The 72,089-nt window shown below is 46.0% G+C and overlaps 1 protein-coding gene across 1 annotated transcript; it reads right to left on the bottom strand.

Annotated features, from left to right (window-relative positions):
- Nucleotides 1-31,932: 31,932 nt before the first annotated feature.
- On the bottom strand, nucleotides 31,933-59,197 carry LOC149470607 (uncharacterized). The gene is made up of 2 exons (XM_089661948.1): nucleotides 59,072-59,197; nucleotides 31,933-38,689 (listed from the first exon to the last, which is right to left on the bottom strand). The coding sequence occupies exon 2, from the start codon at nucleotides 38,383-38,385 to the stop codon at nucleotides 37,489-37,491; it is 897 nt and encodes a 298-aa protein (XP_089518074.1). The 5' UTR covers nucleotides 38,386-38,689; nucleotides 59,072-59,197; the 3' UTR covers nucleotides 31,933-37,488.
- Between the last annotated feature and the right edge of the window lie 12,892 nt (nucleotides 59,198-72,089).

Genomic DNA, 72,089 nt, shown 5'->3' with positions numbered 1-72,089 from the left:
CACCTCAGGCCCTCCTCACACACCCATTGTTGGGATCTACTCTGAAATTCTTCCCTTTGACCTGCAAGTTGGCCTCCATTTCGGATGCTCCTAACCCCTTAACCTCTCTCAGCTTAAATCCCGACTTCCATCCAGGAATGCATAAGACCTTTCTATCCCAACATTGGCCACGTAGCCAGATGAAGGCTGAACACTTTTTCTAAAAGGGCCGATTGAAACCTTACTCTTCATTGGTGGACAGCATGAGAGATCGTACATTCCCCTTCTGGGCTTACCTCCAAATCAGGCACTTTTTGCAAACACATGAACACCGTCATAAATGGACCCGTTCTCTTACCCCCTTTGAATCTATTTGCTCTAAAACCGAACCCCAGAGGCATCTGATTTCATTAGTCTACCTCCTCCTAGTTGGAGGTGGGAATTATGACACACACGCACCCCCCCCCCTGCAGAGCTTAGAGCAGGGACCTGGAAACAGATTTCTCCTCTTTGGACTCGGATCAAATATTTACATACAAATATTTACATATCAACGCAAGAAAACAGCTACAAACTGGCCTCCCGTTGGTACCGTACCCCTTCTAGAATCCATTACTACAATCCCTCTCTGCCTAACAAGTGTTGGAGATTTGGGGCACCAGATGGGTCTTTCCACCATATCTGGTGGTCATGCCCAAGTATCCAATCCTGCTGGCAGGAGGTTCATCAGATAACTTTGACAGTATCTACATTACCTCTCGATTTCTCTCCAGTCCAATTCCTCCTCCACTATTCCTCCCTCCCCAGACACCTTTATTTTAAATCACTTGCTATGCAATTGTTGTATTTGTAATTGTTTGTTTTCCTAACCATCTCTCTATGTATGGCTTTTGCCCATTGTGATATATTGCATTTTCTCTTTTTTCTATCACACTGTATTACTATGTACTTAGTGTATATTTTAAATGCCTTGTAATTTGCTAATAAACATTATGTAAAAAAAATAAAACAGAATATAAGACCGGCCATGATACACTTTCACAGCCTGCACTACCTCTTGGCCACCACCGGAGGGAGACTCCACTCCAATCCGGATAGCTAAATACACACAAAGGCAGATACAAATCTTATACACAATCTGGTGCACTAATTAGAGTTGAGGAGCAGCTTAGCAATCACACACCCTTCTAGGATCCCTTCAGCTATCCTACAGAACCCCAGTGTTAATCACTCTTCCACTGTCCACACACCGACACACCACAAACGGTAGCTGGCCACCAGCCAACAGTTTATCCACAGAACGGTCTGTTGGGACACCACACACACATCACTGTGTGGCAGATCTGTTACCTTTTACAATCTGCACGCAATCTGCCAACATGCAGTGCAATTGCATACAGATTGGCAATGAGCTTGACCGAGCATATAAAAACACTAAAATACAATACAATCTAATCGTCCCCTACACTCCACCAAAACCTCCCTACTCAAAATCACCAATGACCTGCTAACCGCCAAAGCTAATGGCCCCTACTCAGTCCTCTTACTCCTTGATCTCTCCGTGGCCTTCAACACAGTTGACCACCCCCTCCTCCTCGATTAACTACACTCCCTTGGCATCAGAGACTCCGCTCTCTCCTGGCTCTCCTCCTATCTCTCTCAACGCTCCTTCAGCGTTACCTATAACGCTACCACCTCCCCCTCTCTGTTGGGGTCCCCCAAGGCTCTGACCTCGGGCCCCTTCTCTTCTCCATCTACACCTCCTCCCTTGGCAAACTGATACACTCCCACGGCTTCAACTATCACCTCTACGCCGATGACACACAAATTTACCTCTCCACCCCTCGCCTCACCCCTTCATCCTCCGCCCGTATCACTCACCTACTGAATGACATATCAGACTGGATGTCGCTCCATTTCCTAAACCTTTCCAAAAACCGAGCTAATTTTCCCCCCAGCCTGCGACCTCCCCCCCACCCACTCTATCACAACCCACAACACCACCATCAGTCCCACCCTGCAAGCCAAAGTCCTAGGTGTCACTCTAGACTCAAACCTGTCCTTCTAACCCCATGTCCAATCGCTAGCAAGCTCATGCAGGCTCCACCTCCGTAACATCTCCAAAATACATCCATTCCTAACCCCTGACACTACTAAACTACTCGTTCACTCCCTTATTATCTCACGCCTGGACTACTGCAACTCCCAACTCACCGGCCTCCCTCATCACAGACTATCCCCACTTCAGTCAATCCTGAACTCAGCGGCCAGACTCATCCACCTTACCAACCGCTCTGTATCTGCCACCCCCCTCTGTCATTCCCTCCACTATCTCCCGATTGCCCAAGGCATCAAATTCAAACTACTCACACTGACATACAAAGCCATTCATAACGCTGCCCCAAACTACCTCACCGACCTGATACCCAAATACCCTACCCGTAATCTTTGCTCCTCACAAGACCTCCTACTTTCTAGCTCCCTGATCTCCACCTCCCACGCCCGACTGCAGGACTTCCCCCATCCTCTGGAACTCACTACCCCAATCCATCAGACTGCCACCTACAATCCTCACCTTTAGGCGCACCCTGAAAACTCATCTCTTCAGGGAAGCCTACCCCACCCTCACCTAACAGCCGATCTGCTCCACTCCTCCTACCACTCCATCCCCCACAGCCACTTCCTTCTGTACCACTATCCCCTCCCTCCTAGATTGTAAGCTCGAAAGAGCAGGGCCCTCATGTATTGTTTTGTTACTGTACTGTCCCCCACTATAATGTACAGCGCTGAGCAAACCTTTTGGTGCTATATAAATACTGTATAATAATAATAATCTCTCCGAAGATAGGAGCCCAAGCTTAAATACCCAGAAATCACTTATTAATTTTAAGATTAATATCCTGAAAGTGGGTGGGGCATAAACTATGTGCAAAGTATAGAAAGTTATAAAAAATACAAGAAGACACACATTGACTATTCACTATAAAATAAAAGGGAATAAAAAACAGAAATAAAACTTTTACCAAGATTTATCCTGCGACTGGAGCAAGTCAGAGAATCCGTAATCCGTTAGTCGATTGAACCAGCTCCATATGAATTACAATGTCCAGATCCTCAATTTATGGGGCTATGTATTATTATTATTATACAGTATTTCTATAGTGCCAAAAGGTTTGCTCAGTGCTGTACATTATAGTGGGAGACAGTACATGAGACAGTACAGTAACAAAACAATACACGAGGGGTTCAACGGCCCTGCTCTTTCGAGCTTACAATCTAGGAGGGAGGGGATAGTGGTACAGGAGGAAGTGGCTGTGGGGGATGGAGTGGTAGGAGGAATGGAGGAGATCGGCAGTTAGGTTATGGATGAGGGCTGGACATTAGTACTTAGCCAATCGACTCTGGGGGGTGTTCCTGTACCCGCCCACAGGCTGTTCTGGGTGATGAACTGCCCAAAATCAATTGGACCAAGACCGGTTTGAATCAACAAGTCGGGGATTGAATTTCCGATACCAGTGCATCAGTCTGATCCCGACAGTACCAATCACTGCTCTGCTATCACACTCCAGCGCCACATAGCCAGTTCCTGCATTTTCCTGGCATTCTACATAGGCCACAAATATAGTTTTATATGCCGATGTAGCCTACAGAGTGCCCCATCAGAAGAAAGTATTTTCATCTCTCTGCAACTAATATTTTAGCTTTTATGAGAGATGAAACATACTTTTTTGATGTATGTATATACTTTTAGAGCTCCCTAGACAGCTCCGAGCCCCCTTGGTGTCATGAAGCCGAAATGTCTGCGTTTCTCTTTTAAGCTTCAGGAAGATGGCAAAGTCTGATTACATATAGGTGAGAAAATCTTATTAGCACCCAGGTGCCACTTCCAGAGGAAGCTAGGTCCTTTCAGATGCTAATTGATGACCATCTGTCTCCGAATACCTTATTTCTTTAATGACAAGGAATTAACTAAATTTACAATTACATATTGCTACAGGTCACATTTCAGCTACTCAAATCTTTACATTTATGTCACACCTCCCTTTACATGTTCCATCTCCTCTCCCATTATCAATGCCTCCTTTCCACATTTCATCTCCTCTCATGGATGACAACTTTTCAGGCAGGTCTGCGGCTGTGACACCAGCTAGAAAGAAGTCTCTATTCAGTGAGAAAACAACATCCCAAGCTGATGCAGGCCTTCCAATACTGAGTTACTGCTGATTTAGGGGATGTATTCAGCAGTAAAACGTAAGCCCAGCTGGCCACTTGTGTTCCATGTGGTTCTGCCAAATGGGATTCCATCAGGTGAAGATCAGAAATCCTTGTTCCATGTTTTCTCTTTCCAGCTATTACTCCTCTCCATAGACTAATCACACAATACAACTGCCAGAGATCTGAACTTACAAAGTGCTGAGTGTGCGGTCATATTCCTACCACTTCTTCCGGGGGACTGACATTCCTCTGATTGGGGTTCACAATAATCACTCTGAGTGCACACATCTCTTTTTGGTGGAAAGTTTGTAAAGAAAACTTCTTCTCCCTGGAATTATTACAACGTTGGCACCAAAGTGTAACTATGGGCAAAATCAATAATGACATTAATAATGAAATCTGTCATTAGCAGAGCAGGTTTTGCTTTTCTGAGTCTCCTATTGTTTTATTTTTTGTTGTCTCTCCCAGTAGATTGGGTTTTTTTTGTACTTCCTGTAGAAGGCCAAGTCTTTTGGGAAAAATGGCAGTTGGAGGGATTGGGGCAAATCCTATAACACTGCTGGGGGTGCTCACAACTGTCAGTTGTCATTCATATGGGGGGTTGGACCTTATAGAGAACCTGTTGCTGTAACTGCTGTAGAAGCGTTAGCTGAAGTTGGGCTTTACTTGTTGTGTGTCTTACTTATAATCTATCTAAGAATTCCCTGTACAGGGTGACAACGCTGCTGTGTAATGTTCCTGCAGAATGATCAGGGTTGTCACCCTGTTACAGAAGGTGGGAAAATAACAGATCTACAGACAGGACCAACAGCTGATACAACTATGTTGCAGAGGGAACTCTGGGAATGCTAATGACAGATTGCATTACACATTCAGTTAGCAGACTTCCTGCTGTTGGTCTGATGTTTGAATTGTGTTTTGATATTTACTGGCACCGACAAGGGGAGTCTCACTTCACTAACAATAGTAGAGCCAATCACAGGCCAGTAACATTTCATAGTGTCTAAATATAATTGCAGAATGTTTAATCCCCATTGGTCCAATGGATTCCTAGTCCTTCCAGATAACATTTGCTTCTTGTGTGGAAGGAGCACCCTAAAATGGCTTCCCTTCAATTCCACCCATAGCTGTACTTTAGGTGATGTTGCCCCTCCCCCATATCTGTAAGGGAAAGCCTCAATTTCTCCCAATACTCCCCTGGCCTTCCAGTGAGAAGAAACATTTTCTCTGGAGTGGAGATGTTTTATGCAGTGAGCCCTTCATAGACGGGATGGGGAATCTAAGTAATCTAAGATAAGTAAGATGAACCGGTGTACTGGAGTCATGGAACAGATTATTATTATTATACAGGATTTATATGGCGCCAACAGTTTGCTTAGAGCTTTACAATATAACGGGAGACAATACAGCAACAATACAGTTCAATACAAGAGGGATTTGAGGGCCCTGCTCCTTGGAGCTTACAATCTAGGAGGGAATAGATAACTAGATAACCAATGACACCATTAATGGTATAGCAGAGCTGACAGCAGAAGTGGCTCCATCACCTATTGTGGTGTGACAGAACTGCATGGTGGCTGACTATCTCAGAAGATCAAGGCGGAGTCTACAATCTGGTGTCAGAGAGTGTTGTCCATTTATTTTAGATCATGAGGATCTCAGAAGGGGATATCTACACAAGGTAAAGGAGTTCCAACAGTCACCTGGGTGGGGGGAAGTGGGATCCATTTTCTTGGATGGGTTTAGTTGGAACTTGTTTGAGTAATATGGTGGCTTTGCTTTTTTATGCACATGATTACATTCACATTTTAGAACACAAGATTACTTGAAACCCGCAAACATGTTTTATTTTCTGAAGCAGAGACCCTGGAGAATATAATGGTGGTAGTTGACATTTTCTATGTCATAGGATATTAGCTCAGCTGTTTATCAAATTTATTTTAGGTACTTATATAGCGCCGTCAATTTACGCAGCACTTTACATATATATTGTACATTCACATCAGTCCCTAACCCTCAAGGGGCGTACAATCTAATATCCCTAACTCACACTCATACATACACATACTAGGGCCAATTTAGACAGGAGCCAATTCACCTACCAGCATGTCTTTGTAGTGTGGGAAGAAACTGGAGTACCTGGAGGAAACCCACACAGACACAGGGAGAACATGCAAACTCCAGGCAGGTGGTGCCGTGGTTGGGATTTGAACCAACAACCCGAGTACTGCCAGGCGGAAGTGCAAACCATTTAGCCACTGTGCTGCCCACAGTGTGCATTATGAAATGCACATTTTCTGTAAAAAATCCCACTAAAGTTCATTTTAATGCTCAAAAAACACAATATATGACCCAGTTTGTTTGGTGAAATATAAAATATTGAGTTGGCATCAAGTATAACTTTAAAAATTGTGCGTATTTGTGAAATGGTGACAAACTTCAGTACCAGAAATTGTCCATAGGTGAAGCTTTAAAAGCCTTTACAGGTCATCAGTTTATATAGTGAACCATGAATGATGGCCCTAGAGTTATTCCTCTCCCTCTGGTGTGTGCAGAGATATGTACAATGTGTAGTGTGATTGATGTTTTCCTACATAACCGCACCCAACCCTTGCAATTGCTCATGTATACGGGAACTGGGGGCTTTAAAATGTGTTTTGTGTGTTTTTTCATTTACAGTGTGTTACTTTACACTTTTCTTTCTCTGAACTTTATTATTGCCATATAGGGGGTTAATAGCCTCGCATGTGATAACATATTGCTGGTCACAGATCCTCTTTAAAGAAACACAAGAGGTCTATCAGACCCCTAATGTCACCTCTGGTCCCCAAAAAAGATGGCCAAGCACAGATCATGTTTGATCAGCTCCTTGAAGACACGATTGTACATCTGCCAAATCTGTATCTGAGTAGACCATAGAAGCAGCATTAGAAAGAAATGTGAGCATGGCTTCAGTCAGGCGATGGTCCTGGTGGTCATAGTCTTGTTCTCCTTCAGGTCCTCTCACCTTGTAGATGGTGACATGGACTTGTTGTGTGGGAATGAGCAGGAGGGGCTCGGGGTTCTCTTGTACCCAATCAGCTTGTTATGGATAAAAGATGAAAGTGTCTTCTGGGAAGTTACAGGGATTTGGATGTTTAGAGGGTTACATAAGTGGGCGGGGCTGGTATTAATGAGGGGTGTGTCATATGTTAATCAGTTTCTTAGCATAGATGATATAAATGGTATAAATAGATCCTTGAAATGTAAACAATCTATCTCTTTCCTTCTGTTGTTAAAGTGTCACATATATATGATGAATAAAGTTGGATGATATTTTCACCACACAATACTGTGGTCTGGGTTCTTCTACAACACATCCCCCCAAAAATGTCCTCTTCCAGATATAGGGGTCTGGGGGAATGGGACACAAGCTGACGGTATCTCTTAGGCCCCTTGTATATGGGATGTGGGGTGACTCCTTTTTGCAAAGTAGACCCCACAAGGTATTTGCAGAGAGGCATGTTGAGTGCATGGAAGATTTTATTTTTTGCCAAAAATGTTATAGAAAATTACAAAAAACATTTTTTTTTTTTTAACACAAAGTTGTCAGAGATGAGATATTTCTCACACAAGCCATGGATATATGTGGAATACACCCCGAACACACATTCTGCTACTTCTCCTGGGGATACCACATGTGAGAGCATTTTTGGAAGCCTAGCCACGTACAGGGGTCCAAAATTTAATAACCACCTTCAGGCTTTCAAAGGTCATATTTCGCTTCCTTACTACCTATCCCAGTTTCAGAGGTCCTGAATTGCCAGGAAAGTTCAAACACCTCCCAAATGACCCTGTTTTAGAAAGTAGACACCCCAAAGTATTTGATCAAAGGCACGGTATTTTGCAGATCTAATTTTTATCACAAGGTTTTGAAAAATGCAAAAATTTAATAAAATATCCATGAGGTGGCCTGCCCGGGTTATATAAAAACATAAATCACCAGCGCCAAAAAATTTAATATAATTCCAAATTAAATGCTACTGTACATAAGTGTAAACCTACACCAAAAAATTAATATAACAACACAAACAGCGCAAAATAATTTGTTAAAGTGCTAGTTCAATATGAAAAAATTATAAATAAATAATATAAAAGCCCCACTCCAACATTCGTGAAGAAAAATATAATAAATATAAAAATAAATAAAAAAATGTTTAAAAAAAACTTCATAAAATATTCAGAAAGTCCTTTTTCCAAAGAAATGTGCTTCCACCAAGAATTTGTGCTCAAACCAATATATTCCGCACTCACCAGATTATGGTGATAAAAATGCCTTTTAGGTATTTTTGGGCTCCTAGACCCTTATAATATGCCTCCAGATCTCCACTCCACCACAGGAAAGCTTTCCTTCAATCTCCAAGACCACCAAATTCCACTTCCCAGAGACTCTCCATGCAATGTAGGAGAGACAAAATAACCTGGTGTAATACTGCAACACCCGGCTATATCACTCATCAAATACCAGGCCACTCACATCTTCAAAGATAAAAACCAGCATTTTAATTGTACAAATGGAATCCACAATCGTCACAAACTCCAGGGTAGTTTTCAGAGATCCCACAGTCAGCAGCAGAGGACAGCATGAGAAATCTCCCACACAGAAGATGGCCCCCTGGAACGCAGCACACCGGCGTGCGTTCCACTCACCGGAAGTGACGTAGTGCGTAGGACAGCAGAACCGGAAGTGCGTCAATGCGTTTTGCCCCTCCCATGGGTGTTATCACAGACAGCACACATGCAGCACAGCGCCGTTTATATATTAAATACAGGATCCTCCCCTTTTATCTGATAGGTCATATACAAAATAGGAAAACCTTTACAGCTGTCATCCTCTACTATCGTGGGGTCTCTTTACATTGCGCCTTAGTTAGTATTGCATACATTTCAAGGGCACTCATTTTCTAACACCAAAAACCTTGCAATTACCAGAACCACCAACCTGCCAGTTTTAACTCTATCCTTTTACAATAAAAAAAATCTAATAAGCTAAAATTAAACAATAATTAAAAAAAAATCATTTAAATCAAAATACAAAAACAAAAATATAAAAATAATAATAAAAAGAAAAAATTTGCATGAAAAATAAATAAAAATAAATACAAATATAAAAATTAAAAATATATAAAAACAAAATAATAATAAAATAAATAAGAAATATATATTATACTTCTATTAAACTAAGAATAAAATGAGGTAAAATAAAATATGCACTCCGATATAGCTTTTACCAATTAGACAAGAAACAGTTTATATCAATGTCTACATTTAACCCTTTGGGTGTTAATGTACCCATTTGGTATATCCATTTAGTTTCATTCTGGGAAACACATTTCACCATATCACCCCCTCTCCATGGCATTTTTTTTTTGTCAATATGTGGTGGTTTACAGTGGGGCAAAAAAGTATTTAGTCAGCCACCAATTGTGCAGGTTCTCCCACTTAAAAAGATGAGAGAGGCCTGTAATTGGCATCATAGGTAATGTAATGAACCACCTTGCAGTACCTCTAGCAATCCATGGAATATGGTTCCCCAGAGCACAGAGTCTTAGTCCCAGTCTGCTTGTTCACCAGGGCCCCTGATGGTGGGGATGGACTTGGAGCAGACCGAGACCAGGTCACGGCCCCTGAGTACACCCACCCGTGGTAGAGGGATCCGCACACTGAGAGCCTGATGTGAAGAGGTGGATGGGCCTAAGGAGGACGGATGGATGAGCAGAAGCATGGTCAGACAGGCCGAGTCGGTAACCGTGGGGGCAGCGCAGTACAAGGCCGCAGGCAGAGAATGGTCGGGTCACACGCTGGGTCAGCAACAAGAGGTCAGAGCAAATTAGGGGCATCCAAGAGAGAGGTCAGGCAATCCAGGGGTCAGAGCAGGAGAGTACAGCACGGTCAGGGACAATCCGGGTCAGCAACGATCAAATACCAACGAATACAGGAGCAGGAACACTGGATAGACCAAACGGTCAGCGCAGAGCGGATTTAAATACTGCGCCCTGCGCTGTCATTGGTGCCAGGCACGCACCCGCGGCCCCAAGTGCGCATGTGCAAGTTCTGTCTCCGCCGCGGCCGGCCAGGACCTAGTGCCCGTACACCAGTGCGAGCCGGCACACTGTGCCTGCACCGAGCCACATGCCACGGTGGCTCCTGACAGGTAGACCTCAACTATGAGAGACAAAATGAGAAAAAAAATCCAGACAATCACATTGGCTGATTTGGAAAGAATTTATTTGCAAATTATGGTGGAAAATAAGTATTTGGTCACCTACAAACAAGCAAGATTTCTGGCTCTCACAGACCTGTACCTTCTTCTTTAAGAGGCTCCTCTGTCCTGCACTCATTACCTGTATCAATGGCACCTGTTTGAACTTGTTATCAGTATAAAAGACACCTGTCCACAACCTCAAACAGTCACACTCCAAACTCCACTATGGTGAAGACCAAAGAGTTGTCGAAGGACACCAGAAGCAAAATTGTAGACCTGCACCAGGCTGGGAAGACTGAATCTGCAATAGGCAAGCAGCTTGGTGTGAACAAATCAACTGTGGGAGCAATAATTAGAAAATGGAAGACATACAAGACCACTGATAATCTCCCTCAATCTGGGGCTCAATGCAAGATCTCACCCCGTGGGGTCAAAATGATCACAAGAACGGTGAGCAAAAATCCCAGGACCACACGGGGGGACCTAGTGAATGACCTGCAGAGAGCTGGGACCAATGTAACAAAGGCTACCATCAGTAACACACTACGCCGCCAGGGACTCAGATCCTGCAGTGCCAGACGTGTCCCCCTGCTTAAGCCAGTACATGTCCGGGCCCATCTGAAGTTTGCTAGAGAGCATTTGGATGATCCAGAAGAGGACTGGGAGAATGTCATATGGTCAGATGAAACCAAAATAGAACTTTTTGGTAGAAACACAACTTGTCGTGTTTGGAGGAGAGAAAATGCTGAGTTGCATCCAAAGAACACCATACCTACTGTGAAACATGGGGGTGGCAACATCATGCTTTGGGGCTGTTTCTCCACAAAGGGACCAGGACGACTGATCCATGTACAGGACAGAATGAATGGGGCCATGGATTTTGAGTGCAAACCTCCTTCCATCAGCAAGGGCATTGAAGATAAAACGTGGCTGGGTCTTCCAACATGACAATGATCCCAAACATACCGCCCGGGCAACAAAGGAGTGGCTTCGTAAGAAGCATTTCAAGGTCCTGGAGTGGCCTAGCCAGTCTCCAGATCTCAACCCCATAGAAAACCTTTGGAGGGAGTTGAAAGTCCGTGTTGCCCAGCGACAGCCCCAAAACATCACTGCTCTAGAGGAGATCTGCATGGAGGATGGGCCAACATACCAGCAACAGTGTGTGCCAACCTTGTGAAGACTTCCAGGAAACGTTTGACCTCTGTCATTGCCAACAAAGGATATATAACAAAGTATTGACATGAACTTTTCATATTCACCAAATACTTATTTTCCACCATAATTTGCAAATAAATTCTTTCCAAATCAGCCAATGTGATTGTCTGGATTTGTTTTCTCCTTTTGTCTCTCATAGTTGAGGTCTACCTATGATGCCAATTACAGGCCTCTCTCATCTTTGTAAGTGGGAGAACTTGTACAATTGGTGGCTGACTAAATACTTTTTTGCCCCACTGTAGGTAATATTTTATTCTAAATAATTAAGGCGGTGTCCTCTCCCTTAAAATAAATATTGCAGTGCCTCCAGCTGTTAAAATACGGCAAATATTTAAGAAACCAATAATTTGGACACCTTAATAATTTGATCACCACTTAATAATATACCTTGAGTTCTTTCACCAATATGATTTTGTGCCATATACACAAAATTTGCCTTTTTGATAAATACATTTATGTACAAATAATTATATATATCTTAATACAAACGCAAAATACTGGTGATGAATATACTCGTACACACAATGAAAGATATAATACGCTAATATCTATGTTATCATACAAAATATGATTATCAGATAAGGGAAAACAACATTTTGAGAGGTTAGTTGCAACCTATAGTGCTTCAGATATTATTTCCGATTTCCCGCGGCCGTAGGGAAATAAGAAAGTATCTCTGATAACACTGTTCAATAAATTTTTATTTTTTGCCAGTTTTGGAAACAAAAGGATCCATTTCTTAATGAATTTCACATTCTGAGTTCAAATATAACAATGAAATTTGTCAATTGGCTCTAGTTTTTCTGTAAACGGAAAGTTTTCTACTATAGGCGTAATGACTACATAATGCACAATAATTATATAGATAGATGTCTTTCCACAAATATAAAGCAAGTGATATTGACTACATAACAGCCTAAATGGCATAATATATTGCATAGGATTACCAAGAAAAATTATAGCCATAAGCTAAGTTGAATCATTTTAATACTTAGGATTCTCACTAGTTTTGTCTTCAGTTTGTGTCGGTTTTGCTTCTCTTGGCTTTTCTCTTGTATTCGAGGAAAGGGCTATCTCTTACAACTGCACGTGACTACACGCTTCAGGTTCTTCCTCACTTGACTCAACCACGAAGGATTCTGGTGCTTTAGGAATTGGTAGCCCCTCTCCATGAGGAACTGGACGTATTGCCGATGGAATATTTGGATAGTGCACAGATAACTTTTTCTTCTTATTTAGCCCTTTTACAATTGGAGGCACCATACAAAAGTAACAATTACTAACATGATCTGTTGGCTCTCTCCAAATCATTGGCACAGCGAAAGGCATAGATGCCTTTTTTCCATTCAACCATTGCTCCAGTGCCGTCCCACAAGAATTGCAGCATATATGTGGTGCCCAGCTCTTGTCCTGGTCTCCTATCTTGCAGCCAAAATACAAGTTGTAGGCTTTCTTAATCATTCCTGTTATCCTCCTTTTTTGTGAGATAAAAGTTATTTCACCGCAGATATAGCAGAAATTATCTGCTTTATTCACACAAGTTCGAGGCATTACTGAGTAGCCTATATAAGCAGAAAACGAAATGTAAAGACGAACTCCAATCAGCTACAGATACTGCAGCTTTTATGCAGTGAAGTGATGCAATTAAAGGCTAATATTGCATCATCTCAGTATACATGACATTTTCTATTGGTCACCAGTATCAATTGCGCAATATGCAGCTGAAGTTGCATCATAATTTTGAATGGCTTACGTCATTAGATGGGTGAATATATCATGGAAACTAGAGCCAATCAACATTTTTTAGGGTCATTTTCGTTTTCAGCACCCCAAAATTATGTAAGATTAGCTAATTTTATGCTCAAAACTTTTTACCTGTTGAACAGTGTAATTAGCACCACAACAACACTACAAATCACTTAGTATGCAGTATATAACCTCAATACCAATACTCAAACAGTTACATTCATTTTTGTTCAGAGAGCCTTAATACATTCCTACCCCTACAATAAAATGTTGTAAATCTTAATAAGTTTCAAATATCAAAGAAATTGCAGTATTTTAGCACAGTCTCACCACTCCCAGAATCTTGATTTTGAGGCCTCCCAGTGGGACGCAGTTGGGAAAAGAAAATGTTCTGGGCAGTCAGGCACCAGAATTTAAATGAGCATCAGCGTCTCTGGTGTAAATCTTTTTCCTTCAAATGGTCCTCAAAACAAAATGGCAGCTGGAAATTCTCCTCAAAATGGCCGCAGGTAGCAAGTATGTATAGTGCAGTATATAGTAGCAACAGGGTAGATAAGAAGTAGTTTAGAAGTTGTAGCAGAAGTTTTTAGCAGATCAGAAGTTGTTGGAAGTTCAGAAGTTTTCAGAAGTAGTTTTGAAATTTTTAAGAAGTAGTATTTTAGAAGTCTTGAAGATTGTTCTCAATTTGAAGTGTTTGGCATTTTATACCATACTAGTCCTTTGTTCCGAGGGACCTCCCAACAGGCTTGTTGATTGGACTTGTTGGTTGGTTGAGAAGTTTGCTTACCCAGAGATGTTCCTAACCTATCCACTGGGGACAGTCAGGTATTACAAATTAATTGGTGGTCTTGATGATGGCTCGCCCTTTGATATAAACAGTATGTCTTTATGTCTTTTTGGTTTCTCATTTTTCTGATATATGAACTGTATTGGAATAGCTGATTTCCTTTGGAAATATAGAAATGACCCAATTCACAAACCATCTTATATTTTATCACTTCAATCTTCAGTTGAGTGGGATGCAGTACCCAACTTTATCGAATAGATTTTCCCTTGATGGAAAAGTGTTGGTAATATACTTTCTGATAATGTTTCTGTTGATATATACCAAGCTTTATATTTTAAATGACCCAACTTTCACTTTATGTTTTAATGCACGGTTCGAGGATATGCGACAGAGAAAACTTCTAGTTACTTGCACTATTGTGTGAGAATGAGGGTAAACAGAATGGACTGGAGTTAAACCTCAGTATTCAATAGCCGATTGTGACAGTTCAGAGGTTTTGTTTGGTAATCACACACTTTCCAAGGTTTTGTGAGAGCTATAAACAATAAGGTCTTAATGCCACAATTGTCAATTCTGGTATCTGTGTTTGTGTCACGGTCTGGGTCAGGTTCAGAGACCCGTTGCTAAAGCAGTGTAATGCTTACCTGAAAGCAGCAGGATAAGTACACCAGCGGGTCCCCCTGGGAATGATGCACGCTCACCTGAGGTGCGGGGTCTAAGCATCCACCGGTCTTCCCCAGAGCTCCTAATGGTGGAGATGGATTTGGCTGCGTGTGAATGCCAGGTTGCAGATCTCAGAATCACCCCACCAGGGAATGAGCAAACTGGAAACCAATAGCGGATCAAACAGTTTAGGGATCAAACGGAAGCGGAGTCAGTCACAAGCCCAGGGTCGGTCACAGATGGTAGTAGATTAGGATGAGGCAGAATCGTAGTCAGTAGCATGCCAAAGGTCGGTAACGAAGATGTAGACAGCAGCAGGAACGATAAGCGGGATATTGTCTGTAAGGCACAATTATCTGGCAAGGAGGAAGTGTATGGACATGGCTTTTATAGGAAGTTCATGGGAGGGACAAGGAGTTGAAGGTTCAAGAGAAACAGGAACAAGGCAGGATCATCCAAAGAATTGTCAAGGGACCTGTCCAGCATTCCAGGTGGCTCAGTGAGAAGGAACATTGCTTATCACCACAGAAGGCCCAGGTTCAATCCCAAGCTCTGACAGTTAGATCACCTGCAGACATTCAAATAGTGGTGTTTTAGCCTCATTGTATCTCAAATTTCTTTCACTCGTTGTTTTTTGTAATTTCTTATAAGGTTACTGGAAATCCACCTAGGATGTTAACCCCTGACAGTCAGCTAGGATTCCCAATTTGGGATAATATAATTTTTCTTAATAAACAGTCCAAAAGTCATCACAAATAGCACAAAAACTTTAAAGATGATGGATCTCTATTATGAAACATTCTATAGTGATGTGACAAACTATCACTAACTATTAACTTTTTAATATTTCTAATTCTCCTAGTCTTGTAGATCATTTCCTAGTGGTTCCCCCTATATACTGGAAATGACAAGGACATTCCAGTAAGTAGGTAACATAAGTACTATCACAGGAAATAAATTCTTTAATTTTATAAGACAGTCCATTAGAGCATGACTGAAAATTAGTATAACTCCTATTCCTATCACCTTTCATGTTTTTACATGCCAGACATCTTCCACATTTGAAGAAACCAACCCTGTCCAAAAAGGTTGACAACCTCAATGGTGCATCAGGAACATTATTTACCAATCTATTCCTTAACGTTGGTGGTTTTCTATAGATAAAAATCGGTTTATTCGGTAATAGCTTATTTAATACCTCATCCCTTTTTAGAATAGGCCAGTGATTCTTGATGATAATCTCCATTAATATGAATTGGTTAGAATAACCTGTGATAAAGGCCAGATCCCCTTTATTATTTTCTTTTACCTTCTTTTGTAATAGGTCTTGTAACGGAACCGGACCCCGACTGCGCTAGGGTATTTCCATTAGACTTCCCTGTCTGAACATTATCCACGGACACCATCGCTGACCATACGAGGCAGCACCAGGCTTCTTAAGACAGGAAGTGAACTGCTTTATTTTACCACAAACACAAGATATATACACAGGGCGGGGAAATACAACCAGTAACAGGAAACACATCTGCAGGCCGTCCCATCAGGGGGAAGGGATGCCAGAAACACCCCCCACCAAACCAAGACACACAATAGAACAATGGGATACACCAGGTGGCAGTAGACAATACAGGAACACATACATCCCATAATAGTTTGCTGGCAAGCAAGACACAATAGAACAATGGAACAACCACATGGCAGTAAACAATGAACAACCCCCACACCCCACCTATACATGTCTACACAACACTAGGACATTCCACCCTGTACCCCTAACAGGCACAGGGTGGCTCACACATAATGGGAATATGGGGAGCGGAGACAGGGGTCCCCCCACCCCCAAAAGTCACTCCCGTCATAGGTCTTCTCTCTTTATTTTTTTCAACTGTTTCAATGAGTCGGTCAGAACTTCCTCTCTATAACCTTTTTCTCTAAACCTCTGTAGCAACATGTTAGATTCTACATCAAAATCACCATCATCATCATCATCATCATCACAGTTACGTTGGCGGCAGGTTGGTGGTTCTGGTAATTGCAAAGTTTTTGGTGTTAGAAAATGAGTGCCCTTGAAATGTATGCAATACTAACTAAGGCGCAATGTAAAGAGACCCCACGATAGTAGAGGATGACAGCTATAAAGGTTTTCCTATTTTGTATATGACCTATCAGATAAAAGGGGAGGATCCTGTATTTAATATATAAACGGCGCTGTGCTGTCTCTGGCACTTCCGGTTCCGCTGTCCTACGTACTACATCACTTCGGGGAGTGGAACGCACGCCGGTGTGCTGCGTTCCAGGGGGCCATCTTCTGTGTGGAGATTTCTCATGCTGTCCTCTGCTGCTGACTGTGGGATCTCTGAAAACTACCCTGGAGTTTGTGACGATTGTGGATTCCATTTGTACAATTAAAATGCTGGTTTTTATCTTTGAAGATGTGAGTGGCCTGGTATTTGATGAGTGATATAGCCGGGTGTTGCAGTATTACACCAGGTTATTTTGTCTCTCCTACATTGCATGGAGTGTCTCTGGGAAGTGGAATTTGGTGGTCTTGGAGATTGAAGGAAAGCTTTCCTGTGGTGGAGTGGAGATCTGGAGACATAAGGGTCTAGGAGCCCAAAAATACCTAAAAGGCATTTTTATCACCATAATCTGGTGAGTGCGGTATATATTGGTTTGAGCACAAATTCTTGGTGGAAGCACATATCTTTGGAAAAAGGACTTTCTGAATATTTATGAAGTTTTTTTTTTTTTAATTTTATTTATTTTTAATTTATTATATTTTTCTTCACGAATGTTGGAGTGGGACTTTTATATTATTTATTCATATTTTTTCATATTGATCTAGCAGTTTAACAAATTATTTTGTGCTGTTTGTGTTGTTTTATGCCTGGGTTATATAGCTGCAGCAGCTGCTCCTCCAATTAGGCATCCACCGGTCCAGCACAGTGCAGAGGGATCATCACATCCAAAGAGGGATCTCCATACAGGTGCACATTAAAGATTGAGATGTGGGATTGATAAGCCTTTAACCACTTTGTGACCACGCTATACCCCTGGTTACCCAGTTCTGGGAGGGCATCATATGATGTCCTTCCAGAACATGCCCTCCAGCGCACCCCCAGGGGCGAGTTCAGCAGTGAAGGAGAAAAATTACCTGTTTGCAAAATGTTATAATAGAAACAAAGCAAAACTTTTTTTCAAATGTTTTTCTATTTTTTTTTGTTTATAACTCCCCTCCCCCCCAATGGTGATTAACCGCTTGCCGCCCTGCCACTGTGTTTATACGTGTGCAGGGCGGCAGTGGAGCGCAAAACCACGTTTAAAAACGGGTTCCGCGCTCCCGACACTTTCGCGGGCAGGGGGCGCGCGCGCGCGCCCGCCGACCCGCGGGTGATCCGATTCGATCCAGGAGGGATCAATCATTAGATTTCAGCCAGTGATTTCTGGCTGAAATCGGATGATCGGTCCCTGTCCTATCCTGTCCTGTGTTGATATTTACACAGGGCAGGATATGATGTCATTCTTCTCTGCCTGGACACATTCCGTTCCAGACAGAGAAGAAGAGACATTTAAACGTGAGTAAAACACTACACTAACAGTTAGAACACACTCTAGGACACATTTAACCCCCTGATTGCCCCCCCCCAGTTAACCCTTCACTGCCCTGTCACCAGTGTACCTGATCAGTGAAGCGATTTTTATTGATCACTGTATCAGTGTCGCTGGCGACTTCCAATAGTGCTAGCGCCCCTCCCAGATAGCGCCAGTTTGCCCCCCAGTACACCAATAAAGCCATTTAACCCCTTAATTTCCCCCCCCACCCCCCCAGTTAACCCCTTAACTGCCCTGTCACCAGTGTCACTGATCAGTGAAGCGATTTTTACTGATCACTGTATCAGTGTCGCTGGCGACTTCCGATAGTGTTAGCGCCCCTCCCAGATAGCGCCAGATTGCCCAATAATACACCAGTAGTCCCGTCTAACCCCTTGATCGCCCCCCCCCCCCTGAGTTGACCCCTTCACTGCCCTCTCACCAGTGTCACTGATCAGTGAACCAATTTTTACTGATCACTGTATCAGTGTCGCTGGCGACTTCCGTTAGTGTTGGCGCCCCTCCCAGATAGCGCCAGATTGCCCGCTAATACACCAGTAGTCCCGTCTAACCCCTTGATCGCCCCCCCCCCCTCCCCGAGTTGACCCCTTCACTGCCCTGTCACCAGTGTCACTGATCAGTGAACCAATTTTTACTGATCACTGTATCAGTGTCGCTGGCGACTTCCGTTAGTGTTAGCGCCCCTCCCAGATAGCGCCAGATTGCCCGCTAATACACCAGTGATCCCGTCTAACCCCTTGATCGCCCCCCCCCCTCCCCCCTGAGTTGACCCCTTCACTGCCCTGTCACCAGTGTCACTGCTCAGTGAACCAATTTTTACTGATCACTGTATCAGTGTCGCTAGCGACTTCCAATAGTGTTAGCGCCCCTCCCAGATAGCACCAGTTTGCCCGCTAGTACACAGATAATCACATTTGACCCCTTGATTGCCAGGAACACGCTTACTTGCACGCTAAACCTTCATTGCTAGTATAGTGTCTGATTGGATCAATATCTTTGATCAGATCAGCGCTATACCAGCATTCACATTACTTTAGTATCCCCAAAAACGCAGTGTTAGCGGGATCAGCCCCAACACCTGCCAGCACCTGCGTTTAGCCCCTACGCCCCCCCCTTCTCCCCCGGCAAGTGCAGTGTCAGTAGATAACTGTCACTTGATACATATTACACACAAAACCGCAGTGTTCACAGAATCAGGCCTGATATCTGTTAGCACTTGTCGGTAAATTTTTTGTAGCGGTTCAAGCAGTCCCTGACAGCCAGGCGCTCTTTTTCCCGTGAGTCGCACTAGGTACCTGTAAATTTAGTGGCCAAAATGTCTAAGCAAAGGTACACTAGTGAAGAGGCCTATAGGATTCTGAGCATGTCAAGTGAGAGCGAAGGGGAAGACTCACTGGCAGAATCAGGCTCAGAATACGAACCTATAGACAGCAGCGGCACCCTGACAGCTAGCTCAGGCGACGAGGAAGTGGTCCCTGCTAAGGTCAGGCGTACCCGATCCCATTCACAGGTTGCTGAGGTGGTACAAATGCATGATGACTCTCATATGCAGCAGAGTGCCAGTACTAGTGCCGCAGTATCTTTTGGTGAACTGGCGAGCACCAGCGGCCTAGTACGTCCTGGTCGTAGGCATACCAGCACTGCAGTATCACTTGGTGACGTGGCGAGTCCCATAAGTGCAGTACAAGCTGGTGCGGTGGCGAGCACAAGTAGTGTCCCGCGGCCACCAAGAATTCGCAGACAGGCCCGTAGAGCCCCTAGTGTCCTTCCGGATGTGCTTGCAAATCCCGATTGGCAGCCCACAAATTCTGCAGCACCCGTACTTCCCCCATTCACTGCCCAACCCGGAATTCAGGTGGAAACAGCAAATTTAAATACTCCCCTTAATTTTTTTGAGCTGTTTTTCACAGAAGATCTTTATGCATTGATTGTGGATCAAAGCAATTTATATGCACGCCAATTTATCGCCGCCAACCCAAATTCAAACCTTGCCAGACCATTCGCATGGAAACCCATTACGGTTTCCGAATTTAAAGTTTTTTTGGGCCTAACCCTCAACATGGGCATTAATGATAAAAATCAATTGCGGTTGTATTGGTCCACCGACCCTCTTGTTCACATGCCCGTGTTCTCTGCTGCCATGGCCAGGCATAGATATGAGAGTATAATGCGTTTTATGCACTTCTACGACAACTCACTCAGTCGTCCTCGGGGTGACCCTGAATTTGACCGGCTCCACAAAATTCGGCCCCTCGTAAATCACTTTAACCAAAAATTTGCAGATGTGTATACTCCCCAGAAAAACATCTGCATCGATGAGTCCCTCATTCAATATTCTGGCCGCCTTGTAATCAAACAATATCTCCCCAGCAAGCGTGCCAGATATGGGATCAAGATGTATAAGACCTGTGAGAGGGCAACAGGCTATACATGTAAGTTTCGGATTTACGAGGGAAAAGATAGTTACTTGGAGCCCCCCGGATGCCCAGACTACATGGGGAGCAGTGGCAAGATAGTTTGGGACTTGGCGTCATCCTATTTCCACATGGGGTACCACTTATACGTGGACAATTTTTATTCAAGCGTGCCACTATTTAGACATTTGTTCAATTTGGGAATTTGCACATGTGGCACTGTGCGATCTAATCGCCGAGGCTTCCCCCAACGGCTTGTAAATACCCGTCTTAAAAAGGGGGAAAAAGCCTGCTTGAGAAATGAAGAATTGCTCACAGTGAAGTGGAAGGACAAACGGGATGTTTACCTCCTGTCTTCCATTCATGCAGATACGACCGTCCAAATTACCACGGCAACTGGTGTTGTTGAGAAGCCCCTCTGTGTCCACGATTATAACCTTAACATGGGAGGGGTGGACTTCAATGACCAGATGATGCAGCCGTATTTAGTTTCCCGAAAATCCAAACGCTGGTACATAAAAGTGTCAGTTTATTTATTTCAATTGGCTCTATATAATGCTTTTGTTCTCTATAAAGCAACTGGACATAGTGGATCATACCTAAATTTCCAGTTAGAGAACATCAGGGCCCTTTTGTATCCAGAAGGTGCTGTGCCCCAAATCCCTCTCCCAGATGCAGTTAGCCGTCTGCATGAGAGACATTTTCTCGATACCATTCCTGGTACCCCAACCCAAAGAAGACCCCAAAAAAGATGTCGTGTCTGCAGCAAACGTGGAATTAGGCGTGACAGCCGCTATTGTTGTCCCTCCTGTCCTGGCCAACCTGGCCTCTGCATCAAGCCCTGCTTCCGCCTCTACCATACACTAGTGAACTATTAGTATAGGGTACAGCACGGCACAGATCAGGGCACATTTACACAGGGTCTCAAAAGATGTTCGGTAGTCAGGAAACTGGCTATCGCATTTGGAGAGACCCTACCAGCTGTTTAAATGTTTGAAGTTTGGAAAAAAAAGTTAAAAAAAATAAAAAAAATAAATAAAAGTACAAATACCCCCCAAAAAAATAAAAAAATGTAAAAACCAAAAATAGTTATAGTTTTTTTTGTTGTTGTCATTTTTGTGATTGTTCGACTTTCACTGATTTATTGTTGTTTTATTGTTAACCATTTCTGTTTGCAGGAATGCTTTCAGCTGCAGCGCTGACCTGTTTATTCTGACAGCAACAGGAACTTGCTCTCAGAATAGACATAAGTCAGCGTGAGCAGCGCTGTTGGATGAGATTTTTCATCCGCAGTTATAAAAAACAGAATATATGCCAAAGCATGGGAGCCTGGGGTGGCCTGTGGGTGGATGGCCCCTATGCTTCGGCATATATATTTTATATTTGTTGGCACATTTCATGTGTGCCCACCATTAGAAGTGGGTGGATTGAGGGAGGTTTCTAATGGTGGGCATACCACCACACACTTTTCCTTATAAAGTTGTTTTATTGAGTTTATGTTTTATTGTTAACCATTGTTGATTTTTTTGCAGGAACGTCAAACTGCAGCACTGACCTGTTTATTCTGACAGCAACAGGGTCTTGCTTTCAGAATAGACATAAGTAGGTGTGTGCAGTGCTGTCGGATGAGATTTTTCATCCGCAGTTAAAAAAAAGAGAATATATGCCAAAGCATGGGGGCCTGGGGTGGCCACTGGGTGGATGGCCCCTATGCTTCGGCATATATATTTTATATTTGTTGGCACATTTCATATGTGCCCACCATTAGAAGTGGGTGGATTGAGGGAGGTTTCTAATGGTGGGCATACCACCACACACTTTTCATTATAAAGTTGTTGAGTTTATGTTTTATTGTTAACCCTTGTTGATTTCTTTGCAGGAACGTCAAACTGCAGCACTGACCTGTTTATTCTGACAGCAACAGGGTCTTGCTTTCAGAATAGACATAAGTATGTGTGTGCAGTGCTGTCGGATGAGATTTTTCATCCGCAGTTAAAAAAAAGAAAATATATGCCAAAGCATGGGGGCCTGGGGTGGCCAGTGGGTGGATGGCCCCCATGCTTCGGCATATATATTTTATATTTGTTGGCACATTTCATATGTGCCCACCATTAGAAGTGGGTGGATTGAGGGAGGTTTCTAATGGTGGGCATACCACACACTTTTTCTGGCAGAGATTTCTTCTCTTTTTTTTCATTCAGCCCACAGGCTGCATAAAGAAAAAAAGAACATAGCATATACACCCAACAAGGACCAGTGACGTACTGGTACATCACTGGACTTTGAATGGTTATACCAGGGTGATGCCTGCAGCTGCAGGCATCATCCTGGTTTTATTTTTTTCAGCCGGAAATGGGCTTTCATGTAAAAGCATTCCTAGTGGTTAATTAGCTGCAGAATTGCCTTTACAAGCAGCGGGAGAAAATGGCCCCCCCTCCCCCTCCCTGAGATTTGCTTTCCAAAAAGGGGTCATTTGGGGGTGTTTGTTCTATCCTGGTATTTTAGCACCTCAAGAGATGTGATGGGCGGTCAGAAAGTAAAAGCTGTGTAAATTTCAAATTATCTATACCATAGTTTGTAGACGCTATAACTTTCACACAAAGCAATCAATATACACTTATTGGGATTTTTTTTACCAAAAACATGTAGCAGAATACATTTTGGCTGAAATTTATGACTAACTTTGAGTTTACGATATATTTTTTATAGCTGAAAGTAGAAAAAATTGTTTTTTTTTCAAGATTTTCGTGTTTTTTTGTTTATAGCGCCAAAAATAAAAAGCGCACAGGTGATCAAATACCACCAAAAGAAAGCTCTATTTGTGTGAAAAAAAGGACGTAAATTTCGATTGGTTACAGCATTGCATGACCGCGCAATTATCATTTGAATTAGTGCAGCGCTGTATAGCAAAAAAAGGCATAAATTACAGTATCTATACCATAGTTTGTAGACGCTATAACGTTCACACAAAGCAATCAATATACACTTATTGGGATTTTTTTTACCAAAAACATGTAGCAGAATACATTTTGGCTGAAATTTATGACTAACTTTGAGTTTACGATATATTTTTTATAGCTGAAAGTAGAAAAAATTGTTTTTTTTTCAAGATTTTCGTGTTTTTTTGTTTATAGCGCCAAAAATAAAAAGCGCACAGGTGATCAAATACCACCAAAAGAAAGCTCTATTTGTGTGAAAAAAAGGACGTAAATTTCGATTGGGTACAGCATTGCATGACCGCGCAATTATCATTTGAATTAGTGCAGCGCTGTATAGCAAAAAAAGGCATAAATTACAGTATCTATACCATAGTTTGTAGACGCTATAACGTTCACACAAAGCAATCAATATACACTTATTGGGATTTTTTTTACCAAAAACATGTAGCAGAATACATTTTGGCTTAAATTTATGACTAACTTTGAGTTTACGATATATTTTTTATAGCTGAAAGTAGAAAAAATTGGGTTTTTTTCAAGATTTTCGTGTTTTTTTTGTTTATAGCGCCGAAAATAAAAAGCGCACAGGTGATCAAATACCACCAAAAGAAAGCTCCATTTGTGTGAAGAAAAGGACGTAAATTTTGTTTGGGTACAGCATTGCATGACCGCGCAATTATCATTTGAATTAGTGCAGCGCCAAACAGCAAAAAAAGGCCTGGTCATTAAGGGGGGTAAATCCTCTGGGGCTCAAGTGGTTAAAAAACACAAAAATAAAGCTCTATTTTTGTGAAAAAATGATAAAAATGTCAAATGGTTACAATGTTACATGACCGCGCAAATGTCATTCAAAGTGCGAGAGCGCTGAAAGCTGAAAATTGGCCCGGACAGGAAGGGGGTGAGAGTGCCCAGTAGGCGAGGGGTTAAAGGGGGAGGATCTAGAGGCTGAAGATTTTTACCTTCAGTGTGATGCTCCTCCCCCTTATACTCATCTGATCCCGATCCAGCACTGTGCACAAAAATAGAAGTTCTCCGGGGTCTCTGACTCCTCTTTGGCTGAGACACAGAAGTGGGAGCCATTGTCTCCCACTGCTATCAATCACAGCCAGTGAGGAGGGAGTGGGGGTGGGTCAAACCGTGCTCTGTGCTTCTCATAGTTACATAGAGGTGGCTCGGGAGCGAGAACATATGAGTGCCCCAGAGTAAGCATCTTGCCTGGAGCGCTGGGGGGGATCTGAGAAAAGGAGAATCCTGGTGGCTATGTGCAAACCCATTACACAGAGCAGGTAAGTTTGACATGTTTGTTATTTAAATATTCTGAATCTTGACAACCACTTTAAGCTTCTGATTTTGTGAGCGCATAAACGCATGTAAATGTGAGTAAACACAACGCAATGCACATAAATGTGACTCTGGGAGCAAAAAACCAGTCTGCGAATGCATGTAACCGCACATGTGGGATGTCATAAGAAACATGCAGTTCCTGGTGTGATCGGAGCCTGACCGGGAAAACGTTTATCTGGGGTGACGTTTGGGGACAATGTGATCAGTGACACCCACTTATGTCTGATCTCACTATTACTTTTCTATCCGAGTTTTCACTTCAATACGGGAAATAATGTGAAATCTGAGGGAAATCTGAGAGCCATATGAAGACTTTGGGCCGTTCTATTGTCTGTTCATATGTCTGTGTGTACATCACACCGAAAAGAGGGACATTTACAGGGCAAAGAGGGACAGAGAAATATGGTGTCACACAAGGGAGAGTGATGGGAGATATGATCAAATACAATCTCATTACCTCCTCTGCTCACACTTCCAGCAATGTCTCCTCTATAATTCCTCTCACATGGAGCTTCCTGTCTGTGCCTGATGTCACTTCCTGTGTGTGCCTGACGTCACTTCCTGTGTGTGCCTGACCTTGCTTCCTGTCTGTGCCCAACATCACTTCATGTCTGTACCTGACATCACTTCTTGTTTGTCACTTACCTCACTTCCTGTCTGTGCTTGACATCACTTCCTGTCTGTACCTGACATCACTTCTTTTTGTCACTTAGCTCTGCTCCTGCCTGTGCCTGACATAACTCCTGTGTTTGCCTGACATCACTTCCCGTCTGTGTCAGACATCACTTCCTGCCTTTGCCTGACCTCACTTCCCGTCTGTGCCTGACATCACTTCCTGTCTTCACATGACTTCACTTCCTGTCTGTGCCTGACATCACTTCCTGTCTGTGCCTAACATCATTTCTTGTCTGTACCTTGCATCACTTTCTGTCTGTAACTTAACTCACTTCCTGATTATACCTGACATCACTTCCAGTCTGTACCTGACATCACTTCTTGTTTGTCACTTACCTCACTTCCTGCCTTTGCCTGACCTCACTTCCCGTCTGTGCCTGGCATCACTTCCTGTCTGTTCCTGACATCACTTCCCGTCTGTGCCTGACATCACTTCCTGTCTGTGCCTGACATCATTTCCTGTCTGTGCCTAACACCACTTCTTGTCTGTACCTTACATCACTTTCTGTCTGTAACTTACCTCACTTCCTGATTATACCTGACCTCACTTCCTGTCTGAGCCTGACATCTCTTCCTGTCTGTGCCTGACCACACTTCCCGTCTGAGCCCGCCATCGCTTTATGTCTTTACCTGACCTCACTTCCCGTCCTTGCCTGATCTCACTTCTCGTCTGTGCCTGGCATCACTTTGCACCTGTGCCGGACATCACTTCCTGTCTGTAACTTACCTCACTTCCTGAATATATCTGACCTCACTTCCTGTCTGAGCCCGACATCACTTCCTGTCTTTGCCTGACATCACTTCCTGTATGTTCAGGACATCACTTCCTGTCTGTGCCCGAACTCACTTCCTGTCTGTATCTGACCTCACTTCCTGTCTGTGCCTTACATCACTTTCTGTCTTTAACTGACCTCAGTCCTTGAATATACCTGACCTTACTTCCTGTTTGTGCCTGACATCACGTCCTGTCTGTACCTCACAGCACTTCTTGTCTGTCACTTACCACACTTCCTGAATATACCTGACCTCACTTCCTGTCTGTACCTGACATCACTTCCCATCTGTACCCAAAATCACTTCCCGTCTGTGCTTGACATCACTTCCTGTCTTTGCCTGACCTCACTTCCGGTCTGTTCCTGACATCACTTCCTGTCTGTACATTACATCACTTCCTGTCTGTGCCTGACATCACTTCTTCTCTGTGCCTGACATCACTTTCTGACTGTAACTTACCTCACTTCCTGAATATACCTGACCTCACTTCCTGCCTGTGCCTAACCTCACTTCCTGTCTGAGCCCAACCTCACTATCTGTCTGTGCCCGACCTCACTTCCCGCCTGTTCCCAACATCACTTTATGTATTTGCCTGACCTCACTTCCCATCTGTGCCTGACATCACTTCCTGTCTGTGCGTGACCTCACTTCCCATCTGTGCCTGGCATCACTTCCCATCTGTTCCTAACATCACTTCCTGTCTGTACCTGACCTCAATTCTTGTCTGTATGTGACCTCACTTCCTGTCTGTGCCTGACATCACTTCGCACCTGTGTCCCACATCACTTTCTGTCTGTAACTGACCTCACTTCCTGAATATACCTGACCTAATTTCCTTTCTGTGCCGGACATCACTTCCTGTCTTTGCTTGACATCACTTCCTGTATGTTCAGGACATCACTTCCTGTCTGTGCCGGACCTCATTTCCCATCTGTGCCCACCATAGCTTTATGTTTTTGCCTGACCTCACTTCCTGTCTGTGCCTGCCTCACTTCCCGTCTGTGGCTGGCATGACTTCCCGTCTGTTCCTGACATCACTTTCTGTCTGTACCTGACATCAGTTCCTGTCTGTGCCTGACATCAATTCTTGTCTGTACCTTACATCACTTTCTGTCTGTAACTGACCTCACTTCCTGAATATACCTGACCTCATATCCTGTCTGTGCCTAGCATCACTTCCTGTCTGTACCTGACATCACTTGTCTGTAACTTACCTTACTTCCTGAATATACCTAACCTCACTTCCTGTCTGTGCCTGACATCACTTCCCTTCTGTACTTGACATCACTTCCCATCTGTGCTCAAAATCACTTCCGGTCTTTGCCTGACCTCACTTCCCGTCTGTGCCTGGCATCACTTCCAGTTTTTTCCTGACATCACTTCCTGTCTGTGCCTGACATCAATTCTTGTCTGTACCTGACCTCACTTCCTGAATCTACCTGACCTCACTTACCGTCTGTACCTGACATCACTTCCTGTCTGACATCACTTCTTGCTTCTACCTTACATGTCTTCCTATCTGTGCCTGACATCAATTCCTGTCTGTACCTGACATCACTTCCTGTCTCTGTATATGTGTGATCACCACCTTGTGGAACTCAGAAGAACGGCAGCCTGAGAAATGTAAGAAAATTAAACCAAACTGCGTACGATGACAGCAAGATTTATTACTTACTTCAGCTCCAAAAAGTTTTACCCCCTTCATGATCAGGGCATTTTTTTGCTGTTCAGCACTGCACTACTTTAACTGGCAATTGTGCGGTCATGCAACACTGTACACAAATTAAATTAACATAAGAGCTTTCTTTTGGTGGTATTTAAACACTACTGGGGGTTTTATTTTTAATTCTGAAAAAAATTATATTTTCTACTTTGTTATAAAACATATCCCATATGTAACGTGCATGTAAGATGTGAGTAGCTGAGATGTGATCTGTAGAAAATATGACAATGTAGATTTAGCATTCCATGTTATAATAATATGTGTTCAGAATTGATGTGACATAAATGTAGATTTGAGTAGCTGAGATGTGATCAGTAGTAATATGTAATTGTAAATTTAGTTTCATTCCTTGTTATTAAAGATGTATTGAGTCATATATTCAGTCATAGGTACTCAGAGACATGTGCCCACCCATTAGCATCTGAAAAGACAGAGCAGCTTCCTCAGGCTGGAAGTGACACCTAAGTGCCAATAAGATTTGTCACCTCCTGGGAAACCTGGAAGGAAATGGCTCTAGACGGGTTGGCTTCATGACACAGCGGGAGACCAGAGCTTTGAAGTATATCAGTAGATCAAAGGAATATGTTTCATCTCTCATAAAAAATGAAAATACTTCCTTCTGATTGGACACCCTGTAGGCTACATCTGCATGTAAAACTATATTTGTGGCCTATGTGGGGTCCCAGAGAAATGCAGGAAATGGTTTTAGGGTGCCTGATTGCTACACCTGAACAGTGATTGGTACTGTCGCGATCGGACTGATGCGCTGGTGTCGGAAATTCAGTCCTTGACATGGTGATTCAAACCGTTCCTGGTCCAATCGACTTTGGGCACTTCACTACCCAGAATGTCCTGTGGTCTGGTACAGGAACACCCCCCCAAAGTTGATTGGCCAAGGAGTAAAGTCCAGCCTAAGTCCATATTCCCATAAATTGAGGACCCTGAGATATGGACGTGGTGATTCGTATGAAGCCCGTTCTATTGACTGACGGATTGCTGACTTTCTCTGACTTGCTCCAGTCGCAGGATGACTCTGGGTAAAAGTTTTATTTCTGTTTTATTCCCGTTTATTTTATAGTCAATAGCCAATTGTGTGTCTTCTTGTATTTTGTGTATTATTTGTAACTTTTTATACTTTGTACATATTTTATGCACTGACCACTTTCAGGATATTAAATCATAAAATTAATAAGTGACTTCTGGGTATTTAAGCTCGAGCTCATATCTCCGGAGAGATTAGATTGTATTGTATTGAAGTGTCTTTATATACTCGGTCAAGTTCCTTGCCAATCTGGATGCAATTGCACTGCGTGTTGGCATATTGTAAGGGTGACAGGTCTGCCAGACGGAGATCTGTGTGTGTGTGGTGGCCCAGCAGGCCAGTCAAAAACTGTTGGGTGGTGGCAAGCTACCGTTTATTGTGTGTCTGGTGTGGGGGTGTGTGGACAGTGGAAGAGGGACTAACACCGGGGTTCTAGCTTGTAGGATAGCTGGAGGAATCCTAGAAGGGTGTTAATTGCTAGGCTGCTCCTCAACCCTTATTGTGCACCAGATTGTATATAAAATTCATGTCTGTCTGTGTGTGTGGTCAGACAGTTGAATTGGAGTGGAGTCTCCCTCCAGTGGTGGCCAGAGGTAGTGCGGGCTGTGATAGTATATCACGGCTGGTCTTATATATGTATATATATTCAGATTAACTCCCCCTTATTCCCTCTTACCCCAAGTCATGGCTGCACGTGCGCGCCTTGGTTAGCTAGTCACTGTGGGCGTGTGCGTCTGGGTTGGATCCGTGGCACCATAAAATCAGATTTCTTCATACATGTAGTACAACGTGTATTCTGCTCCGTGTCTTTGGTAGAAGCATAGCTGAATCCGTGGATATTGATTGGTCTGTGTGAAGTTATGGCGTCTACAAACTATGGGATATAGAATGGAATTTATGCAGCTTTTACGTCGCTGTTACTTTCTGACTGCCGATCACATTTCTTGAGGCAGTAAAATGCCCGGACCTTACAAACACCCCCAAATGTCCCCTTTATGGGAAGGATACATCCCAAGGTATGTGCTGAGAGGCATGTTGTGTCCATGGAACATTTACAGTGTTTGCCATAAGTTATTGGAAAATGAAAAACAAAATCTATTTACACCAAGTTGTCATTTAATGAGCTATTTCTGGCACACGCCATGGGGAGATGTGGAATTACACCCCAAAACACATTCTGCTACTTCTCCCCAGTATGAGGACACCACAAGTGACAGACTTTCTGGCAGCCTTGCCACATACAGGTCCCAAAATCCAATGACCACCTTAAGGAGGCTTAGGCAACCATCTTAGGGTGCCAGGATGGGGGGTGGTAAAATATGAACCTTCAGACACTTGCTGGGGATTTGGATTGTTAACAATGCTGCAGACGTGTTATTTCCCCGACACTGCCCACCGCTATACAGCCGGGAGTGTGTGGACTTCAGTAAATCCGAATGTTGGCTGTCATGTGGAAGTGATACAAGTGGCTGTGAAGTCGCCTATCATTCCCACACCCACCATTAAGATATGCCCCTCCCCCTGACACCATGTGGGACAGCAGAGCCTGGTGCTGTCATGGTGGGTGTCACTGGGAAGGACAGAGGGAGCTCAGCGGACCTCCTATACACAGACCAGGACGTGACATGTACATTGGGGTGCCTACATAGGAACACAGTGACCCCCACACACGTTACATATCAGCGCACACGCCGGAGGGAGAGCAATGATTGGAGCACCAGTGCTCCTGTGTAACTCTATACTGATGACCTGGAGGGGCTATTAAAGCGTTCCAAGTGCACACAGTGTTACGGCTTGACATGTTGGGAATCCCATTTCCTCGGCACAACCTCATCTTTTATATTTCACCAGAAAATAGGTCATGAATTGCATTTATGTGCTCAGAAATAAACGTTACTATATTGTTCCTGAAATGTTGCCTTTCATAAACTGTTGTGCTAATATCATGTAACATAGAAAATGACAACTCCCAACATTGTATTATATAGGGTGTCTGCTATCAAAGAATACATCAGATTTGGGGTTTAGTGATCTTCAGGAATAAAATGATTTTTAAAAGGTGTAAACAAAGAACAAAAAATGTCCCCAGGACTCCATGGACCCCTTCATTCCACGCCGTCTCCAGGAACCGGGAAACCCCAGAGAAGCCAAGTGTCCCCCGACTTCCTCTCCAGGCTGGGATGTCACTCTGGTCGGGCACCACCTACAGGGGAAGAAGCAGACTGCACCGGCCTACATCTGCTCTATGCTTTGTCTGATCAGGATGGCGGCCATTTCTCCCTGAACACAGAGCGCCCTAAACACGAGGTAAACGTGGTGCAGCATTGAGCCCCGTCCAGCTGTAGTGTAGACTTTGACAGGCTGCAGGCAGCGGGGCTGGACGCTGTACCTGTGCCTACCAGGTGTATTATAATGCCAGCATTGTACCCACAGGGGCCGGACCCCCCATGTACAAGGGGCCCTAGAGATACCATCAGCTTGTGTCCAATTCCACCAGACTCCTAGAACTGGAAGAGGACATTTTTGGGGGGGGTGTTGTAGAAGAACCCAGACCACGGTATTGTGCGGTGAAAATATCACCCAACTTTATTCATCATATATATGTGACACTTTAACAACAGAAGGAAAGAGATAGATTGTTTACATTTCAAGGATCTATTTATACCATTTATATCATGGATGCTAAGAAACTGATGAACATATACCACACCCCTCATTAACACCAGCCCCGCCCACTTATGTAACCATCAATCACACTACACATTGTACATATCTCTGCACACACTAGAGGGAGAGGAATAACTCGAGGGCCATCATTCATGGTTCACTATATAAACTGATGACTGTAAAGGCTTTTAAAGCGTCACCTATGGACAATATCTGGTACTGAAGTTTGTCACCATTTCACAAGCACATGCCAATTTTAAAGCTTGACATGTTTGGTATCTATATACTTGATGCCAACCTCATCTTTCATTTTTCATCAAATTGGGTCATATATTGTGTTTTTCTGCACTGGAATTATTGTTAGTGTTTTTTACTGAAAATATGCATTTCATAGACAGCTGCGCTAATATTGTGTGATAAAAAATTGTAACCACCACCATTTTATTCTCCAGGGTCTCTGCTTTCAGAAAATAAAAGGGGGCTTTAAATAATCTTCTGTTCTAACAATGTGAATGTAATCATGTGCATAAACAAGCAAAATCAACTGGCAGCAAAACACACAACAGCAACAATGTATACAATTATCATCAAATCTATAGAGGCAACTAATGGCCTAAGAAGCAAAGCCACCATATTACTCAACCAAGTTCCAGCTAAACCCATCCAAGAAAATGGATCCCACTTCCCCCCACCCAGGTGACTGTTGGAACTCCTTTACCTTGTGTAGATATCTCCTTCTGAGATCCTCATGACCTAATATAAATGTACAACACTCTCTGACACCAGTTTGTAGGCTCCGCCTTGATCTTCTGAGAGATAGTCAGCCGCCATGTAGTTCTGTGACACCACCTTAGGTGATGGAGCCACTTCTGCTGTCAGCTCTGCTATACCATCAATGGTGTCATTGGTTATCTGATCCATGACTCCAGTACACCGGTTCATCTTACTCATCTTAGATTACTTAGATTCCCCATCCCGTCTATGAAGGGCTCACTGCATAAAACATCTCCACTCCAGAGAAAATGTTTCTTCTCACTGGAAGGCCAGGGGAGTATTGGGAGAAATTGAGGCTTTCCCTTACAGATATGGGGGAGGGGCAACATCACCTAAAGTACAGCTATGGGTGGAATTGAAGGGAAGCCATTTTAGGGCGCTCCTTCCACACAAGAAGCAAATGTTATCTGGAAGGACTAGGAATCCATTGGACCAATGGGGATTAAACATTCTGCAATACATTGAGACACCATGAAATATTACTGGCCTGTGATTGGCTCTCCTATTGTTAGTGAAGTGAGACTCCCCTTGTCTGTGTCATTAATGGAAAGAGACCATGTGAAATGTTTTCCCCAAATCCAAAAAGGTGACCCCCTTGGGTAGGTACCCATCCTACTATTCCTGATATGAGTTTGTAGTCCCTGCTACTACAGGAAACATGCGGGCGATCATTTACACCTTTTACAGCAGGACAGTAAATATCAGAACACAATTCAAACATCAGACCAACAGCAGGAAGTCTGCTAACTGAATGTGTAATGCAATCTGTTATTAGCATTCCCAGAGTTCCCTCTGCAACATAGTTGTATCAGCTGTTGGTCCTGTCTGTACATCTGTTATTTTCCCACCTTCTGTAACAGGGTGACAACCCTGATCATTCTGCAGGAACATTACACAGCAGCGTTGTCACCCTGTACAGGGAAGTCTTAGATAGATTATAAGTAAGACACACAACAAGTAAAGCCCAACTTCAGCTAACGCTTCTACAGCAGTTACAGCAACAGGTTCTCTATAAGGTCCAACCCCCCATATGAATGACAACTGACAGTTGTGAGCACCCCCAGCAGTGTTATAGGATTTGCCACGACACCTCCAACTGCCATTTTTCCCAAAAGACTTGGCCTTCTACAGGAAGTACAAAAAAAATCAATCTACTGGGAGGGACAACAAAATATAATACAATAGGAGACTCGGAAAAACAAAGCCTGCTCTGCTAATGACAGATTTCATTATTAATGTCATTATTGATTTTGCCCATAGTTACACTTTGGTGCCAACGTTGTAATATTTCCAGGGAGAAGAAGTTTTCTTTACAAACTTTCCACCAAAAAGAGATGTGTGCACTCAGAGTGATTATTGTGAACCCCAATCAGAGGAATGTCAGTCCCCCGGAAGAAGTGGTAGGAATATGACCGCACACTCAGCACTTTGTAAGTTCAGATCTCTGGCAGTTGTATTGTGTGATTAGTCTATGGAGAGGAGTAATAGCTGGAAAGAGAAAACATGGAACAAGGATTTCTGATCTTCACCTGATGGAATCCCATTTGGCAGAACCACATGGAACACAAGTGGCCAGCTGGGCTTACGTTTTACTGCTGAATACATCCCCTAAATCAGCAGTAACTCAGTATTGGAAGGCCTGCATCAGCTTGGGATGTTGTTTTCTCACTGAACAGAGACTTCTTTCTAGCTGGTGTCACAGCCGCAGACCTGCCTGAAAGGTTGTCACCCATGAGATGATATCCTACATCCTCCACCCAGTACCTTCTTCCATCCTATGCTCCCTCACTCACATCTTCAATCTTTCCCTCTCTACTGGTGCCTTCCCCTCCCCTCTAAAGCATGCGCACATCACTCCCATACTTAACAAGCCCTCCCTGGACCCCACCAACCTGAACAACTTAAGACCCATCTCCCTGCTGCCATTTACCTCTAAACTATTAGAACTCTTAGTCTACAATCGCCTGAGCTCCTCCCACCTCACCGACAACAACCTTCTTGACCCTTTACAGTCTTGCTTTCCCTCACTACACTCCACTGACACTGCCCTACTAAAACTCACTAATGATCTACTAACTGCTAAAACCAATGGCCACTACTCCGTACTCATCCCAACCAATGGCCACTACTCCGTACTCATCCCAACCAATGGCCACTACTCCGTACTCATCCCAACCAATGGCCACTGCTCCGTGCTCATCCCAACCAATGGCCACTACTCCGTACTCATCCCAACCAATGGCCACTACTCCGTACTCATCCCAACCAATGGCCACTACTCCGTACTCATCCCAACCAATGGCCACTACTCCGTACTCATCCCAACCAATGGCCACTACTCCGTACTCATCCCAACCAATGGCCACTACTCCGTACTCATCCCAACCAATGGCCATTACTCCATATCTTACTACTTGACCTCTCTGCGGCTTTTGATACTGTTGACCAACCCCTCCTCCTCAAAAAACTCCACTTTCTTGGCCTCCAAGATTCTGCTCTCTCCTTGTTCTCCTCCTACCTATCGCAGAGCTTGTTGAGCATTACCTACAACTCTGCCGCCTCCTCTTCACTCCCTCTTTTTGTAGGTGTCCAACAAGGTTCCATCCTTGGACCCCTACTCTTCTCCATCTACACCTCCTCCCTTGGTCACTTGATAAACTCCCATGGCTTTAAGTACCATCTCTATGCTGATGACACACAAATCTATCTTTCTACCCCTCACCTCACCCCTTCAGTCTCCTCCTCACATCACCCCTTTAGTCTCCTCTCGCATTACTACCCTACTAAGCGACATATCGGCATGGATGTCACTCCACTTCCTCAAACTCAATCTTTCCAAAACTGAGCTCTTAGTATTCCCTCCAGCCTGTGCCCCCTCCCTGACTTCTCCATCAAGATCAATAACACAATCATCAGTCCCTCCCCTCATGCCAGGGTTCTAGGTGTAATCCTAGACTCCCATCTGTCCTTTCAGTCCCAAATCCAATCACTGTCCAAATCTTGTAGACTTCACCTCCGCAACATCTCCATGATACAGCCGTTTTTAACCTTGGAAACCACTAAGCAACTTATTCACTCCCTTGTTATATCTCGCCTTGACTATTGTAACTCCCTCCTTATTGTCCGACCTCATTGCAGGCTATCCCCTCTTCAGTCTATCATGAATGCTGCTGCCAGATTCATCCACCTTACTAACCATTCTGTATCAGCCACCCCTCTCTGCCAATCCCTCCACTGGAGTGCATTCAGTGTCCTCCACCCCCCTCTGCCAATCCCTCCACTGGCCTCCATTCAGTGTCCTCTGTCTCCCTCTGCCAATCCCTCCACTGGCCTCCACTCAGTGTCCTCCACCCCCCTCTGTCAATCCCTCCACTGACCTCCGCTCAGTGTCCTCCACCCCCCTCTGCCAATCCCTCCACTGGCCTCCACTCAGTGTCCTCCACCCCTCTCTGCCAATCCCTTCACTGGCTTCCCATTGCTCAATGGATAAAATTCAAAACATTAACAATAACATATAAAGCCATTTATAACTCCGCCTCAAATTACATCACCAATCTTGTCTCCAAATATCACCCAAACCGTATTCTCCACTCCTCGTACGACCTCCTGCTCTCTAGCTCCCTTGTCTCCTCCCGTGATCATCTCCAGAGCTTCCCTCATCCTCTGGAACTCTCTACCCCAATTTATCAGACTACTGCCTACTCTGCTCACTTTTAGGCAATCTCTGAAATCTTATCTCTTCAGGGAAGCCTATCCTGCCCTCAGCTAATAATGGAATCTTATATTCTTCCTACCAGTCCATTCCCCACATTTACTACCTTTTGTACCACTAGCCCCTCCCTCCTAGATTGTAAGCTCTAAGGAGCAGGGCCCTCCTATCCCTCTTGTATTGAACTGTATTGTCTCCCATTATATTGAAAGCGCTGAGCAAATTGTTGGCGCCAGATAAATCCTATATAATAACAATAATAATAATAATGAGAGGAGATGAAATATGGTAAGAAGGCATTCATAATGGGAGAGGAGATGGAACATGTAATGGGAGGAGTGGACAAGGTGGGCATAGCTGGAGACCTCAAGCCTGGCTGATCATGTATCAATAGTCAGAAGAACCTGGAATGGACTCTCCCACTGAGGCTTCAGAGACTTGGTAAAATGACAATTGAACCCATCCTAGTCTCTGGTACTGAGGCAGTGTTGGTCATGTATTACCTCAGGATCCAGAAATGAAGAAAATGCTTGGAAACACAACTCAGTTGGTGAATCATGAAAATGCATTGCATGTTCATTCAAAGCTCCATAAAAAAGATAAAGAATGAGAATCATGAGGGAAGCTGTTCCGTTATTGATGCTTATATTTAAAAAAATTGTCAAAAGATAAAATATTCAAATCCCTTCTAGTTGTGTATTGATGGACATAAGCACTAAACTCAGTTCATCCGATCATTACATTCCAGTTTGCTCAGATTTTAGTTTGTTTCTTTTAAAGTAACATTTTATCTTCTCCCTTCTTCTCTAGCTTGTGGGATGACATTGGCGATGTGAAACTAACTTGTGACACCTGAAACTTCTTTAATATTCCTTTTTTCCAGAATTTAATCTATGCTGAAATTTGTGAATCCTCCGATGATAGATTAGACCGGCATTAACTGTAAAAGTTGTCACATTGAGAGCATTAAAATGGCTTCTCTCCAGTGTGAATCCTCTGGTGTCTGATAAGATGTGACTTCTGTGTAAAAGCTTTATCACATTCAGAACACGGATATGACTTCTCTCCAGTGTGAATCCTCTGGTGTCTGATAAGATCTGACTTTCCTGTAAAAGCTTTATCACATTCAGAACACTGATATGGCTTCTCTCCAGTGTGAATCCTCTGGTGTGTGATAAGATGTGACTTCACTGTAAAAGCTTTATCACATTCAGAACACTGATATGACTTCTCTCCAGTGTGAATTATCTGGTGTGTGATAAGATCTGACTTTTGAGTAAAAGCTTTATCACATTCAGAACACTGATATGGCTTCTCTCCAGTGTGACTCCTTTGGTGTGTGATAAGATGTGACTTCCGTGTAAAAGCTTTATCACATTCAGAACACTGATATGGCTTCTCTCCAGTGTGAATCATCTGGTGTGTGATAAGATCTGACTTCTGAGTAAAAGCTTTATCACATTCAGAACACTGATATGACTTCTCTCCAGTGTGAACAATCTGGTGTCTGATAAGACGTGACTTCCGTGTAAAAGCTTTATCACATTCAGAACACTGATATGACTTCTCTCCAGTGTGAATCCACTGGTGTGTGTTAAGATATGACTTCCGTGTAAAAGCTTTATCACATTCAGAACACTGATATGACTTCTTTCCAGTGTGAATCCTCTGGCGTTTGTTAAGATCTGAGTTCCCTGTAAAAGCTTTATCACATTCAGAACACTGATATGGCTTCTCTCCAGTGTGAACTCTTTGGTGTACTACAAGGTCTCTCTCACTTGTAAACGTTTTGCCACATTCAGAACACTGATATGGCTTCTCTCCCTTGCAAGCCTTCTGGTGTGTGATATATTTTCTCTCCATTGTAAAATCTACAAACAAGTAGTTTGAAATGACTCCTCTTATGTATACTGGGGTTGGACTTTATTGTAAAGCCATTGTCACTTCCAGAACACTGAAATTACTTTTCTCCTGCTGGATCAATGTGGAAGAGGATCCAAACCATGACTTTTAGAACACAGATATGACTTGTATCCCGTGTGAATCCTCCAGTGAACTGCAGTAAAGACTTTCAGTCAATTAAGACATCCATATGTCTTGTTTTCCATGTGACTCAGCTGTATTCATGAAGACCAAAATGTCCCACAAACTTGGTTCATCAATCTACCTGTAGAGAAAGAAAAAAAGATAGAATTCTATATAAAGGGTTACATAAACTTGCTTTCTATTTTTAATGTTCATTACTAAATATATCTTATGAATAGAAAGAATATGTACAGCATTATCTACAGTATTTTTTTAATCAAATAGATTTGATTAATAAAGTTTCTAAGTGCGCACAGTATTCCCAACATTCAGCCCAGACAATGGAGTCATACATTCTCACGTATAGGCGGTTGTGGCACTGTTACAGATCATACAGAACAATAACTTGCTTTGTCTATGGTGTCACTTTTACCTTTTATAAACAAATGAACAGAGAAAAGAAGAAACAGCCTAGAACAATTCAGCTGTACACGGCAAGTAACTCCCTCCAGTACATACATAGATAGCTGACACCGATCAATGAGGCCTGTGTCTACAGGATCATACCCCAAGTATGGGTCTCCAATGTAGTCACCATTCAGTAGGATACAACTGGCCGTTCTCCTTTTATGCGGCTAAAAGAGCTAAGATTTTAAAAGCCTATGAAGAACTAACTAGGAGTGAGCAAGGAGTATCCAGCCAGTTCTGCCAGACATATATCTCCTGGGGGAATTACAATGTTGGAGAGTTCATTTTTCACATGTTAGTGTGGAGTTCACCTTCTCAATCCACTGTTGTCTGCTGGGAGTTTGAGATGATAGCCAAGATCAGAATATTTTTTATGGTCAAGCAGCCTCACTATTGCTCTATGACTTGTAATAGGAGGAGGTGTAAATAATTCCTCCTCTATTGAGACCAAGAGGCACACCCGAGGAATATTGAACACCAACATTATAACACTGGTCATATCGTTCCACTTTTTGAATAATTTTGGACATCTCCAAAACATGTATCAAATCCCCGACATCACGGCTACAATTGGGGTCATAAGGGGAAATCCCTCCTGTCCTAGCTCAACAATTGAGCTGGAGTCCTGAAAGCTCTACGCAAAAGAAATGACTGAGTTTCTGTGAAGAGGACAGAGAGATGAGAGGTATGGAGGTCACAATCACCTCCCACCACTCTCTTATTTTCTCTGTTTCTCTGTCTGTTTCCCATTTCTTTCTATAATTCTTCGGCAAGAGTCAAAAGACTGGAATAAATATATGAGAGATCATGCCTTTCCCACTGGTGCCATCTGAAGCCCAATAACAAGTGTGAGAGTGATGTGAAATCTGTATCTGATAGAAGTAGACACCATCGGATGGGATCTAATGTGTCTACTAAGTCCCACCTAGTAAGATGTTGAAGTTGGGCAGCTATAAAATAAAGTCTAGCATTTGGTATTGCTAGGCCTCCTTGGTCTTCACCATACTGTAGAGTAGTGAGTTTGATTCTAGCTGACGGCTTCTTCTAAATGAGTTCCCCAAACTGGGAGTCTATACTGGAGAACCACTTACGAGGTGTCCACATGGGAGAATTGTGGAGTATACAGTTGAAACTCGAAAAATTAGAATATCGTGCAAAAGTTCATTTATTTCAGTAATGCAACTTAAAAGGTGAAACTAATATATGAGATAGACTCATTACATGCAAAGCCGTGATTTGTCATCATTGTGATGATTATGGCTTAGAGCTCATGAAAACCCCAAATCCACAATCTCAGAAAATGAGAATATTGTGAAAAGGTGCAATATTCTCGGCTCAAAGTGTTCCACTCTAATCAGCTAATTAAGCAATAACACCTGCAAAGGGTTCCTGAGCCTTTAAATGGTCTCTCAGTCTGGTTCAGTATGAATCACAATCATGGGAAAGACACCATCAATGACACCCTCCATAAGGAGGGAAAGCCTCAAAAGGGAATTGCAGAAGAAGTTGGATGTTTCCAAAGTGCTGTATCAAAGCACATTAATAGAAAGTTATGTGGAAGGGAAAAGTGTGGAAGAAAAAGGTGCACAAGCAGCAGGGATGACCGCAGCCTGGAGAGGATTGTCAGGAAAAGGCCATTCAAAAGTGTTGGGGACTTTCACAAGGAGTGGACTGAGGCTGGAGTAAGTGCATCAAGAGCTACCACACAGACGGATCCTGGACATGGGCTTTAAATGTCGTATTCCTCTTGTCAAGCCACTCCTGAACAACAAAACATCAGAAGCGTTTTACCTGGGCTAAAGAAAAACAGACCTGGTCTGTTGCTCAGTGGTCCAAATCCTCTTTTCTGATGAAACAACTTTTGCATGTCACAGTGGGAGTATAGATTTAGTACTTCAACCTGTATGCAGATATCAGTGGCAGACGAGTGAGTGACCTGTCCGCCTCACTGAAAATTCAAACTGATAGTGTAGGTTGCCCCAATTGGGAAAACCCCATAAGGGATAAAGAGCTAATGAGAGGAAAGGTGAAAAGGAAGAGAGCAATGGAGAGATAAGAGCAAGAGTAGTGAAGAAAGGGGTACAGATAAGGGGGGGGAGAGGAGGTCCCCAGGGGGGAGGGTGTGTGCCTGTATAGAGCAGCAACTGAGTAGTGGGTTACCTAATGGACTCAGGACTACAAAGAGAGTAAGGTTTCATCAGAGTTTGAGGGTAGGAAATGGTCAACCCATGGTTGCCATAGTTGTTCATTTTTATGCACTCTGTCTAATAGGACGGCTTCTACTTTGACATGTATCGTGGCTCGAGTGACGCTATTCTTAGTTTCAGTGGTACTGAGGTGGGGGGATTTCCAGGCCTTCGTTATGGTTTGCTAAGCCGTGATGGTGACCTACAGGAGTAGTTTGAATTGCCAGTGTGTCACTTCTTGGGCCTTACGCAAGTAAAGGAATGGACGCTGGTCAACTGATCCCAGTCCAGTGTTGAGGAATGGCCTCAGCTGCCATTCTAGCCACGCCTTCTGATGCATTTCACCCCGCCCACTTGGGCTTGGTCACACTGCATCCATCCCTTTACTTGTATTGGCTGACACTGGAATCGCTCTGACTCATGCTCCCCTCTTCTCACTTGCCGGTGGGGTGATCCCTTTCCTTCCATCCATAGCTTGGAGCCGCATCATAAGGTATACTTCTTGGGGCTTGTTATTAAATGAGGCAGTGGCCGGATGGATATATATACTGTAACTTCTTCATAAAGAACTACAGGCATATGGAATATTTTGCACCAATACGTTTGAACAACTGGGCAGGTCCACCACATGTGGATACCTGCTTCAGAGCAGCCACATAAACAAGTCATGGATTAGGGATGAATTTAGCGATCTGGGCAGGGACCAGGTACCAGTGCATGAGAGTGCTGTGGTTAGTCTCCATAGCAACTATATTTTGGGAGAAGGATTTTGCAGCAGACCATATGTCTGCCCAATCGTTTTCAAATGAAGATTTAAATCCCATTCCCACTTAGATGCATATGGTAAGGAAGTGTAAGGTGGTGGAGCTGGTAACTGTGCATATAAGGTGGAAATCAAGTCTGGCATGGGGGTCCAAACCTAGTCATGTCTAGGACAGAGGTGTTCATGTGTAAGTGGGAGCAATACAAGTGTTTGATCTGAAGATATCTAAACATTTCAGATGTAGAGATTTTGTTGGAGTCACATAGGGTTTGGAAGGGTATAAAGGAGTCTGGTGTTGAACTAGACTAGCTCTAGGACAAGCATGAAAAGAAGATGGAGGCATCCATGCCGGATAAAAGCCTGGATTGAGGAGGTATGCCATGAGTGGGTCATGGGGTGACTGTAAGGTGTATCAGAACTTTAGACTGTCCCAGATAGATGGTTAGTGTTGAGTAATTGGGTGTTGGAGTGAGCGACGGTCTCTTGGGTGTAGCCATAGTAAATTGGCAACTCATGAGGGGTAACAATCTACTGACTCTATAGTGACCCATAGGAGGGAGTCACTTTTACTGTGTGATATTTAGGGAGTTGAGCAAGATGTGCACTCAATGGGAGATTGCAAGGGGGGTGGCAGTGCTCAGTATGGGAAATAGCAAGGAGAGGGCCCAAAATAATTGTAGTCCAGCCCCAGGGGCAAAGTTTAAGTCTCTACAGCTGTTTGTAATCCAAACAGGGAGGAGGAGAGGGAGTACAAGAACAGTTCAGGGAAAACAGGGGAGCATACACTCACAGATCTGACAGGGGTGCCCGGGTCTACAGGGGAGCAAGGTAGTATGATATCAGGTACTTGCCCTGAAAGCGGAGTATGCGTGGCATAGTCCGTGGTAATAATCCCCCCGAGTCCTCGATGCCTGCAGAGGGCAGCTGGTGTGGTTCTCCCCTTTAGCTTGGGGCTTGCAGAGTGGCAGCTTGTGGAGGTCTCCCCCTTCTCTGGGGTTTGCGGTGGGCAGCTGGTGCGGTTCTCCCCCTTAGCTTGGGGCTTGCAGTGGGCAGCTTGTGTGGTTCTCCCCCTTATCCTTGGGGCTTGCAGAGTGGCAGCTTGTGGAGGTTTCCCCCTTCTCTGGGGCTTGTGATGGGCAGCTGGCGTGGTTCTCCCCCTTAGCTTTGGGGAGTGCAGAGCAGCAGCTTATGGAGGCTCCCCTTATCCTTGGGGGTCTATGCAGAGTGGCCACGATGGTCCCGCCTCATCTGGGATCCCTCGGTGGCTTGGCAGCGAAATGAATGACCAGGAAGAGCCCGGCATCAGTCTCTTAAATCGATGCAGGTCGCTTCCCGGTCGTCCTGGCAGTGGTGGGCGGTGAGCCTTGTTGCTCGGCAACGAGGCACGCCCCCTGGACATGCGTCGTGCTCTCGTGATCAAGGCCTTTCCCGGGACCATGCGGCGTCATTCTGACACCGAGGTCCAGAACCTCTCCGCAGAGAGGTGTGAACCTCACTCTCTTTTCCCCTAAGGCCTCGCAGGATGGGGAGAAGATAGTGGCGGAGGTGAGAGGAGCCGCACCTCTTGTCCTGCATGGCTCGGCTTCAAAGACCCGCGGCAGGACGAGAGGTAGCAGGGGGGAAGGTCATCCTGACAGGGGGGGAAACAACTACTGAAATGGGAGCTGAGCTTTATTAATTAAATTGCAATGTGCTAAGGGAAGTGGGGGAAACTGGCTAATGAAACTGGGACTGGAATGCACTTTATTTGAGGGGCTGAAATGTATTATATTTGGGAGGGAGATATAACAGATTTGGGCACCCTGGCAGCACCTATATTGTGACATTATATATATATATACACACACAGTCAGGTCCATAAATATTGGGACATCAACACAATTCTAACATTTTTGGCTCTATACTCCACCATAATGGATTTGAAATGAAACGAACAAGATGTGCTTTAACTGCAGACTGTCAGCTTTAATTTGAGAGTATTTACATCCAAATCAGGTGAACGGTGTTGGAATTACAACAGTTTGCATATGTGCCTCCCACTTGTTAAGGGACCAAAAGTAATGGGACAGAATAATAATCATAAATCAAATTTTCACTTTTTAATACTTGGTTGCAAATCCTTTGCAGTCAATTACAGCCTGAAGTGTGGAACGCATAGACATCACCAGACGCTGGGTGTCATCCCTGGTGATACTCTGCCAGGCCTCTACTGCAACTGTCTTCAGTTCCTGCTTGTTCTTGGGGCATTTTCCCTTCAGTTTTGTCTTCAGCAAGTGAAATGCTCAATCGGATTCAGGTCAGGTGATTGACTTGGCCATTGCAGAACATTCCACTTCTTTCCCATAAAAAACTCTTTGGTTGCTTTTGCAGTCTGCTTTGGGTCATTGTCCATCTGCACTGTGAAGCGTCCAATGAGTTGTGAAGCATTTGGCTGAATATGAGCCGATAATATTCCCGAAACACTTCACAATTCATCCGGCTGCTTCTGTCAGCAGTCACATCATCAATAAATACAAGAGAAGCATTTCCATTGGCAGCCATACATGCCCACGCCATGACACTACCACCACCATGATCACTGATGAGGTGGTATGCTTAGGATCATGAGCAGTTCCTTCTCCATCCTCTTCTCTTCCCATCACTCTGGTACAAGTTGATGTCGGTCTCATCTGTCCATAGGATGTTGTTCCAGAACTGTGAAGGCTTTTTTAGATGTCGTTTAACAAACTCTAATCTGGCCTTCCTGTTTTTGAGGCTCACCAATGGTTTCCATCTTGTGGTGAACCCTCTGTATTCACTCTGGTGAAGTCTTCTCTTGATTGGTGACTTTGACACACATACACCTACCTCCTGGAGAGTGTTCTTGATCTGGCCAACTGTTGTGAAGGGTGTTTTCTTCACCAGGGAAAGAATTCTTCGCTCATCCACCACAGTTGTTTTCCGTGGTCTTCCGGGTCTTTTGGTGTTGCTGAGCTCACCGGTGCGTTCCTTCTTTTTAAGAATGTTCCAAACAGTTGTTTTGGCCACGCCTAATGTTTTTGCTATCTCTCTGATGGGTTTGTTTTTTTTTCTGCCTAATGATGGCTTCACTGATAGTGACAGCTCTTTGGATCTCATCTTAAGAGTTGACAGCAACAGATTCCAAATGCAAATAGCACTCTTGAAATTAACTCTGGACCTTTTATCTGCTCATTGTAATTGAGATAATGAGGGAATAACACACACCTAGCCATGGAACAGCTGAGAAGCCTATTGTCCCATTACTTTTGGTCCCTTAACAAGTGGGAGGCACATATGCAAACTGTTGTAATTCCTACACCGTTCACCTGATTTGGATGTAAATACCCTCAAATTAAAGCTGACAGTCTGCAGTTAAAGCACATCTTTGTTGTTTCATTTCAAATCCATTGTTGTGGTGTATAGAGCCAAAAATGTTAGAATTGTGTTGATGTCCTAATATTTATGGACCTGACTGTATGTAGGACCCAATAAAGGTATAATATTTTGGGCAGAATTGTCATTTTTTACAGCCGTGATACAACCATCCATGAGAGGGGTAGTTTGGACCAGGATGTCATAAGATTAGTAAGGTGTGTTAACATAGGAGGGTAGTTAGCAGAATATAGAATATTGAGGTCTGCCATCAGCTTGGGTCTTTGTCACGGTGTGCCAGGCTTGCTCTTCTCCCTCACTGCAGCTTCCCCACCTCTCCCCCCTCTCATCCTGTGAGAGGTGGGAATCAGTGTCACGTGCGCCCGGCTCACTCTCTTTCCACTCGCCGCACACAGCCGTGAAGCAGGATGAAGGGAGGGGACCACTGAGACCCCCCCTCACCAGGAAATCCCGGCGGGGGGCCGCTGGGAGGTCTCTGTGTGTCCCCGGCAGGTGCAGGGCTTCCCGCGCTCGGCACCCCGCCAGAGACAAAAGCCCCGCTCCCTGCGCGTGGCTGGAGTGAGGGGGGCATGCCTCGTTACCCCGGCAATGCGGCGCTGGGCCGGCCGTTGCAACGAGGAAAGGTTGTGCGCGGCTTTTAAAAACGCCAGCGTGAGACCAGGCTTGCTCTCTCTCTCCCTTCCTCCTAATGCCGTCCGGCCGCTCTCCCTTGGCCCGCCGCCACTGCTGTCGTGGGAGGTCAGGGTGGGGACCGGGCCTACGCAGGCATCCCCGCTGAGCGCTCTGCATGAGCCCCCCTGTTCTAAGGTCAGACCCCGCAGCCATGCTACCCCCGCTGCTGTTCCTGGCCGCTGCGAGGGCCCCTGCTGCTGATCGCTAAGACCCTGGAGGAGCTGGCCGCTGTGAGGGCTCCTGCTGCTGATCGCTAGACTGACAATCGCTGCTGTCCCTTGAGAAGCTGGCCCCTGTGAGGGCCGCCATCCATTGCTGAGGGTCCCTGGAAGCTGCCTGCTGTTGAGCGTCCGCAAGTCGCCTACCTCCCTGAGAGCTGCCTGCTGCTGAGCATCAGCAAGTCGCCTACCGTGAGTGTCCCTTGAAACCATGAACTGCCCTTGGTGTGCGCACAGACTACCCGTGTCCTGAACTGTCCCTGTTGTGCGCACAGACTACCCGTGTCCTGAACTGTCCCTGTTGTGCGCACCGACCTCCCCCGTGTCCTGAACTGTCCCTGTTGTGCGCACAGACTACCCGTGTCCTGAACTGTCCCTGTTGCGTGCACAGACTACCCATGTCCTGAACTGTCCGTTGTGCGCACTGACCCCCTCCGTGTCCTGAACGGTCCCTGATGTGCGCACCAACCTTCCCCGTGTCCTGAACTGTCCCTGTTGTGTGCACCGATGACCCTAGAAAGCTGGGTGGGAGCTGTGCTAGGCCAGACTCCACAGCTAGTGTCCCGTTGAGTCCCCATGAGCCCACTTACTGTGGGTGTCCCTACGAGCCACATGTCGCGGAGTGCCATGCACTGTTCTGATTGTCTTTCAGAGTTCAATAAAGTTTTGTGTGTTCCCCATCTTCTTCATGTGTTCTGTCCTGCCTACGCTTCTGTTACAGTCCTAAATCAGGAATATATTGACTGGACCAAGAGAAGGGTGGAGGACGTTGTAGTTGTGACACAGTTAAGGAGGGTAGAGAGATATTAAGAGCTGTAGACTTTTTGGGATTCACAACCAGGTCCGAAATCAATGCAAATTGGTCCAGGCATTGGAGAAGGTTGGGTGCTGAGATCAAAGGAGAAGACATGAAGAGGAGATTGTCATCAGAGAAAAAGCATAACTTATGAAGATGACCGCCAAGTTCTAATCCTTTAATATTTGTGTTAGTTCTTATCAGCTGTGCTAAAGGTTCATTCGCTAGAAAAGGAGGGGGGGGGAGGGGCAGCCTTGCCTCATTCCCCTTTGTATGGAAAAAAAGTCTGACTTGTAACCCACATACCTCAAGTACGTCCTTGGGGAGGTGTAAAGGGGTGATATCCATTGGAGTCAAAGGCTTTTTTATGTCTAAGGAAAGGAAACAGCCGGGTATGCGGCGTATGCAAGCTGCATGTTCTAGGAAAGTCACTCTGTGGTCTCGGCTTGGCAGAGGGGGGTTAAAACCCATCTGATCCTTGTGTATCAAGGTGCCTATGATGGAGTTCAGCCATGCAGATAGGATTTTTCTAGGATTTTAACATCCAAGTTAAGAAGGGAGATTGGTGTGTAATGAAGCCATGTGGTGTGATCTGATTGGGGTTCAGGTAGCATAGAAATGACTGCTGTTAGGGAGTCTGAGCAGAAAGCATAACCTTTGAGTAAGGCATTAAATGCATTAACCAATAAAGGTGGAAGGAGGTTAGTAAATATTTTGGAATATAGGACTGTAAGCTGTCTGGGCCAGGCCGTTTATTAGACTTTAGGGACTTGATGGAGTTCGGGACCTCAAGTTCTGTAATAGGTGTTTCCAGGGAAGAACATTGAGAAGCTGAGAGTGTTGGTAGAGATAGGCTTGAGAAAAGTTCAGTGGCCTGCGATTCATCATAGGTGCCGGTCTCAGAGTATAATTCTGCTAGATGTTTGTGGAAGACCTGTAATATTTTATTAGGATGGCTGGTGTGGGAAGTTTTTGTAATCTTTAAATGGACAAGTTTGTGTGTGTGGTCTGAGGTTCGCAGTCCCAGGGCTAGAAAAGTGTCAGGTTTGTTTGTGTTCATATAATGTTTATGCCTGGATTGGCGTAGAACTTTTTCATCTGATTCTGTCAAGAAAACATCTATTTCTAGCCTGGTCTTGTCCAGGACAATCTATGAGAAGGTGAGGGGTCTGATTGGAAGGCTTTGTTGGCCTGATGAAATGAGGTTTCTAAGCGGTGATGGATTGCTCGCTGTCCTTTCTTGAGATGTGAGGCTTGGCTGATACAGGCTCCTCTAATTACAGATTTATGGGCTTCCCAAAAGGTCAGGAGAGAGAGGTCATCACTTGTGTTATGTGTCAGGTATTCTTTGATGGCTAGTTCAATGTCCAGTCTGTGGGATGGGTGGGCCATTTAGACTCCATGTAGTGCTAGTTTGTTGGGGTACTAAGGAGGAGAGGGTCAAGAGGACAGCTTTGTGACCAATCCAGGGGTAAGGTATGATGGTTCAGGATAGGAGGGCTGGGGACATACCTCTAGTCAGAAATATATGGTCAATGTGGGAGAAAGTTTTATGTGGATATGAGTAGTATGTATAGTGTCTTCTAGCTGGGTTATCTTCTTGCCATGTGTCTATGAGAGAGCGTTGTTGGAGTTGTTGCTGGAAGGAGGATGTGGATGGATAAGAGGTTATGGGGGATTTGTCTAAAAAGGGATAAACTAGCTGATTGGAATTGCCACATAGTAAAAATGTACCTAATTTATGGGAATCTATTACTTGTAGAAAATGGGAGTTACGACTGCAATTGGGGCATAGTATGAAGCTATAGTGACCTCTGAGTCAAGGAGGTGACCCACTAGAAAATATAATGGCTCTCTGGGTCCCAGATCCCTGCCTTGGGTGTAAAGGGAGTAGAGCAGTGGAAAGCTTTGAGTACACCTGTGTGTTTAGTTGCGGCAGAAGCCATATAAACCTGTGGGTAGGAAGAGCTGAGATATTTCGGCATATGGCTGGCAGTAAAATGAGTCTCCTGCAGGCACACCACATGTGCTTTGGCATGGGTAAAGGATTTGAAGGCCTTAATTTTTTTATTCCCCGAACATTCAGGGTAAGTATATTTATTGGAGCCATGATAAAGGACAGATGCAAAGCTGATTGTAGGTGTTGCATCATGGAGACATCATCACCCCTGGGACAGGAATAAGAGAAAGAAGGTAGGTTATCCATCTGTCTATGTCACTGGGATATAAATGGACGGGAAAAAAACAGTCCTGGGCAGGCCCAACTTGGGCTACCAAGGAAAATGTGGGGGAGCAGTGAACATCTTCAGAAGCCACAGAGGCCAAAAACAGGATATTAAATATCTGTTGTATAGAGGAGTCAGGCCAAGGATAGACTATTGGGAATAAGATGTCAGCCTGCAGATATAAGCAGTTGGTAAGTGTATGCATTGTTCAAAGAGGCTATGCTTGGCTGGGTATCATGGGCATTAAACAGCATTAGACCACAGCTGGATGAAAGGGTGATTCTTTTGTTATTTTGTTGTCCAGCTATTAGTAGAAGGTTTAGCTAACAGCATTGAGCTGTTAGTTGCAAAAATTGTAGAATTATACTAAATATATATTTTTTGTTTACAAACGTTTTTATTTTTTAAGAAATAGACTTCAAAATGGCATTACAGCTTCAAATAGAATATACAAGAGAAACAAGGAACAACTGCAGTATTCATTTCAAAGGTAAAATTATGTAGAATAAAGGGAAAAAGAGAAAAGAAATTTAGTACATGAGCAATATAGGTAGAGAGGTAGGCAGAGTTATAAAACGACCAACAAAGTAACTCAATCAATCAAAGCATAAATGGTCCTTATTGATCTAGTAAATGCCTGTGAGTTCTCCAAAGTTCCCATTTTCTGTCAAATAAATGCATCTTATCCAATAGAGTATAATGAATTCTCTCCATGAGCATCACCGCATCAACTCTGCAGAACTGTGGTCAATGGTACTGTGAGGGATTTCCAATGTAGGGCAATAGCCCATAGGGTGGATATACAAATGCTATGGATTAGCCTCATAACCTCAGTCTGAACTCCCGAGATAGGGGCTCCCAGTAGGCAGGACTGCATAGACAGATGCACCGGAGCACCTGCCACTGCAGAGGCAACTTCAGAATGTTTGTGCCACACCAATGAGAGGCTTGGGCAGGCCGAAAATATATGCACTAGAGTACCAGCAAGGCCACAGCCCCAGAAACAATGGTGGGATGTCTCTGGATACATGGCGTGTAGTCTAGATGGGGTATGATACCATCTGGTTATTACTTTGAGGGCCGTCTCACGGACAGAAAGATCTAGAGCTCTTACACACATTATCCACCATGGAATCCCAATCCTCATCAGAAAAAGTGACATCACTATCAGCCTCTCATTTCTGTCTATAAAGAGGGGGTGAGGGGAAGAAAGTAACCAGAAATTGGTGATACAAATCTGAAATAAGACCCCTGCCCCTAGGAGAGTCACGGTGTCAGGAATGGACTGGCCAGCAATGGTGGGACTCGCCTGCCTTTTGATCTGCAGTACCAGGGCTGGCCAGCGGGTGCTCCCAGCAATCAGAGACTCAACCTTTCAGCCAGCTAACACCTGGAACTGATTATACTGGTGTATTTAAGGGATGGCCAGACCTGCAGACTCTGCCTTGGTGTTGTGTTTGTCCTGGGCCCTGTATCTGTCCTGCATCCTGTTTCTGTTCCTTTGCTGACCCTGCCTGATCTGAACCGCTGCTGACTTCTCCTGCTCTGTTCCCGGCTCGCTCCTGACCATTCCTCTGCCTGACCCTCTGTACTACGCTGCTTGCTACCTGCTGAACCTGACCTGTGACCCCGACCAATCTCCGCTTGCTCCCCCTGTACCTACCTGCCCTATTGATATTGACCCGGCCTGCCTGACGACGCTTGCTTGTATGTACTGTTATCTGTGGGTGGTTGGTTTGGTTTGTTTGCACTGTATTATGTTTTAGTATTGCACTGCGTTTATGTTTGTATTGTTAGTGTTAATAAATTATATTGTTTATCACATATCTGAAGTCTGCGTTTCCCTGCGTCAGCCACACACCTCTGGTCACACCTGGGAGCCCTGACACACGGCTAATACATTCAAAAAATGAAATCAGAGATGAAGGTGTAAGAGCAAAATGTGAATTAAAAAAATGTCTAATCTGTCGATAATGATAATATTCACGAAGTGGAATATCAAAAAGTATGCGTAGCATCTCAAAAGTCATACCACCAACGGAATACCTGTGAAGATGAGAATGCTGTAATAAAATTTGGGTCACCAAAAAATGATGAATCTGGTGAGACAGAGGAGACAAGATTCAATTTAAGTTTATAACGGGACCAAAACATCAATGATTGGGCAACAATGGAATTATAGAGCAATAATGAGCGTGGGGGGGGGGGAATTCTGGACCATGATACACCTGGTAAATAGAATGGATGTATAGACTGAGATTCAAATCTGATCCATGGGACCTGGGAAGTAATAGTCACCCATTGTGATAGCTGTGCGAAATGGGCTGACAGGTAGTAAAGCCAGAAATTGGGGAGACCTAGGCCTCCCACCCATTGTGACCGGTAGAGGACCGATGAAGTAAAACGAGGGCGTTTGTTACGCCAAATAAAATGATTAATAATCCGTTGAAAGCGATCTAAGAACGTTTTTGAGACAGGGATTGGGAGTGATCTAAATAAAGTAATTTAGGGAAGACATTCATTGTTACTGCCGTGACTCTGCCAAGAATGAGATAGGGGATCCATGCCAGATCTTCAATAGAGGTGAGAGGCGTGACACACATGGTGGCCAATTAGCAGCAAATAATTTTGAGTATCTGGGGGTGAGGTTTATACCTAGGTATGAAATCTGATCTGTGGCCCAACGAAATGGAAAAGAATTGCGGAGAGATGCACCCAGGGAATCAGGAACATTAATAGGCAGAACTACTGATTTAGTAAAATTTACAGTAAGACCTGATACTGTTACAAAGTCATTCAATAATGAGCAGAAGTCAGGCAATGACACCAACAGTTTAGTAAGGAAAAGCATAACATCATCTGCATACATACAAATTGTGAAATGTGAACCAATAATGGGGAACCAGAAATGTCTGAGTGTGATTATTGCAATTGCCAAGGGTTCCAAAACAAGCACCAATAATAAAGGTGAAAGAGGACAACCCTGACGGGTACCTCCGCCTAGTGTACAAAATACAGAATTGCAGCCTGGAAGTCTTATTCTTGTTTTGGGGGGAGTCATACAAAGCATGTACACCAGACAGAAATTCATCACTAAAGCCCATCTTCTGCAGTAATGAAAACAAGTACGGACAGAGCAGGAGCGGACTGACAACTCATGGGGCCCCCGGGCAATAGAGGATCATGGGGCCTGTGTCCTTGCCCACACTCAAAGCACACCCAAAAAAGCCTATAAAAAGGTACTAGGGGCATTTCATGGGGCCCCCTACTGACCCTGGGCCATTGGGCAGTGCCCGAGTGCTGGAATGGTCAGTCCGCCCCTGGGCCAGAGGACACTATCAATAACAAAACTTCTTTAGAATGCAAATTGGCGTCCTGAATAACATTTAATGTGAGACAAATATTGTCCGTGATAAGTCTGCCTGGGATAAATCCCGATTGCTCCGGTGAGACCAAAGAGGAGATAATGGGGCCAACCTATCTGCCAGAATGAGGCTAAATATTTTCAGATCATTGTTCATCACTGAGATTGGTCTATAGTTTTGAGGTAAATGATGGTCTTTCAGGGGTTTAGGTAATAGAGACAGGTTAGCCAAGAGTATCTCCTCAGGAAACCTACCGCCCTGCAAAACATCATTGAATAATGACATCAAAGAGGGAGCCAATGTAGGAGCAAAATGTTTATAATAACTGGCCGTGAACCCATCAGGGCCGGTGCTGTGGAAGTTCTGAGTGCGCTAATCACACAGGATATTTCCTTCAAAGTGCATGGGGCATTGGGAGAGGATATCTGAGAGGGTGTGAGAGCAGGGAGGGGTATAGAATCAAGCCATGAGCCATTTGAGGAAGTGGATGTTGGTTGCGGGGGAGCTAATAGGGTGGAATAAAAATTTAAAAAAATACCCAGGACTTCACGAGGAAGAGAGCAGATAGTGCCGGATTTAGTACGTAACTTGTAGATATGTGGGGGTCGTATTGAATGGTTTAATTTCTGTGCTAACATAGTGTCATGGAAATTTTGTATTGTTGGTCGAACTTTAAATGTGTCATATATTCGTGTTATTCATATGTCTCTCGTGTGGCTTAATTAAAGCTCTGAAGGCTGCAATTGGGCCATGCGCATGTACAATGTATGTATTACAGTACTCAGCTTGGTAATGGATGAGATGGCAGATCTGCGCTTATAGACCGGCGTGTATACCACCACAGCATTCCATGCGAATGCTGCTGTCAGTAGACCGTGGGCCTGTATCCACATATCAGCAGCATAGTACCACGTGGGCTTCATAACGCAATGCGCAAGCGGTGTGAACTCCACGTGTAGGCTTATGCATATCTTACAACCCATTACTAATCTGAACTGTATCTCGGATGGATGTGTTTTAATAAAGATCGTATCGGGCCCATCCAGGTACAGACTGGTATTTTTAGGAGATGCTTGTGCAGAGAATTTTACATACCAATAGAAGCTAGTAGGACAGGAAATATGACCTCAGATGGCTCATAGGGGGGAAGGGGAGGAAGTCTGCTGACCTCAGAAGACTCATGGGGGAGGACCAGTGATAGATAATAGCAAAGGCTATGCTCCAATTGGAATGTACATCCTCTGTATAGGCAATCCCCATTGCATTGTTCGGTGGGAGGGGATTGACTTTATTCATGTGGGGGGCATGTGTGTATTTTTAATAAAACAGAGAGCTGGGTCTAAAATCAGCCCTTATGTGGATTGCAACCATCCTAAGAGTGTCGTGTGATCATTCTAGGGTAACGGAGCTCCAATCACCCACAATTCAACAGAACCAAAGTATTTGGATGGGCAGGAATCGTGTAGTTTGGCTGCAGTCGTGGTAAGCGAGATTTGCACAGCTTTATGGGGGATTTCTGCGCATCCAACTGCGAGTACTTACGGTAAGGAGAAATTCGTTAAAGCGAATTTCCAAGACAATAGTAGACCCTGAATTTCTATGTAATAAAAAGGAGGCCTTCGACCAGCGTAGAGCTTTTTCAGTTTTCTTGGAAAGTAAAATATTCAGTTCTAGACGCTTTTGCGATATCATGGTTTGTTACGGAGAGATGGATTGCCATCATGAGCCCTATAATGTGATTCTAATTCTCGGATAAGTTTCTGAATTTGTTACCACCGCTCTCTATTTCTAGAAGAAGCCATAGAAATAAGGTGGCCTCGCAGGACCGCCTTATGGACTACCCACAAGATGGCCGGGGAGATATCAGGAGTTGTGTTTGACTGAAAGTATTCTTGAATGGAAGTAACTACTTCATGGCGGGTGTTAGTATCCGTAAGCATAGAGTCGTTAAGTCTCCAGGAGTAGGGAGTAGGGGCTAGACCTATAAAAGTGATAGATAGCGCGATAATATTATGATCTGACCAGGGGCTTAAATGAATGCAAGCTTTCCTAGAGTTAGCCAGCAGAATGGGGGAGCAATAGATATAATCTAGTCTAGCATAAGAGTCATGTGGGTGGGAGTAAAATGAATAATCTCTAGCTCCTACATTATGTGCCCTCCAGGAGTCTACCAGTTGAAGGGTGTCTAATTTTTTTGGTAATGGATTTTGGGAAGGCTTGGGAGGATGGTGAGGATGAGCTTTGGTCTAAAAGGGGGTTAACTACCAAATAAAATCACCTCCCACCAATAAACGAGGGGATAGTAACCTATCAAGAATTTTGAATTCGAGAAAAGAAGGATGCTTGCGCCGAATTTGGTGCATAGACATTAGCGATCGTGAGTTTGAACCCGAGGGGGTGCCTTTAATAATGATAAATCTGCTCTCAGGGTCACGTGCCCGAGGGTTTTTTTACTACAAACACATGGGAATAACATCCCCTGCCCTGCTCGTCCCGAGGAACTCTGGTAAGGATCTGCTGATCGACCAGGTCCCCAATTAGGACACGCAGGGCCTGCACCCTTTCCCGATCCTTGGGAAGGTGGGTTACCAGATACCTGGTGGGGGGACTGAAGTTGAACTCCAACCTGTACCCCTTCTTGATCAAGTCCAGGATGTACAGTTTAGAGAAGATTGAAGCCTACTGAGGGAGAAAGGTCCCCATTCTTCTTTCCATTGGGACGTTCAATTCATTGAGATGAGACTTGGTGGGCCTTGAGGAGGATTGAACAAGATTCCTCCTCTTCCCCTATTCCTGTGCCCTGTCCAATGTTTCTTAGGTTCCCTGCCCAGGTTTTTAACCAAAATGCCCTTTTAGCTGAATTCACTAGGGCAGAGGTTCAAGCCGCTAGCTTAACTGATTTGGCCGAGGCATCCACAAGGAAACCAACTGCTTTAAACAGCAAAGGAAATTATTTCAGGATTTGCTGCCTGAAGGTTTCTGCCGAGAGATGCGACTAACTGGGTAAGCCAGCATTCCAGATTTCTGGCGACACAGGTGGCCGATAAAGGTGGCCTAAGGCTGATGGAAGTGGAATACCAGGCCCTGCGGAGTAAGACTTCATCCCTCTTATCCATAGGGTCTTTCAGAGCCCCCATATCTTCAAATGCTAAGTCTGTCCTTTTAGAGACTTTAGATAAGGGGGTGTCTAATTTCTGAACCTTGTTCCATTGCTGGGACCTGTTATCCTAAAAATGAAACCTCCTTTTAAGGTTACTTGAGAAAAAGGGTTTCCTCTCAGGGCTTTCCCATTCCTGCCTAATGGTATCAACCAGGGAACTATGGACTGGAAAGACACTAGTCTTTCTAACATACAAACCTTGATACATGAGGTCATGCTTAGATAGGCAAACATCCTCCTCCTCGATCTCTAAGGTTTCGTAGATAGCTTTAAGGAGGTCGTCCACATCTTCCAGGGACAATTTGTTCCTGGAACCTCTGGAGGAGCAAACTTCACCATCCTCCTCTTACGAGCCTGAATCTACCCGTGAGGAAGCAAGGGACCTAGGATCCTCCTTGGGTCCTCCCCCCCTCTTAATGCATCTGCTACCTCCGAAACCGCCGATTGGGTCCAAGGATCCAGTGGCAACTGCATTTTTCAACAGGGATCTAAAGGAGTGAAATGTAGACAACATGTCATCCTTAATGGAGGTGAGCACTTTATGGCAGGCTGTAAATGACTAATCCTTAATTAGGCTAGCCACACAATTGCAGCATAAGGGATTTTCCCAAGCTGAACCCAATTTAGCTGCACAAACTGCACACTTCTTCTTGGGGGTCTGACTCTGCACCTTGTCCTGGACTTTAACATACAATAAGCAAGAAAAAACACAATACAGAAAATAATCAGCCCAGGGCCCCTCATACAAAACCACTATGCTGGGGGAGCAAGAAAAGGAAGTGTGCCCACCAGGGTCAGCAAGAGGGATCAGAGTCCCCAAGCTTACCTTAGAGGAGCCAGTGCCTGAAGGACCAGGGTCTGCCTGAGAAGTGCCAGCGCCTTCCATCCATCCCTCTTGGTGTAGAGCCAAAGGCTCTGCTGGATCTGTACACCAGACTGGCTGCCTACCCAGATGCTAGTGTCGCTATGGAGACTGGGACCACGAGTCTTCGGCGCCCATCGATGATGTCACTGCAGCCAGAACTTCCGGTTCCTGGACAGCACCCAGAAGTTGCGGCTAAGCGCACGCCCGCTTGGCAGTCACGGCCTCACTGTGCATCGGATGCTGGAGCCACCCCCCCCGCACGGGAAGGAGAACGACAGGCATCAAAGGTCCTGGACCCCCCAGGACATTCCCGATGGTCATCATCCACTGAGGCATGGAAGGACATCAGGAGCGCAGCCCCACTTTTCCTGAAGGGATTGCATTGGTCAGGAGGAAGTAAGCCAGACCAGGAGCCACCAGCAACCTATAGGGCCCAGGACTTCCAGACAATCAGTTCCTTGATGACTGCACCCAACCTTGCAGAGGAAACACTAAAAACTCAGGAGGGAGGCCTGGTGATCCGCCATTTATAGTACTGTGCTTATGTGTTTCCTGTCCCAGAGGGAGGAGCTCTGTCTCAGGAAGGCTGTCCTGGAGGACGTTTGGAGAAATGAACATTAGAATGTCTGAGAGACAAAAGCCAGAAATAGATCAGTGGCTGCATGCACACCTCATTGTTAGGCTGCAGGTAGAGAGGCAGAGATGAGGCAGGATTTATCATGAAATACAAATTAAAGTGTATTATTTTCAAAACAGCCAAGAATATTTCACAAGGTCTAAAAAGTATGTAAGTCATCGAGTTATTCCCCAATTTAAGAAGAAGAGCATAACTGCAGGTAGTAAATGTAAGAGAGGAGTTGCAGATGATATGATGGTGGGTAGTATGTACAGGAGAGGAGTGTGGGGGGTACAGAGGTATGACAGTGATGGGTATGTACAGGAGAGGAGTACGGAGGTATGACAGTGATGGGTATGTACAGGAGAGGAGTGTGGGAGGTATGACAGTGATGGGTATGTACAGGAGAGGAGTACGGAGGTATGACAGTGATGGGTATGTACAGGAGAGGAGTGTGGGAGGTATGACAGTGATGGGTATGTACAGGAGAGGAGTACGAAGGTATGACAGTGATGGGTATGTACAGGAGAGGAGTACGGAGGTATGACAGTGATGGGTATGTACAGGAGAGGAGTACGGAGGTATGACAGTGATGGGTATGTACAGGAGAGGAGTACGGAGGTATGACAGTGATGGGTATGTACAGGAGAGGAGTACGGAGGTATGACCGTGATGGGTATGTACAGGAGAGGAGTACGGAGGTATGACAGTGATTGGTATGTACAGGAGAGGAGTACGGAGGTATGACCGTTAAGGGTATGTACAGGAGAGGAGTACGGAGGTATGACAGTGATGGGTATGTACAGGAGAGGAGTATGGAGGTATGACAGTGATGGGTACGTACAGGAGAGGAGTACAGAGGTATGACAGTGATAGGTACGTACAGGAGAGGAGTACGGAGGTATGACAGTGATCGGTATGTACAGGAGAGGAGTGTGGAGGTATGACAGTGATGGGTATGTACAGGAGAGGAGTACGGAGGTATGACAGTGATGGGTATGTACAGGAGAGGAGTACGGAGGTATGACAGTGATGGGTGTGTACAGGAGAGGAGTACGGAGGTATGACAGTGATCGGTATGTACAGGAGAGGAGTACGGAGGTATGACGTTCCCAGGGAGGAGTATCTCAGGAAGGGTCTATACTCCACCATAACTCTGGTTCTCGGAGTGTCAGGTCCCAGCGGGTTCTCCTGGTGTCTCTCCTGTTATTCTGTCTCGGACACATCAGAGGAACATGGTGGGAGATCGGCCTGAATGTCCTTCCTAGGAGGGAATACCGGAGCCATTCTGAGGCCCATTTAATGGCCGGCAATGAGGAGGAAACCAACACTGAGAAGTAGATGCTGAGATATATACAGCACGGGGCAGCACAGTGGCTGAGTGGTTAGCACTTCCATCTGGCAGTACTCGGGTTGTTGGTTCAAATCCCAACCATGGCACCACCTGCCTGGAGTTTGCATGTTCTCCCTGTGCCTGTGCAGGTTTCCTCCGGGTACTCCTGTTTCCTCCCACACTACAAAGACATGCTGGGAGGTGAATTGTCTCCTAAGTTGTCCCTAGTATGTGTATGTATGAATGTGAGTTAGGGCCTTAGATTGTACGCTCCTCGGGGGCGGGGACTGATGGGAATGTACAATATAGATGTAAACTGACGGCGCTATATAAGTACCTGGAATAAATAATAATAATACACCCAGATCATCGATGACGAGGAGGAAGGTTCGGTCACAGATGATTGGTCCGTCTATAGCAGGGACAGGAGGCGGGACCAGGAATAGGAGATCCACCTGACTTACCCGTGTGCTCTGACATGGAGAAGATCTCATGCTGGCCCTATGGTGGCCGTGTGTTCAGGATGGAGACCGACAATCACAGGACCGTCTGGAAACCGATCCAAAATGGCTGATGGGAGGAAAGTGTTCCCGGGACAGGAAGTGACACAGACAGGAAGTGACAAAAATAGGAAGTGACTCCAGACAGATTTATACAGAGGCTGCAGTATGGAGAGCAGACACTAGATGGTGCTGGTCCAAAAAAAGCTGAATAGCATAAAACTACAGAGAAAAAAAACTGAAAAACAAAAGATGATGGCGGCTGGTAAACTTCTATTATCACAGTTATCACGTTACAGTGGATTAGATCTCCCTCCATTTTGTTGTAGCCCGCCTGTCCCTCCTCCGGTGGCCATTTTCCCTTAGTCTGATATGAATGCTGGCACATTTTGTCCCCTGATATTAGACATTAGCCGGGTGATTGTATACACACAGCGGGCAGTTCTCAATCAATGTCACCCACTAGTCTATACTGTCGCGGGGTTGGCCAGCCAATCATGTGGCTCCTATTCTGTCCTTCCAATGACCATTCCTAGTACATAGGACTCATCTTCCATACTACATTCATGATACAACAAGATGGAAACTCCCAATATACAGAGAAAATCTCCCATAAAATACATAGAAATCACATCTGCCCTAAAGGGCCATAAACATAAGAAGATTGCCCCCGACGCCCCCAGATTCATCTACAATACTAGCCAAGGTGTCATTGGTCCCCCTAATACACGGATAGTACCCCAATCCTGCATTCATACATGTGACAATACACCATGGATTCCTCCCGCTCTATATTATGTCTCCATACAAATCAGTCGCCATCCAATCCATCCATCTCACAAAAGCTCCAATACCCAGCAAATGTTTCCGTTTCCTCCTAGTGATAACCATGTGATCTCCATGAGAATAAAGCGCCAATTTGTGTCCTTATCCCCTCCCCCTACGCAGGATGTACACCCCTTCATGGCCACGCCTCTTTATGTAACTGACAATTGTGCGGTCGTGCAACGCTGCACCCAAACTAAATATCCATCCTTTCTTCACACAAATAGAGCTTTCTGTCGATGGGATGTCATCACCTGCGCGCTTTTTATTTTTCACGCTATAAACAAAAAAAACAGAAAATTTTGAAGATAAACAATATTTTGTACTTTCAGCTATAAAATATATAAAGTAACCTCAAAGTTAGTTATAAATTTCACCAAAATGTCTCCCGCTCCATGTTTATGGGAAAAGGACCCCAATAAGTGGATATTGATTGCTGTGTGTGACCGTTATATCGTCTGCAGACTATGGGGAGATCATGGGGTGTACACAGCTTGTACTTCTCACTGCACAGCACATTTCTGGGGGGCTAAGATACCAGGACACCCCCAAATACCAGGACACCCCCAATACCAGGACACCTCCAATACCAGGACACCCCCAATTACCAGGACACCCCCAAATACCAGGACACCCCCAAATACCAGGACACCTCCAATACCAGGTCACCCCCAATACCAGGACACCCCCAATACCAGGACACCCCCAAAACCAGGACAGGACACCCCCAAATACCAGGACACCCCCAATACCAGGACACCCCCAATACCAGGACACCCCCAATACCAGGACACCCCCAAACACCAGGACACCCCAAATACCAGGACACCCCAAATACCAGGACAGGACACCCCCAATACCAGGACACCCCCAAATACCAGGACACCCCCAATACCAGGACACCCCCAAATACCAGGACACCCCCAATACCAGGACACCTCCAATACCAGGACAACCCCAAATACCAGGACAGGACACCCCCAAATTCCAGGACACCCCCAAATACCAGGACGGGACATCCCATATACCAGGACACCCCCAAATACCAGGACACCCCCAATACCAGGACACCCCCAATACCAGGACACCCCCAAATACCACGACACCCCCAATACCATGACACCACCAATACCAGGACACTCCCAAATACCAGGACACCCCCAAATAACAGGACGGGACATCCCATATACCAGGACACCCAAAATACCTGGACAGGACACCCCCAAATACCAGGACACCAGCCAATACCAGGACACCCCCAAATACCAGGACAGGACACCCCCAAATACCAGGACACCCCCAAATACCGGGACACCCCCAAATACCAGGACACCCCCAAATACCACGACACCCCCAATACCACGACACCCCCAATACCAGGACACCCTCAATATCAGGACACCCCCAAATACCACGACACCCCCAATACCAGGACAGGACACCCCCAATACCAGGACACCCCCAATACCAGGACACCCCCAAATACCAGGACACTCCCAAATACCAGGACACACCCAATACCAGGACACCCCCAAATACCAGGACACTCCCAAATACCAGGACACCCCCAAATACCAGGACACCCCCAATACCAGGACACCCCCAAATACCAGGACAGGACACCCCCAATACCAGGACACCCCCAATACCAGGACAGGACACCCCCAATACCAGGACACCCCCAAAAAGCAGGACAACCCCAAATACCACGACACCTTCAATACCAGGACACCCCCAAATACCAGGACACCCCCAATACCAGGACATCCCCAAATACTGGGTAAATGCACCTCTCCTGCCTCTGCTCCTAACTCAAAATTGCTTTCACTCCTGTTATATTCAGAACAAATGGTGTATTTTATATTTGTGTGTATGTTGAGCAGTCCTCACCTTCAGTTGCACCCAGTTTACGACTGTAGCCTGGTTCCTATGAGACATCCCCCAACATTCATGTGAGCCTTATCAGCTACTAATTGGGGTGGAGTTGAATGCTCATTTGAGCATCTCCCTATAAATTCAGATCAGCTCATGGGGGAGATCTCTGATGGGGGGCACAGTCTCTGACGGAGTGCGGCTTCGAAAGAGTGCGAAGCAGTTAAACACAGCAGTTGAACTAAAGCAGGAGAAAGACACAACAACAGCAAGAAACTCTACTGCATGCTGGACAGACTGCAAGCAAACACCCTGGGAAACATCTCTTACATGCCTGAGTCCCACTCCGTGTACCTTTATATAATACACCCCTCTTCTCCTTATCATATTACTATCCTCTGTTCCCAAATCTCATTTCTTTACCCCTCTGCTCCACCACCCCAAAACCTGTACATCTCCCCCTCATTGCTATCATCTCCCTACTACTGCTCTCATCACCCCCCACAATGCCTCTTCTACTCCTTCTCATTTTCCTCTCCTCCATTCCCAAAATCCATTCACTATATCCCTCTGCTCCTCCTAAACATTTGTATATTGTGTCCTCACTGCTTCCTTCGCCCCTCTATGGCACCCACCACCTCCTCCTATTATTCCACTCTCCCACTGACCCGAACACCTCCACTAGGAGTTTCTCACGCTCCTGCACATCCCGCTCCCATGCCACCTTTCTCACCCTTCTCCTCCTCCTAGCCGCGGGAGACATCTCCCCGAATCCTGGCCCTCCACCTCCCTCACCCGCACAACACCCTCCCGCCGCCATGTCCTACCGCAACCTAGTATCTGTCCCCCTGCTCCCTAAAATCTCCCCCCCGTTCTCATGTGCACTCCTGAACGCCCGATCGGTGTGCAACAAGCTTACCGCCATCCACGACCTCTTTGTTTCCCGCTCCCTCAACCTCCTGGCGATCACAGAAACCTGGATCCAGCCCACTGACTCTACCTCCCCTGCTGCACTCTCCTATGGAGGTCTCACCTGGACCCACTCACCCAGACCTAACGGTCGTAAAGGTGGTGGGGTTGGTCTGCTCCTGTCACCGCAGAGCACCTTCTGAGTCCTCCCAAACCCCCCCTCCCTATCCTTCTCCTCCTTCGAGGCCCACTGCGTCCGACTATTCTCCCCAACCCCCCTGAAGATTGCTGTGATATACCGGCCTCCTGGATCCATACCCCGCTTCCTGGAAGACTTCTCCTCCTGGCTACCCTTCTTCCTCTCCTCTGAGCTACCCACCATCATTCTTGGGGATTTCAACATCCCTGTCAACCTTGACAACCCGGACACAGCCCGTCTCCTCCACTTAACCTCCTCCTTTGCACTTGCACAGTGCATACAATCCACCACCCACTCCGACGGTAATATCCTTGATCTTGTCTTCTCCAACCGCTGCGCTCCCCACAACCTCACTAACACCCCCTTCCCTCTCTCTGACCACAACCTGATCACCTTCTCTATCTCCTCGTCCTCCAACAAAAACCCCTCCAAATGTCACACTACTACCAGCCGTAACCTCCGCAACCTTAACCCTGCCCCCCTCCACTCTGCAGCTGATCAACTCCACGACCGCATCCTCCCCCTGTCCTGCCCCGACTTGGCTATGACTGCCTACAACAACGCGCTGTCAGCAGCCCTTGACTCACTAGCGCCTTTAACCACACGCAACATCAGACCCCGACCGCTCCAGCCCTGGCAGACTGATCACACCAAAACTCTCAAACGACGCAGTCGTGCCCTGGAGCGACTATGGCGCAAAACAAAATCCCAACAAGCTTTCACCTGCTACAAATCTGCCTTCCGCACCTACACCTCCTCCCTCCACGCAGCCAAACAAGCCTACTTCCTGACCCTCATCAAGGCCCTCTCCTCCAATCCTCGCCGACTCTTCTCCACCTTCAACTCTCTACTCTCTCCACCCCCACCTCCACCCAGCACCTCACTCACCGCCCTTGAGATTGCCAATCACTTCAAAAACAAGATTGACACAATTAGCAAGGACATTGCCGCAACTCACACGCCCTCTCAACCCGTCCCCTCTCACACAGCTACCCCCTCATCCCCCCCCCCCGGACATTACCCGCAGGGACTTCGTCACTGCTCAAACTCCCTCCGACCCCATTCCCCCTCACTCGGCTACCCCCTCATCACCCCTCTCCCACGGCCCCACCACTGCTCTGACCTCCACTCCCACCCCACCCTACATTCCTCATACTGAAGCTCCCCCAACACTCCACACCTTTGACCTTACTACCATTGAGGAAGTCTCCAAGATCCTCTCTGATGCCCGCCTCACCACCTGCCCCCTCGACCCTATCCCCTCACAATTCCTACGACCTCCCTCCCCCTCCATCCTACGCTCCCTCACCCACATCTTTAATCTCTCCCTCTCCTCCGGCACTTTCCCCTCCCCACTGAAGCATGCACACATCACCCCCATACTTAAAAAGCCCTCCCTGGACCCCAATGACCCGAACAACCTCAGACCCATCTCCCTGCTCCCACTTACATCTAAACTCCTCGAGCGTCTCGTCTACACCCGCCTATGCTCTCACCTCAACGACAACAACCTCCTCGATCCCCTACAGTCTGGCTTCCGCCCCCTACACTCCACCGAAACCGCCTTACTCAAACTCTCCAACGACCTTCTAACCGCCAAAGCTAATGGCCACTATTCAGTGCTCCTACTCCTTGACCTCTCTGCGGCCTTCGACACAGTTGACCACCCCCTCCTCCTCAAAATACTACACTCCCTCGGCCTCAGAGATTCTGCTCTCTCCTGGCTCTCATCCTACCTGTCACAACGCTCTTTCAGCGTTACCTATAATGCTACCACCTCCCCCTCACTCCCCCTCTCTGTTGGGGTCCCTCAAGGCTCTGTCCTTGGGCCCCTTCTCTTCTCCATCTACACCTCCTCCCTTGGCCAACTCATACACTCTCACGGCTTCAACTACCACCTCTATGCCGACGACACACAAATCTATCTCTCAACCCCCCACCTCACCCCTTCGGTCTCTGCCCAAATCACACACCTACTGAGCGACATATCAGATTGGATGTCGCTCCACTTCCTTAAACTGAATCTCTCCAAAACCGAGCTCCTTGTCTTCCCCCCAGCCCGAACCCCACCCCCCATTGACTTCTACATCACATCCAACAACGTCAATATCAAACCCGCTCTGCAGGCCAGAGTACTTGGTGTCATTCTGGACTCCAACCTATCCTTCCAGCCCCAAGTCCAATCTTTAACAAACTCGTGCAGACTCCACCTCCGCAACATCGCCAAAATCCGCACGTTCCTAACCCCAGAAACCACTAAACAGCTCATCCACTCCCTCATCATATCACGACTCGACTACTGCAACTCCCTCCTCACTGGCCTGCCTCGCCGCTGGCTATCCCCGCTTCAGTTGATCCTGAATACGGCTGCCAGACTCATTCACCTTTCCAACCGCTCCATTTCCGCCACCCCCCTCTGCCAATCCCTCCACTGGCTTCCGATTGCGCAACGGATCAAATTTAAAATCCTAACACTGACGTACAAAGCTGTCCACCATACTGCCCCGAACTACATCACTGACCTAATATCCAAGTACCGCCCAGCACGCACACTCCGCTCCTCACAAGACCTCCTTCTCTCTAGTTCCCTGGTCTCCTCCTCCCATGCCCGCCTCCAGGACTTCTCCAGGGTGTCACCCATCCTCTGGAACTCCCTGCCCCAACCCATCAGATTATCACCTACTCTCCTCTCCTTTAGGCGCACCCTGAAAACCCATCTCTTCAGGGAAGCCTACCTCACCCCTTGCTAACTTGCTGACCTCCTCCACTCTTCCTACCACTCCATCCCCCACAGCTATCTCCTCCTGTACCACTATCCCACCCCTTCTAGATTGTAAGCTCGAAAGAGCAGGGCCCTCGATCCCCTCATGTTTTGCATTGTATTGGTATTGTTCTGTCACATGTTCTGTCCCCCTTTGTAATGTACAGCGCTGAGTGAACTATTGGCGCTTTATAAATACTGTATAATAATAATAATAAATACCAGGACACCCCCAATACCAGGACACCCCCAATACCAGGACACCCCCAATACCAGGACACCCCCAAATACCACGACACCCCCAATACCATGACACCACCAATACCAGGACACTCCCAAGTACCAGGACACCCCCAAATACCAGGACGGGACATCCCATATACCAGGACACCCCCAATACCTGGACAGGACACCCCCAAATACCAGGACACCAGCCAATACCAGGACACCCCCAAATACCAGGACAGGACACCCCCAAATACCAGGACACCCCCAAATACCGGGACACCCCCAAATACCAGGACACCCCCAAATACCACGACACCCCCAATACCACGACACCCCCAATACCAGGACACCCTCAATATCAGGACACCCCCAAATACCACGACACCCCCAATACCAGGACAGGACACCCCCAATACCAGGACACCCCCAATACCAGGACACCCCCAAATACCAGGACACTCCCAAATACCAGGACACACCCAATACCAGGACACCCCCAAATACCAGGACACTCCCAAATACCAGGACACCCCCAAATACCAGGACACCCCCAATACCAGGACACCCCCAAATACCAGGACAGGACACCCCCAATACCAGGACACCCCCAATACCAGGACAGGACACCCCCAATACCAGGACACCCCCAAAAAGCAGGACAACCCCAAATACCACGACACCTTCAATACCAGGACACCCCCAAATACCAGGACACCCCCAATACCAGGACATCCCCAAATACCAGGACACCCCCAATACCAGGACACCCCCAAATACCAGGACACTCCCAAATACCAGGACACCCACTAATACCAGGACACCCCCAAATACCAGGACACCCCCAATACCAGGACACCCCCAAATACCAGGACACCCCCAATACCAGGACACCCCCAAATACCAGGACACCCCTAATACCAGGACACCCCCAAATACCAGGACACTCCCAAATACCAGGACACTCCCAAATACCAGGACACACCCAATACCAGGACACCCCCAAATACCAGGACACTCCCAAATACCAGGACACCCCCAATACCAGGACACCCCCAATACCAGGACCAGAGGAGAGTCATCAGAGGACCTCCACATCCACCTCCAGACCAGGACACCATCAGCCAGGTATTCATCCCCCAATTCACCCCACTACCCCTCTACTGCTCCTCATCCACCCCTCTGTCTCCCCCCCACTGCTCCTCATCCACCCGTCTGTCCCCCCCCACTGCTCCTCATCCACCCGTCTGTCCCCCCCACTGCTCCTCATCCACCCGTCTGTCCCCCCCACTGCTCCTCATCCACCCCTCTGTCCCCCCCCACTGCTCCTCATCCACCCGTCTGTCCCCCCCACTGCTCCTCATCCACCCGTCTTTCCCCCCCCCCCCACTGCTCCTCATCCACCCGTCTGTCCCCCCCCACTGCTCCTCATCCACCCGTCTGTCCCCCCCCCACTGCTCCTCATCCACCCGTCTGTCCCTCCCTCCCACTGCTCCTCATCCACCCGTCTGTCCCCCCCCCACTGCTCCTCATCCACCCGTCTGTCCCCCCCCACTGCTCCTCATCCACCCGTCTGCCCCCCCCCACTGCTCCTCATCCACCCGTCTGTCCCCCCCCCCACTGCTCCTCATCCACCCGTCTGTCCCCCCCCACTGCTCCTCATCCACCCGTCTGTCCCCCCCCCACTGCTCCTCATCCACCCGTCTGTCCCCCCCCACTGCTCCTCATCCACCCGTCTGTCCCCCCCCACTGCTCCTCATCCACCCGTCTGTCCCCCCCCACTGCTCCTCATCCACCCGTCTGTCCCCCCCACTGCTCCTCATCCACCCCTCTGTCCCCCCCCCACTGCTCCTCATCCACCCGTCTGTCCCTCCCTCCCACTGCTCCTCATCCACCCGTCTGTCCCCCCCCCCCCACTGCTCCTCATCCACCCGTCTGTCCCCCCCCCCACTGCTCCTCATCCACCCGTCTGTCCCCCCCCACTGCTCCTCATCCACCCGTCTGTCCCCCCCCACTGCTCCTCATCCACCCGTCTGTCCTCCCCCACTGCTCTTCATCCACCCCTCTGTCCCCCCCCACTGCTCCTCATCCACCCGTCTGTCCCTCCCTCCCACTGCTCCTCATCCACCCGTCTGTCCCCCCCCCCCCCACTGCTCCTCATCCACCCGTCTGTCCCCCCCCACTGCTCCTCATCCACCCCTCTGTCCCCCCCCACTGCTCCTCATCCACCCGTCTGTCCCTCCCTCCCACTGCTCCTCATCCACCCGTCTGTCCCCCCCCCCCACTGCTCCTCATCCACCCGTCTGTCCCCCCCCCCCACTGCTCCTCATCCACCCGTCTGTCCCCCCCCCCCACTGCTCCTCATCCACCCGTCTGTCCCCCCCCACTGCTCCTCATTCACCCGTCTGTCCCCCCCACTGCTCCTCATCCACCCGTCTGCCCCCCCTCCACTGCTCCTCATCCACCCGTCTGTCCCCCCCCCCACTGCTCCTCATCCACCCGTCTGTCCCCCCCCACTGCTCCTCATCCACCCGTCTGTCCCCCCCCCACTGCTCCTCATCCACCCGTCTGTCCCCCCCCACTGCTCCTCATCCACCCGTCTGTCCCCCCCCACTGCTCCTCATCCACCCGTCTGTCCCCCCCCCCACTGCTCCTCATCCACCCGTCTGTCCCCCCCACTGCTCCTCATCCACCCGTCTGTCCCCCCCCACTGCTCCTCATCCACCCGTCTGTCCCCCCCCCCCCCACTGCTCCTCATCACCCGTCTGTCCCCCCCCCCACTGCTCCTCATCCACCCGTCTGTCCCCCCCCACTGCTCCTCATCCACCCGTCTGTCCCCCCCCCCACTGCTCCTCATCCACCCGTCTGTCCCCCCCCACTGCTCCTCATCCACCCGTAATAAACCTCCTACAAAACAAATTGTGCAGCTAGCATATAATGTGTTCCCACATGGAAACCGTAAATCACAATACAAAATGCAGCGCAGCAATATAAACTCCAATGGTGCTAATAATACAAATGTACATATATGAAGAGTGAGAACAGAAATGGTGTTTGTGACAATAAATATGTGCTACACCCAATATCTTCACAATGCAGACACATAAATAATCACAGACTTGCACATAACAGTGCTGAAATAAATAGAAATACCAAATAAAATGTACTCAATAGTGAACTGTCCCTTTAAATCTCAGATATCTTCACATGAGCTTGTGCAGTATGTCTCCTATATATCGTGATCCAAATACACCGGCAACAAGTGTCTCATAAATAAAATCTCCAAACATTGGTGAACGTTCCCTTTAAATCCGCTGTACTCCAAGTGGATCAGTGTAATCACACTACTGCATACACGTGTCCGGTGCTCCCGTGTCACCCCTTAGTGTACATCCACCTCCAACACACTATTGTGCTCACCTCCAGGTTTGACCCGTAATGCCAGGTCAGACTATGCTTCTCCCTTTAACCCGGGAGGGTATACTGGTACACAGATCTTCACCATTGTCAGCACTTTAAAACTCTCCAAAATGCTCCACAATCATAGGAACAAAATGCTCCATATAGTGTAGTATTGCCAAGTAAAACGGACTTTATTAAAACAATCAAAATAAACTCACATTTAAAAGTGTCCACCTGGGACACTACAGGGTAAAAACTCACTATACAGTATGTCTTGTGAACAAAGTACAGGAATCCCTTTTCCAAAATGGTGGCATGTGCACTTCCGGGTTGTAGCTTGACATCATTGGTGTACCCTACGCGTTACGTCACGTGGTGGGTCTGGAAATGATCAGTGGGGACCAGATCCAGACCCACACAGGCATCTGTGCAGCTTGAGATCACCTCTAATAGTGATCTATTGCTGGCTGCAACCAGCATCTCTAGAGTGGATATGTAACGGAACCGACCCGGCCTGTGCTGAGTACTTCCATTATAATACTGCTTCCCCGTGTGGACACCGACCACAGACACCACAGCCGACCGTACAAGACTACAAGACACCAGTCCTGAAGTAAACCAGGAAATAGACTATTTTATTTTAACACAGATACAAGATACACAGTCAGGGGACAATCCCACCTCCCCCCTGCATAATGACACAGGGCGGGGCAATCTACCTTTAGCAACAAGAGACACACCAGCAGACAGTCCCATCAGGAGGGAGGGCTGCTGGAGACACTCTCACAAAGCCAATACACATACATCCCATAATAGTTTTCTCCCAAGCCAGACACACAATAGAACAATGGGATGCAACTACATGGCATTAAACAATCTACAACCCCCCACCCCAATATTAGGACAGATCACCCTGTACCCCTAACAGGCACAGTGTGACTTACACATAAGAGGGATATGGGGAGCTGAGACAGGGGTCTCCTCACCTCTCCAAAGGGGGCTGTGCTCCATGGACCCCCACCCAAAGTGAGCTGTGTTCCATGGACCCCCACCCAAAGTGAACTGTGTTCCATGGACCCCCCACCCAAAGTGACTCCCGTCACAGGATACATTGTATACAGCAAACTCTTCATAAACAGGATGGGGAATCTACATGACAAGTAAGGGGAACCTGCATACTGGAGTCACGGATCAGATCCCCATTAATGTTTTGTTTTCCAGTAATAATAATCAGGACATACAATTCGGTGACATTACCAGGACTGAGAAAGCATGAATGGCATGGAATGTGTTTCATCATCTAACAGGGAGATACAATACAGACATTGAGGGGATAATAGTCCGATGGAAGTGCTACATCCATATTCAGGAGAAGAGAACATGTCACAGAAAATTGCTTCAAGAAACTCCCAACTTGGACAAACCTCCAGTAATAAACAATCTTCAGTGTATTCCCCTCATCAATATTGTGTTGTCTAGCAAAGTGTATGCCGGAGGGTTCAAATCGGATGTTGCAGCTTGGCAGGGTGTAGCTCAGTCCTGCCACAGAGGAAGCGGACAATTTGGGCAAGTGTGTGACCAGCACTTACACTGCCTGTAACATCTACTTGTGTGTGGGGGAGGGTAAGAGGGTGGGGAGAGGGAAATCGGAAAAGTGAAGGGGATGACACCAGAGGTGTAGGTAAAGGGGTGCAAGACCAGTGGGGGCTAAGGAAAAAAGGGGGATCTTAAACTGTGTATAAGTACAATGATCTTATGATCTTCATTACGGGAGGGTTATGATTTGAGGTCAGCCATGAAGGGGGAGGAGTCAGGTAATGTCTCAATAAATATCTACACAAGTATAATTGGATGTGTGAGGACCCCATTATCCAGTATATTCATCAGAGGACTGGAAGTGGATCCAGCATGCCCAGATAGAGGTGAACCTTGAAGGGGAGCCGTGACAAATGGAAATGAGCTCTTCCATCTCTGCAACCATTGATGGTATATCAGAGCTGACAGCAGAAGTGGCTCCATCACCTGAGGTGGTGTCACAGAACTGCATGGCGGCTGACTATCCCTCGGAAGATCAAGGTGGAGTCTACAAACTGGTGTCACATAGAGAGTGTTGTCCATTTATATGAGAACATGAGGATCTGAGAAGGAGATATCTACACAAGGTAAAGGAGATCCAACAGGCACCTGGGTGGGGGAAGTTGGATCCAATGTTTTTGGATGGGCTGAGCTGGAACTTGGTGGGTTTGCTGCTTAAGCCTTTAGATGTTACTAATAGTTCTGATAGTAATTCTACACATTGCTGGGATTTCTCTCGCTGCCAGAGTGGAGTTGGCCTCCACTGAACAAGGCTCATTTTAGGCCTTCAGACTAGACATAGTTACATAACTAATCTGATAGAAAGACACAAGTCCATCCAATTCCACCAATAGAGGGGGGGAGGGGACACACACATAGAAACCCTCCATATACACGATCCTATACCCACAGCTCATCCAGAGGAAGGAAAATCCAATCTGCTCAAACAAAGGAAAATCATTCCTTCCTGACCCCCCGAGAGGCAATCGGATATTCCCGGGATCACCTTCCCTATAAATGTTCTATCCAGTTATATTCTGTGTATCCAAGAAAGGATCCAGGACTTCTGTAACGCAATCCACCAAAAACACAGCAAGGGCAGCGAGGGGTGAGGGGGCTTAGATGTGCTGAAGCACCCCCATAATTCCCCCAGCACCCTCATAGATCCCTGTCTTGGAAATTCGCTTTAACGAATTTCTCCTTACCGTGAGTAC

The sequence above is a fragment of the Staurois parvus genome, unplaced genomic scaffold (genome assembly GCF_062004578.1).
Source record: "Staurois parvus isolate SC_StPar_1 unplaced genomic scaffold, SC_StPar_1.0 ptg000035l, whole genome shotgun sequence".
Lineage (NCBI taxonomy): Eukaryota > Metazoa > Chordata > Amphibia > Anura > Ranidae > Staurois > Staurois parvus.
The sequence above is the reverse complement of the archived record's forward strand: the minus strand, read 5'-3'. Positions and strand labels throughout refer to the sequence as shown.

What these genes read in the sequence shown, in the direction of transcription:
- LOC149470607 (XM_089661948.1), bottom strand. Translation starts at nt 38,385, where the DNA reads ATGGAGAGAAAATATATCACACACCAGAAGGCTTGCAAGGGAGAGAAG.